At 48.4% G+C, this 63,180-nt stretch overlaps 2 protein-coding genes across 4 annotated transcripts in view; both read right to left on the reverse strand.

Moving 5' to 3' along the window:
- NACC2 (NACC family member 2) overlaps nt 1-711 on the reverse strand; it is a 63,136-nt gene extending 62,425 nt beyond the window's left edge. For all 3 annotated transcript variants that reach the window (XM_063352903.1, XM_063352906.1, XM_063352905.1), the window contains exon 1: nt 561-711. The gene's annotated coding sequence lies outside the window, so the exon portion shown is untranslated. The remainder of the gene's footprint in view (nt 1-560) is intronic.
- Nucleotides 712-18,215: 17,504 nt separating this feature from the next.
- On the reverse strand, nt 18,216-26,634 carry TMEM250 (transmembrane protein 250). Its single transcript, XM_063353234.1, has 3 exons — nt 26,408-26,634; nt 24,920-25,099; nt 18,216-22,922 (listed from the first exon to the last, which is right to left on the reverse strand). The coding sequence occupies exon 3, from the start codon at nt 22,787-22,789 to the stop codon at nt 22,370-22,372; it is 420 nt and encodes a 139-aa protein (XP_063209304.1). The 5' UTR covers nt 22,790-22,922; nt 24,920-25,099; nt 26,408-26,634; the 3' UTR covers nt 18,216-22,369.
- Between the last annotated feature and the right edge of the window lie 36,546 nt (nt 26,635-63,180).

Raw genomic sequence — 63,180 nt, forward strand, 5'->3', positions numbered from 1 at the left:
GGTGGTTTTGGTTTTGTGTTTTGTTGGGTTTTTTTTTGTTTTTTTTTTTTAAACATCTCCCCTTTCACAGCGTTTTCCTCCCCCGGAGGAAAAAGTCCGAACCTGCGTTAAAAAAAATAAAGCCTTCGGCAGCTCCCCCACACACACCCCCCCCCCCCGGGAGAGGCATTTCTAATAATAACCCCCATTTCCCACGTTTCGCGCAAGACTTGCAAACACTGCAGGAACTAACCCAATTCATCCACAAACACCACCACCCCCCCCCGCAACATTAGGGCGGGGGGGGGGGGGACCTAAGCCCCCAAAAACCCACGCACCGGCCCCCCCCCCCCCGCCCCCGGTGGGGAAACGAGGTGTAATCGCTTTCCCTGAGTTTTAATATTTTTTTTTGGGGGGGGATAGTTATTAGGATATAAAAGGGATGCTGGGTGCGCTGACTGCCGGCCAACTGCACACCCGCCTCCCGCGTGTCGTCGTCCGTCCGTCCCCCCCCCGCCCCCCCCCGGCCCCCACCTCCACGCTGATCCCGGGGGAAGGGGGGGTCGTCCCCGGTCGCTCACCTGCGGGTGACCGGCCCCCGGAGGCTGCCCTGGGCCTAGCGGCGGCGGGAGCCGCGGTCCCGGCGGCGGCGGCAGGAAGTGATTCCAGCCGCTCCTCACATGGACTTTCCCTGACCTCGCCCAGCAGCGCCGGCAGCCGCCGCCGCCGCAGACTGACGGACCCGGGACGGGCCGGGGCGGGGGGGGGGGGAGAGGGGCGGCGGCGGGAGGTGGGACCGGCCCCCCGGAGGGGGGGTTCCCCCCCCTCCGGGGGGCCGGTCCCACCTCCCGCCGCCGCCCCTCTCCCCCCCCCCCCCCGCGGGGATGCCCCCGCTCGGGGTTGTGGGGAGGGACCGCGGGGGGGCGGGACACACACATACACCCCCCCCCCCTCCGCGGGGCAGCGCTGCGGAGGGGAGCGGTGGGGGCGCGGGGGGGGTCACGAGGGGCGGAAATCGCTGCTGTTTTCTCTTGTGTCACGTTTGCTTTTATTTTGTCGTGTGGCGTTTTATTTTGCCTCCTGGCCGTTTTTAGCTTGTTTTAGTCTCAGTCTTGTTTTGGGATGTTTTAATTTTATCTTATTATATTTTTATTATTTTGTTTTATTTATTTCTATCTTATTTTATTTCATTTCATTATATTGTATTTTAACTTATTTTTATTATTTTATTTCATTTTATTTTAACTTATTTTATTTTAACTTATTTTTATTATTTTATTTTTATTATTTTATTTCATTTTATTTTAACTTATTTTATTTTAACTTATTTTATATCTATCGTATTTTATTTTAACTTATTTTAACTTATTTTATATCTATCGTATTTTATTTTAACTTATTTTAACTTATTTTATATCTATCGTATTCTATTTCAACTTATTTTATTTCAACTTATTTTAACTTGTTTTATTTCTTTTATTTTAACTTATTTTTATCTTATTTTAGTATTTTACTCTCATTTAATTTGGTCGCTTTTTGCTGCTTTTCATTATTCCACTTTTTGCTCTTTATTTTTTATTTCACTTTTTTAAAAATTTTAATTTTTATTAAATTTGTATTACATTTTTTATTTAACTTTGTTAGTTTATTTTTATTTCCTTTTGTTACTTCTTTTTGTTATTTTTTATTTTATTTATCTTTATTATTTTATTTTCATTTCATTATTTCTTCTTTCAATTTCATTTATTCTATCACTTAACTTTTAAATTTATTATTTAATTTTTTGGTTTTTCTGTAACCTTATGATTTCATTTTTATTTTATTTTAGTTTAATTTCAATTCATTGTTTCAGTTTTCAATTCAATTTATTTTATTGTTTCATTTTTCTTTTTTTTATTCCATTTTAAATTTTTTTTCTTTTATTTTATTGTACTTTATTTAAGTTTACAGTGGAATGGAATGGAATAGTTTAGTTGGAAGGGACCTGCGATGGTCATCTACTCCGATTGCCGACTGCCTTTCATTCCAATTTTCATCCTCTAGCCTAAAAAAAAAAAGCCATTTTCCTTTCTTGCTTCTCTGAGCCCCAAATATTAAAATCAGGAAACCTATTTGCATGATTAAACGTGTGGTGTTGGCCCTCCGTCTTCGAAACAAATTTCAAAGGAATAACAAAAAGCTCTTTAACGCACGAGTCTGGGTGTTTTTCCTGCGTGATTGTGGCAGAACTTCTCTGAATCTGGAAGTTTCTTTTCTCTCACGCTCTCCAACGTTTGTCATTTCGAGGCCGCTTTAAAAATCTGCAGCAAAATATCCCTGGATTTTAAAAATCAGCATTGGATGCCCAGAACCTCTCAAGGCTGAGGAATTTCATTAGCACTTGACACTTTAAAAAACAGTGTCAGGTCAGGACAAAGGCATTTTCTGTGCTGCGCAAGATAAAATCGGGTTTGTTGGTTTTTTTAAGAAATGATGCACGAGAAATACGTCCCAACCCTGCGTCCCGAGACAGCGCCCTCGGACTACCCTCGAGTGTGACGTTCCCCACTCCCTGCCCTTCTCTTTCATTGAAGCATCTCAACACGATGCTACAAACGCTTCAGCGCCTGCGTGGCCACGCGCCCGCCTTTCCACAGAGGTGGGAATTGGGCCAGTGGTGGCCCATTGGGCCACTTTCCGCACGGAGCGGAGACGCTGAGTTTCATCCTGGTACAAATATGTGAACCATCTCCTGCAAGAGCTCCCCTGTTGCTGGGCCACCACGACCACCTCCCGGGGCTGCGGCACTGCTCCTCGGGGGCAAATGTCCCTGGGGGGATGGCCAGCACCGTCCCCTTGTCCTTCCTTGAGGGACCACAGCCCGCGTCAGAACATCCCCGTGTCGCAGAAGATGTGTGGACGAAACTCGAATAATTCATATCACCCCGAGATGCTTCATGGTGGCCAGCAGGGCGAGGGGGGGATTCTGCCCCTCTGCTCCGCTCCGTGAGACCCCCCTGCAGCGCTGCCTCCAGCTCTGGGGCACCAACAGCAGAAGGACACGGAGCTGTTGGAGAGGGGCCGGAGGAGGCCCCGGAGATGCTGGGAGGGCTGGAGCCCCTCTGCTGTGGGGACAGGCTGAGAGAGCTGGGGGGGTTCAGCCTGGAGAAGAGAAGGCTCCGGGGAGACCTTGGAGCCCCTTCCAGTCCCTAAAGGGGCTCCAGGAAAGCTGGGGAGGGACTCTGGAGCAGGGAGGGGAGTGAGGGGGAAGGGTTTTACACTGAAAGAGGGGAGATTTAGATGAGAGATGGGGAAGAAATTGTTTGCTGTGAGGGTGGTGAGCCCCTGGCCCAGGTTGCCCAGAGAAGCTGTGGCTGCCCCATCCCTGGAGGGGTTCAAGGCCAGGTTGGACGGGGCTTGGAGCAACCTGGGCTGGTGGGAGGTGTCCCTGCCCAGGGCAGGGGTGGCACTGGGTGGGCTTTAAGGTCCCTTCCAACCCAAACCATTCTGGGATTCTGTGATGTACTGGCTACATTTTCCAGCTGAGCTCAGGCTCAGCACAGGGCTGGGAGTCTGTGGGGTGGATTTCGGAAGCCCCCTGCACCTCTCCAAGCTTCACAGGAAATCCAGCCACGTTTACGAGGAGCTGCAAGGTGCCGCTTCGCTGGAAAACTCCTGTCCTTCCCCAAGTGCTTAAGCAGAACAGAAAAATCCGAGCTCCGTTGACTTGCCCAGGGCCACCCCCAGCTTTGAGAGCGCAGGAAGCCGGATAATGCTTCAGCCGCGAGAGCATCTTCCTCCCTTCGGCCATGGACATTTTAAAAATGTTCCGTGATGGAGAAAGAAACATTTCTTAAGTACCATTTGATGTCTCGGAATGGCTCCAGGGCTAGAGAAAACATGTTTATTTACTACTATGCTGATTTTAATGCAAAAGATTGGTTCAGCGACTAGAGGAAACAAAATAGGCAACATTTTCCATAATGTCTGCAAAGTGTTCTTGGGCTGACAAAAATATTTTCTTTCTTTCTCTCTCTTCCCTGCAATTTTTTTTTTAATCTAGCATTTCAAATTGGAGAATGGCTCGAGGGCTGAAGAAATCACTTGATAAAACACCCAACATTTACATTCTTGCAGGAGAAAAGCTAACTTTTTTTTTTCTTTCCATCTGAAGAGTAGTTTAGGGAAGCACAAGAAACAATCCTGCGGTGTCCCACGTCCGTTTAACCCTTCCCAGCTGCAGCTTTTCCATTAAACATTAGCCCTTCACTGCAAAGCTTTGGAGATTTTTGTTCCTTCTCCAAATTTCGGGCTCTAAGGGCGCTGGAGATGGTTAAGATGGGTTTTGCATCTTCCTTCCCAGCTGTGTTTCTGAACGGCTGCGTGAAGGACCGGGGACCAGACTCGCCCCCGGCAGAGCAGCGCTGCCCCGAGGCTCCCGTGAAACCAGGCAGCAGAGGACAAATTCATTTTGTGCCGAGACACGACTTTGCAGCGAACCCGGTACTGAAGGAGACCTACAAGACCTTTCTAACCGTCCTGCCTCCGGGCGCGCTGCCCTGGGAGGGCCATCGATGTGCCCGAGGTGTGCCCAGCCCTGGCTGGGCTGCTCCCCTGCGGCCGTGGGAATCACCACGTTCGCCCAGCGGAGCGGCTCCGGGCTGGAAGAGGATGCTGAAAAAAATGCCAAAATTAACAAGTCTGTCTGAGAGACTCCGTTCTCTGAAGCAACTCTTCAGAGGACTTTGCAAAGCAGACCGATCGTCATATGAGGATGAATTTGTGTAACCGGGACAGAAGTTTTCTTTGTGGGTAGAAAGAGCGTTATCCACCCAGCCCAACACGCGCAACCAGTATTTGCATTGCGCTGTGAGCTACAAGGCAATCTGGTAGGGAGAGAAAATTACCTGCTTCCAGAAACCTTTACTTTGACGGTACATTTAGCTAACACTTCGGTGTATTTGGTATTCATAGGAGAGAGGAGAGGACACAGCGGCTTTATTACAGCCGCATAAAGTTCATTGGGATTAAGACACCATCATGAACAGCAGCAAACGACAAAACAAAATGTATCAGAAACCCTCGTTTGCATTATTTATTTATGGCAGAGGGATTTGCCTTTTCCTCTCCCCATCACAGCGGCCAAGTCAACCTTGCCAGGGGATGAGTTTTGCTCGTTGTGCTCCAGCCCGCAAGAGCAGAAACAGTCTTTAATGTTCTTGTACAAAACTGAAACACGGTGAGGAAAGAGTTGGTTCCCTGGGGGGTTTGTTGCCGTCGGTGCAGTAGAGCGGAGCGGGGCGGGAGGATACACAGGTTCCGTCCAGGCAGAGCAGTAACTATCTAAGCACACATCTTTCGGCCACAAAGCTCAAAATGGGTTTCAAGGTGGGTATTATGCCTGCTTTTCCCTTGGAAAATGGAGATAAAGAGGTTAAATGACAACCTGTGACCATCCCGAGAATTTATCTGCTGGCCCTGCCTCATTAGTCTCGTGCTCTTCTGCTCCTCGACCGCTCTGTGGTGTCTTCATTTCACTTCCCACTCCGGAATTACACACTGCTCCCATTAGGGAGCCTTGCTGGCATGTATTTCACTGGGAAAGCTTTAACCCTGCCGCAGTAAATCTCTCCTGGGTCACGGGGGGTCTCATTCCAGCCCAGCAATGTTTTCATGTCAGCCCCGCAGAGATCTCCCGGGAGGCCCCGGGCTCCGAATTGGCATTTTGATGGTGTCTGAGCTCTTTGAACTGGACCACGACCCTGGGAGATAACTGCCATTGCAGCCCACTCGCAACATCAGTAACCGCGATTGCCAGGCGCCATCAGCTGCGATGGGACGACGAACAGCGTATTCGCCGCACCTTGCTGTCACCCACCATGTTTGAGGAGGGACAGGGTACTGACACCGCATTTTGGGACAAGCCCCTGAAATCTTCGCTCAGCCAAAGCTGCAGGACCCAGGGAGACAATTTCTTACCCAAGAAAGCCTTTCGTTTGTTGTCTTTGGTGGCTGTTCAGCTCAGTCATTTTTAGTCCCTTGGGTATTCTCCTTGCTAGCTTTGTACATGGTGTGACGGCCCCAGCCACCCCAACCCTGGGAGTCCTGGTGGGCAGCGGGATGACCATGAGCCAGCAATGGGCCCTTGTGGCCAAAAAGGCCAATGGCATCCTGGGGGGCATCAAGAAGAGCGTGGCCAGCAGGTGGAGGGCGGTCATCCTCCCCCTCTGCTCTGCCCTGGGGAGGCCTCATCTGGAGCGTTGGGTCCAGTTCTGGGCTCCCCGGTTCCAGAAGGACAGGGAACTGCTGGAGAGGGGACAGCAAAGGGCTACCAAGATGATGAGGGGACTGGAACATCTCTCTGATGAAGAAAGGCTGAGGGATTTGGGTCTTTTCAGTCTGGAAAAAAGATGACTGCGGGGGAATCTTATCAACACTTATAAATACTGAAAGGGGGGGTGTCAGGAGGGTGGGGCCAGGCTCTTTTCAGTGGTGCCCAGTGACAGGACAAGGGGTAACGGGCACAAACTTGACCATGGGAAGTTCCATCTCAACATGAGGAGGAACTTCTTTACCCTGAGGGTGGCAGAGCCCTGGCACAGGCTGCCCAGAGAGGTGGTGGAGTCTCCGTCTCTGGAGACATCCCAACCCCGCCTGGACACGTTCCTGTGCCGCCTGCTCTGGGTGACCCTGCTCTGGCAGGGGGTTGGACTGGATGGTCTCCAGAGGTCCCTTCCAACCCCTACCATTCTGTCATTCTGTGATTCCGTAACCCTCCATCGGCCCCAGCTCCCATAATGCCAACCAGCAAACAGGGAACATGACTAGCAGGCTCTGCCCCCTCCCTCCTCCGGGCAGGGCCTCCCACATCAGCATCCCCAGTACCGTGAGGAAGCCACCGATGGGAGAAGACACTACTCAGAGCGAGCCAGTGTGATGGAATTGGCTGTTAGAGTTGCTATTTTTTATAAATAAAGTAAATAAAGTCCTGAGTTCTTTACATTAGACACCTACGCAAGGCTCGGGCATCGCCCCGTGCCGCACAGTTGACGCGGTGCCAACGGTGGTTATTTTGACTACAGCCAGGCTTATTTGGTTTACATTAAAATGATTAGGAATAAGTTAAAACAAACAGAAATGAGAGTGTCTCCAAGGTGGCCGCCTTGTCCTAACTAAACTGGTACAAGGTTGTGTGTAAAAAGGCTTTACTTGTTTGTAAATAGAGAAATCCTTCAGATCCTGCCCGGAGAATTGCTCCAGAAGTGCACGGTGCCGCCTGTTCCCAGCTGGGCCTCCCACGAGGTGAGGGCAGGACAACAACAAAAATAATGTAGCGTTGGCCTGTTTTAATAGTTATTTATTACATAATGGTATGGTGACTGTGCAAGCAGGAGAAGAGAAAACCCAGTCCCGGGAGGCATTCTTCGCTCCGGCTCTTAATTCACGTGCAGGGACTAAATGCCCGGCTCAGCCGAAGCTGCCGGGCTCTGAAGCTGGAGGAAGCCCCGTGGCTCCTGACCTCCCTAGATGCAGACTGCCAACTCTTTTCCCAGGAGCCGCATTAAAATAAAATTTTCAGAAAAACATCTACTTTCGTCTTAAAGACTCAACATGTCAGTGGATAGAACCTCTTCTTGTAAGTGATGTTGATATTTAATTGCCTTTACTGTTTAGAAATTGCATTTAACTTGAACGGGCACAATTCACAGGACTTCACAGGTCTTTCTCCAGCTGATTGCTTTCTCGTTAAGGTCTGGCCATGATTTCTGCTCCCTGAGGCACCACCTTTCTCCGGGTTGTGGGAGCGTATGTCCCGTTAGCGCAGGACCTACTGGCCCCAGCAACTCGGGTGACTGGAGGACTCTCGGGAGGGTTAGTTGTTAGCCCCAGCTGCAGCGTGTTGCGTTGGAGGTCACCTGTCTGCTTTGAAGAGTTGGAAACCAGGGCAAGGAGCCTCCTTTCCTGGCTTAGCCGAGGGGCTGCAGCTGGGCTCCATGTGCCCCCCGGTAGCCCCGGTAAGCGGTGTCTGCAGCCAGCCTGGAGGTTTTGGGGACACTGAGCAACACCCTGTGCTGTACCTCAAACCCAAACTCCCTGCAGACCATCTCAGGCCTCTCGCAGAGCGTGGCTTATTTCTTTGACACAACCAGCACTTTTTCAGTTTTCCTTGGACAACAATTTTAATTCATTTAAAGTTGACCGCTCAGTTGAACCGCTGAAGCAAAAAACGGCGTTCAGCCTCTCCCTACAGACCCCCTTCCGTCCCTCTCCATTTTGTCCTTTAGATGCACAGAAACACGAGCACGATGCCTTAAATGAAGCAGCCCAGGTCACCTTTGGAGGGTCTAATAACTCTGGTCGGGTGGAAAGGGGACGGGGCGGCCACGTGTCTGTTCCGCGGGAGACAGTGACGCCCTCAACGAGAGTGTGAAACTGCCTGAGGTGAAGTCAGGCACTTAATTTTTCTAAGCGAAGCATGTCAATGAAGAGACTGGCATAATCGGTCTGTGTTTCCCCTTCCTTTCCGCAGAAGAACAGTTTGGTTTGAAGTGTCTGTGATGTGACTGATACAGCAAGTCTCTGCTGTCAGAGCCGTGATTCATGAGTCGATGCTGCGGCGCTGGAGGTGGGAGTGGGTAACCTTGTCTCCCCGCTGCCGGGAGCCCAGGATCCAGTGTCACCAGCAGGCGCTGCTGGGAAGAGGCTCTTTCACCACTGGAAATGGGCTCATACCGATACTGGCACCCACTGAAGTTTTCATCCATTAAGGCTGGCGTGTGGACAGCTGAACCAGCAGACCTGGGCTCCCGTCTTCTCCAGCGACGGCCCCGTGCAGCTCTGGGCTTGACTCAGGTATCGCCTGAAATACTGCTGCTGAACACGAGATAGTCTGGATTTTTATTTTGAGCGATCGAGGTGATCTTCTGAATGATTAAGCAATAACTTAATTCCTGGTAAGAATTTTAATGTCTTATGACTGTGAAATTTCCTAAATATTCAGCTCCAGGTTACTGTGAGAATGTCCTGAGACTGTCAGCTCCTCTCCCACCGCCTCCGCCCGCTCAGCCCGGCCTCTCCCGAGAGGGGAGAGGATGGGAATTGGGAATTGTTCAGCAAATTACAGCATCAAACATCTGTCCTTCAGCAGCCAGACACACGGGGCAGGGCAATGATGCGTGGGAAAGATGCCCTGCACCGTGCGGTGCCTTCCACACCTGCACAATGATACAGGCAGAGGATGCTCTGCAGGGGCTGGCGGGGTGTAAAGAACAATACAATGTGGCACAAGCCCCCAAATCCTCAGAAAAACAAGAGGAGCTGGGTATTTGGGTGCTGGGCTCATCCAACGGCTGCTCCCTGAGCCTACTGCCATGCTCCAGAGCTGCCAGCGGCACCGCGGTCGTGCTGGCGTTCCTCCCGGGCACTCGCACCGTACCCGACCTCTGCACCGAGATCAGCAGCATCCAACGTAACACAGAAGAGATTTTTGCGGAGAGAATTGTCTCCAGATTTTCCACTGTTTGGAAAAGTGGCATCCCATTACCCAGCGAGAACGGCTCCAGCGCCCCTGAGTCGCATCCGAAAACATATTTTAATTCTCCTTTCTGCTCTGGAGGAGCCTCTCCCTGCTCCGGTTGCTGCCAGGGCTGAACTCCTGCGAGTTGCTCGGCTGAACACCCGCAGCAGCCCCCGAAGCACCGCGGACGCGGCCAGGAGCTCGTGCTGCTCTCGGGAGAGCAGAACTGATGGCTGACTGTCAGTGCCAAGCAAGGTTTTGCTCATTTTTTAAAACTCAGACTATTTTTGTATCTCTTTTTGGCAGAAATCAGGAGGGGAAAAAAGAAAGAAAAAAAAAAAACCAACCACATTATTGCGTTTGATGCCTCCCTCTGCTACAAAGGAAAAACGTAAATGTCTTTGGGTGACAATCTTGCCAATTAAAGTTATCTTAGAAAATATGTATAGCTACAATCAAACCAACTTCTCCCCAGGACAAATGCTCCGTGTAATTTGTTCTGCAGAGCTGAGGGAGGATTTTAATATGGCAGCTACGGCAAAAAGCAGATCCTGAAGATGCCCTCTTTTATAAGGTTGGTGCACTGCACACAAAAGGTTTCCAAAGCGACTCCTGCTGCTGAATTCAAGCCAAAACTCTTAATATTTCCCACACAACCAGAGTGTGATCTTATCACGGGAGCCACAGTCAAAGCCCGTGCGTTGGCACAGCTCCTTTGCTATTGTTGAGAATGTCTCGATTCGAGAAAATTTAGAGTAATAATGATCTCTCCCAAAGTGCATTGTTACTCTTTACTCTGTAAATTTTGAGCCCTGGTAGCTCCACCGTTAAAACCGGAGAGGAGAACCCAAGAAAAGCCATCGCTTCAGCTCCCTCAGGACAACTCTCTAAGTGACGAGAAAGAGCTTTGCCAGCCAAAGATCTATCGGAAAGAGGACTTCAGCCTATTAATTCTCCAGGTTTCCCACAACAGTTTTGAAGAGCTTTTGTTTCCCATTGTTATAAGACAAATTTCTAATCCACTCTTCATTAGGAGCTCTGCAGCGACGTGACGTCCCGCCCGGCCCCCAGACTCATCCATCCTTGGGGGACACCTGGGACCTGCTCCGAGGCGCTCCCGCTCCTGGCCGGGCTGGGCTGGGCTGACCGGCGCCAGGCAGGAGCAGGAACTGGAGCACCAGTTAATGCGCACAAAAGCCTGGAAAAAAAACCTACTGTGATTTACCCACACGGAGTTCAATAAACATTAGATCTGATGGCATTCATCGTTTTTTCATAGCATGCTCGATTACTGCTTCAGTTATTGCTCAAATGACATCATTCCTGGCACAGGAATTGATTGATTTTTTAATGAATATTCATATGGCATTTCAGCCAGGAGTAGGCATTAATATTCTAAGAAAGAAGAATGAAACGTACATCCTAATTTAATGAATGATTGTAAATATGTATCTGATGGATAATGTGACGATGAGCATTTAAAAAGGCATCCATAGTCACCTCGGGAGCTTTTCTTAGGAACAAAGGGGCGACCAGGATGCAGGGAGGGCAAACGGGGCGAGGGACGAGGCGGGACCGGGCCACCTCGTCGGGATGCTTCTGCCCAGCTCGTCACGACACAGACCTCCTGTCGCTCAGGTCGGGATTCCGCACCCAGCCCAGCCCACAACTTACATGCCCCGAGATGATTCATTTAATTATTAGTATTAAACTGACAACGCTTACGGACCCCAGGTGACACTGGGGCTGGGATGTGGAAAGCACTGGGCAACACTGATGCGAGCGAGCTGCGAAGCTCTCCACGGAGCTGCAGGAGATGAACAAGGGAGACAGGAGAGAGCACCCATCCCCTCCGTGCCCGATGGGTGCTGGGCACCTGTCCCGTCCCCCCGCCAGCGGCCGCCGCCCCACCCTGGCCATGCCGGGGGCTTGTTCGCGCGGGTCCTGCCGCGGCAGGCAGGTAGAGCATCGCCTCTATCCTCCGTGGAGCTCTGTCATGTTCAATACCCTTCACCGCATTACGAATTCAAGGCTGGCGGTCCCCGAATGTACATATATTTGTCAGACACTCTTAAGATGTCTCCCTGCTCTGAGCGCTGATCCTTTGTGAAGGCAACAGTTGTAGCGCTTAAACAGCGGCAACGGGCTCGGTCCTGCCCTCCTGGTGCAGTCCCAGCCCTGGAAAGCGTTAAAACACGGGCTCGGCGTCTCGCTGCTTAGAGCCTCTTAGACAGGCGTTTAATTTAAATGCGTGTTCAGTCCCGTGGGGAGCGCACACACCTGAAGCATCTTCTGGAAGCGGGGCTTAAATCAGGGCATCGCCATTAAAGCCACCGAGGTGACAGGCATGAAAGGCTATTTATACCCAGCGGCTTTCTATTGTGCAAGGGAGAGAACAGGCCCTTCTGCTGACAAAGCAGAAGCGCGCCTCATCCCCACGTGAAATGCAAAAAGTAATACCCTAAATTCACTGCAACCTTTGCAGAATCGCAGCCAGGACCGCGCTGAAATCTCCCCTGTACCGCGAGCGAGGCGCAGGGACCCCAGTGGGCAGGGAACTTGTTTTTCTTTCCAATCAAACCAACCACTTGCTATTCCTCCTAGCAGCTGGCAGGGGAGAAAAAAAACCCAGCTACCTTTGCAGGCCAGCTCCTGCAACCCGGAGTCAAGAAAACGGGGAAGGGCAAGGGCTCTGTCCTCTCCGGCGCCCTGGAAGCGCAGCCCTGCAGCCAGGGCTCTTGTTTGCGCATCAAGATGCGTGGGACCGAGTTTGCCGATAAAAATATATACAAAGTTATGCTTGGTATGGAACAAGCAGGCAGTAGCTGCTGAAGACTTCACAACATCCTGCTTTTGGCTTGCCTCCAAAATACCAAAACAAAACAAAATTCAGTTGGCATCTCTGCAGATTGAAGCAAGTTTTCTTTTTGCAGCAATTGCTGAACAAACGTTTCGATACTGTGCCACCGCCCCCGCCCCTGCTCTCTCCCCCGAAATCACGTGCTGGAAGGATGTAAAAGATGTTCAAGGTCACGGGCAGGCGGTGAAGGAACCCGGCCGTTGCCCATCCCTGTCCTCTGTGGTTTTGCTGCACCGTGGCAACCAACACTGCGGAGCACAAGCCAAGGGCGGTGGGGGGGCGTTTGCCCAGCGGGACCCCCAGCAGCCGGGGGGTTTCTCCAAAGGGGCCGAGCCACAGGGGTCAGCATCACCTACCTCTTACTATAGTGGGGGCTTTTGGACGCCCCCCAGGGAGGTGCAGCTTGCACACCAGGGCTGAATTCAACCCCTTGTGCTTGCCGTTCAGGTAGGTGAGGCAGAACCATCTTCCCGCTGCTCTAGAAGGCAGCGGGGTGTTTCTCTGCAAGCTGGGAAGCACGGCCGCAACGTGGGAGCCACGACGGCATCACGGTCACCCTGGGAAAAAACCCACAGCAGCCACCTGAAAAAAATCCAGGATTTGGCCTCATATTTCTCATGCCACACGCTGTCACAAAGCAGCGTATATCTTCTGTACATACGCACATTGCAACTTGACCTTACGAGCTTCGCTCTCAAATGTTTTATTTATTTCCCCAAGAACAGGCAGTTGTGTCTGAGAACACAAGGTGAAATCCTGACCTTGCTGAAAGCACTGAGAGTTTGCCATCGCCGCCAGCAGAACTCCACGTTTATCCAGAGCTACAACCGGGTTACAGGTCTTGGTTCTGGCTTCAGTTCTTTGCTGGTGCTTGATGCTTTAAAGGACGAGCCCAACAATCCTATAGCCTTTTCATCCATGCCCACCGTTCCCAAGGCACGGAAAAAGCAGCACCAGTCCCCTCCTGCCCTCTCGGGTAAGCAGTTACAGTCCTTGAAGCGCAAAATTTGCTCGCCCTTATTGTAGCACATTGCTATCATGTCCTTACTGGTCATAAAAATTATCTTGTGTTTTCTCAAAACCAGGCGCCGCACTCATCCCTTTCTGAAGGGAACGGGTGAATATCAGCATAATTTAAACAAAGAGTCTCTGTGGAAACCACCCCCCTGCTATCGCAAAGAGAAGCACGCTCCCCTGGCTTTGGACAGCCAGATTTCAGAAATAAGTGTATTTCTGCCATTTTTGACCTGGCAGGCGCTGCAGAGCCCGAAGAGCAGCCCCCTGAGCACAGCAACAGCTACTTTGCAACCGAAGCCTTCCCATGCACCCAGAGGAGCTCTCTTTGTACGCTGTCTTAATCAGTACATGAAATGCTTTCAGTGAAATGCTGCCTTCTTCTGTTTATTTGTCACAACTGATGCTCTGGTGAACAGTAAATAGGAAATTTGTTGGCAAATCAGCACTACCAGCTTGGTTCATTAGGAAAGGCTGGAGCACAAGAGAGCTGTGTGCGCGTCCCCCTTGCGACTCGCGCTGGACCCTCAGTCCTTGAAGCTCAGCAAGTTGTACAAATCCTGAAGGCACATAAATCTCTCCTAAACTGAGCCCGGCAAACGCAAGACCTTGGCAATTATTGGTAATCCTTACCAATAAGCACTGGGTTATTAAAAGGCCGTGGGCTGATTAAACCCGTGTACGCACAAGAAGAATTCACCACCGGTTTTGCTAAGAAAACTCCACATTTAAAATCCCGTCCGTTTTAGCCCTGTGTGCTGCTCCCCACTCGCCCGCCCCGCGGCATTGCACAACACCGGGCTTCGTGTTTGCCACCAGACAGTTTGGAGTCAGCCTCACATGGACAAGAAGGAAGTCACAGTGCCTACACTGCACATAACTGCAAGCAAACGCGTTTCCAAGAAACTATTAAGCAGTGCTCATTTGAAGTTTAAATTTTAAAAAAAAAAAAAAAAAAAAAAAAGGAAAGAAAAACCTTGGAAGAATTTTTCTTGGCTTGGAGCTTTTTATGAAACTCGGATTTTAAGCGAAATGTGCCCAGACAACATCAGTAATGCAGCAAAGCCGGGCTGCGTACAGCGGTGCTGTGTCTCGGGCTCTGATGGATGAACCAGGGATCCAGGTCCTCCCCAGTGCCAGCCAACCGCCGGTCCCTTCCCCGGACATTGTCCCCTTCCAGCAGGAAGCAGCAGCGACCCACAGCCCCCAGAGCACAGCCTGGCACCCCAATGTGCTCCCACCCCGGGCAGCATTTGGGAAGGGGATGGCAGGTGCGTGGGATGTTCCCTTCTGCTGAGCCTGCAGCGAGGTGGCACCGTCCATCCCCAGGACCGCTGCCGGGCTCTGCCAACACCTGCCCCAGCCAAAGGCTGCTCCATCGTCCCCCCAAGTCCCCTCCCCTGCCTGGGGTGGGCTTTGGCCCCAAATCACAGACCCCACGAGGGTCAGCCCTGCGCTCACCCAGCTGGGCTGGCTGGGGACCGGGGTCCCGGGGCCGCGTGGGTCCCTGCACACGGGGACGGTGGCAGGAGACTCGCCAGGACACGGCGGCTCTGTATGAAACGGCTCCTTTGTGCCGGGTGGGCGCACAAAGCCGGGCGTCGCACACAGCAGCAATTGTTCCTCCGAGGTTCGCATGGACGAGGCCACTGTCCCCCGGCAGCTTCAGACACCCTTGATGTCAGAATAAATGAAGAGGCATCATTAAAGCAACCGCATTAGGCTTTTAAAATATACACCACTGTAATTTATTTTTTAAACCATTGCTCATTTTCAGAGGCAGGGAGATAAGGCTCCTCTGAAAAAAACCTCTTTGCCCATCTAAATTCTCCCCATTACTGAGCAAATGGTTTGCAACAACAAATTTATTCCGCAGCGTCTCCTGTGCTCTTTTTTTTTTGTTTGAAAAAGCCACAAACAGATTGTGATTTTCTCCAACGGATTCACCATCTGGGAAATTTTTCATGCAACTCCTTTCCTCACTGGGAGCAAGTTACTCAGAGGGGAATTCCCAGCAGAGAGCAGACTCTGAAGGGATGGGTGGTTCATTTAATTAGCATGCATAATCTTGACGTCCTTACTCAGGCAAGACTCTCACCAGGGCCAATGGGAGATTTATTATTATTTTTTTTTAAAAAAGAATCAGCTAAGGACTTCGGTATTTGTCTCTTGGTGTTACATACAGTGTTTTCCATGCAGGGGAAAGTTGGCTTTGGGCTGTATTAGAGACTCTGATTTACTACAGTCTTGTGCACCCGAGGTCAGGACGTGGCCCTTCCAGCGTCCATCACATGCCGAGCGCGGGCCGGAGCAGAGCCAGCGGCAGAGGAACCGCTCCCTTTCGCACACTTTCCCCGGTGGGGGAACATCACGCATTCTTGCAGCAGGCTCTCTGCAGCCAGCGGAGCGCGGCGGGGGGAGGAGCCCCTCCAAAACCCGACACACATCAGCTCAGAACCGCAGCATGTTTATACAGCCCTTGGGCAAGTTATGTGGTCTTCCCCCCCCCCAGTAGATGAATTTATTGCTTGAGAAAGATGCGGGAGAAGCAGGGACGCTCCTTTCATCTGCACTAAAGCTGTTCTATGGTACATGAGCGCGCAGCCAAGCCTCGGAGCGCAGCACACACGCAGCCTTGATTCCAAGCCACCCGAGCGGGTTGCTCAGAGCAGACCCCGACAGCCCAGCTCCGCTCTCACCTAAGCACGGTTTTGATAGCTGCACAAGATCTTACACTAAACAATTTTCACTGGCTCATTACTGGACAAAACTTCCCTTTGAACTGACATTTTCTGGGCACGATGACTGCTTTGAAGCAGGAAGATAAAATTAGTGCGGAGAGTTGGCAGCTGAAGAAATGAGAGGTTGTTGGTTTGTTGGTTTTTTTTTCCCCAGCAGCAAAGCTGTCCAGGAGCTATGGAAACCTTGTTTGGCTAAATAAAAATGCAAAAAGATAACAAGGCTTCCTATTTTCCAGCAACATCTCCACTGGAACAGCATGCTATCTGCGTGTGCTAGAGGCTCCGGAACAGCCAAAGCTGTCCCTGAAAGTAAACGTGCCATCTTATTTGCCACAACTGGTAGGAAACGCCGTCTCCTACCTCCCCAGGAGGGAAAGAAACAAAACCAGCAATTTAGGAGAACCCTGGGAAGAATTACAACAAGCTTTCAGCCAGGTAAGGCCCTTTAGGGTAAGGAGCTGGTCTCTTCTCCAGTCTGTTCCCAGTGCCTTTTTGAGACTTACACCTGCAGATCGGGTCAGAACCTGCTTTTACGGAAAATGGCAATCCTGACCCTAAAGCTGTACGGACACAAGTGAAAGGCTCCGCTGTTGGCGCAGCCCCTGGGAGAAGCGGAGTTTGCTGGCATGGCACGGCGCCTGTGTTTGAGGCCATTCCCTGGGGACCCCCCGGGCCGGGGCACCGGGTCACTGGGCGCCCCAGCCTGGGCCGGTGGCACTGGGAAGAAGCTCACTCTAGGAACTGGGCAAACAAGTTCTTCCTAGGACATGGCAAAGGCTCAAGAGATGTATTTAAAAAGAACAATAACAACAGAAAATGCACATTTATATAGCACATTCCTGAGCGTTTCACTGTCATTGGGTCCGATACTCCACCGCACTCAACCAACTTTGCCATCTGCCATTGTGCTAATGGCACCAGCCGCGTTTTTGAGCATTGCTTACACTTTCCCACGTAATGCTGAAAGTGAAAATACACACACCCTTGCCCAAATTGCTCTCTCTTTTGGAAACCTCCTTCCCTTTTCTTTTAAGCCCTCCACTGTGGCTCTTCACCTGTTGGGATAACAGAAAGGAGCATCTCATACCCGTACAGGGATGTGGGCTGCTCTACGCACACAAATACTTATTTCTCCAGTTGTTCACCTCCAGCTCGGTCTATTTTAGGATTTTGTGCTGCTGCACATCCCTGTAGCACTTTCCACACGAGAACAAGAGGAAGTCCATCGTAGTAGAAGTATTCCTCTTTATTCCCACAGGAATCATGACAACTGTGTCCTGAAACGATCCAGCTCTGCACTGCAAGCTCGGCTCCACGCAAGGAAAGGAGGAAAGCCAGCACCTTCTAGTAATTAACTGATGTGCACCTCAATACAAAGCGACAGCTCCTTCAAACCACTCAAACGCCCGGGGTGGGCACTGCAGTCTGCTTGCTAGAGCCAAAGCCTGACGGCCGTGCGGTGCTCCTGGCTCTCCTCCCAAATCATTGCTGAATGACCCTCCAAGGAGGTAAAAAGAGGCGTTTTACCCAACTCTCAGTGATGCTTCTGAGGCACAACCACAGAGGGACTGATTCTGCTCTACTTGCACGGGTGTGAAGAGGAGTGTCTAGGCCATCCCCACATCAAAAAGATACCAGCGCGGTATGACAAAATTCTTCCTTTTTCTTCCCAAGCAATCAATCCATCAACCAACATGTTAAAAAAAATAGGTTTAATGTAGGTGGCATGTTTCATACAGAATTTAACAGGCACCCAAAACACCAGCTGGTGTCATGTTCTGAAGAGTTAACAAGGTGAAACGCCAACACTTCACTCTCCTTCGTACATTCACAGGCTGAACAACAGGCCAAGGCGGCTTTGCCACCGCACGTACCCTCATCCCTGCTCTGCAGTCTCTGCAACGCAGCTGGAGTCTCTCCGTCACCCAAACACCCGGAAAGCTCTGGAGCGAGTAGGACCCATAGGGAAAGTTCTCCGAAGGGGTTGGTATGGGTCTGGGATGGACACGCTCTCCCAAATCAGTACTTCTAGTATTTTTTCCTAATTACTCAAGGCCAATTTTAACCCAGAATATATAATAATACTAATATTTAAAGACCAAACATGGAAAAAAAAAAAAAAAAAAAAAGACAGGGAACAAACCAGCTGCTCTCACTGTTCAGGACGGAATCAGCATGAAGGAATGCTGAAATGAAAACGTCAAAAGATTTTAGTTACGGCCATCTATACAATAAGAAGGGAAGACTTAACACATTTTGGAGCCTGATCCATCCCTTTCACTACCAACAAATTTGGAAAAAGTAAAAAAATATCCAAAAGAATATGAACTTTGCCAGCGGGGCACAGTTTGCAAATACCTGCTTAACATGAAATATTTCTGGCAAATATCATTGTAAGTGAGTTGCTTGACTCTTGAAAAGCAGAAAGTTCAGCTTCCCCTGTTTCCTTATTTGTTGTATTCTAGCAAGTTTGGGGTTTTCCCCCCCTCCATTAAAAATGCCAGGTTGAAAAACCTAATTAAACTAAATGGGAGAAAAATAACCCAGCTTATTCTTTGCATACACTTAATATAACATTTATTCTGCCTCTTTCTCCCTCCCTGAGTTGTGGCCTGGTTCCCCTTGAGCTTGTAAGAAACTCTTAAGAATCTCAGCTCCTTGAGAAAAAATATTTTGTCAAAGTACTCCTAAAAGCTTTAAAAAATATACATCTCAAATTTAAAAACACTGAATTTAAATTCTGAACCATTACCAAGTTCTTACTTATTCAGCAATCTCCTGGGCATGTTGTGAGGTTTAATTAGCGCCAGTTGGAAAATGCTTTGAAGAGGAAAAGTGCCATAAAGGTGCCAAATACTGCTCCACTCACGAAGATCTAAAACACTCAAATTATTACATCATAAAACAAATAATTTGAAAATTAATTCCTCTTCCTTGCCAGCGTGACTTCAAAGGGACCTCACTTCTTCCCTTGCACTGGTAGGATCACACCACCCAAGCACTGCAAGGTGTCCAAGGGCTGGTAAGGACCAAGAAAGAGAGTATTTTGAATTTCATAACGCCTTCGAGGCCGCCTTCTCACTTATTTAATCTTTGGGTTGTCTATCGTTGTGTGCAATTGAGATTCGGGGCATTCTGAGAGTAGGTACTTGGCTCCCTTTCTAAAAGAGGAATGGGGAATCACCTTCCGCTGTCTTCTAAGCAACCTGTGCCCAAGGTCTCTCTCGAGGAACATTTGGGCAATTGGCAAACATTATTTTTTTGTGATTCGATAAGGACGTGTACTTCTTCCTCGGTACGCACACTGAGCCCGGATGCAGCGGGCTGGCGGGAAGTCCGTGCAGTAAAGTGATGAACCGCAATGCAGAAGCCCTTCTTCGTTCAGCTGCCACTGCGGGAGTGTCGCGGGGCAGGTTTGGGCTGCTTAAAGAACCACCGCCAAAGGTAGCAGCAAAAGTGGTTTTATTGAAGTAAGAGTTTGTAAAAGTGAGGCTTAACAAAGTCCTATGGAAAGGTTCAACCTCCTAGGTACTGCACAGAGGATATAATGATTCAAAGTTACCAATACAAGACCGTAATGCCCTGCGATGCAAGGTTACGCGCAGTATCAGTCACTTACCAAAGATCTGAAGTTGGGAAGGGGTCTCTCAACCTTCAGGAGTAACCTCAAGAGACATCCCACCTCTTGGGGAAGTGGGAGATCCCAAGGGGACGTCCCTTGGGCAGGGAGTGATCCTTGGGTGATCTCCCAAGGGGAGATCACCGCCACGCAGCCAGCTGCTTAGCGGGGAGAGCTCAAAAAAAGCTCACTCAGGCTGTCATATTTATGGAATAAAGTGGGTGGCTCATAGTCAAATTACGCACGATGGAAAAGGTAAGTATGAGACTCCTTGTACCCACAACTTTTGTTGCTTGACCAAATTAGTCTTGGAAGAACCACCTGCTATTCATGTGTTAATCGCATGATCGGTGTTCCGGTTTCCAAGCTCATATACATCAAAGCTCACCATGTCACCCTGTTCCTGTGTGGGTTTTCAAAGAGCAGGTTGGAACTAGGGAAGTTCCTGACTCGGCCACAGCCAAGACCTGCACTTCCTTTGGATCCTGAATGAAAATACCACGGGTTTGGTCGCACGGAGCGTACCCGTCACAAAGAGCACCCACCAGCTGAAGCAGGCAGGGGTGGGGAGCGCAGCAGCGCCCATGTGTACCACAAAACACCCTTTTACTCATCATTATAAGGAGTGCGGAAATAGAGCCGCGCCAAGGTGAAACAAGGTCCTACCATCCAGCCTCCGCCCAGTCTCTGCTGCATCTCCTGTGAAGGGCGAGGGAGCGCTGGTCCCGGCTGCTCTCAGCTCGTGCCAGGGCTGTTTGCTGGCCGCCTGTAACACGTTTCCTGCAGAAATTCTTGAGCAGAGCCAGGCTGGGAGTCCCACAGTCTGCACACCAGAGCTGCAATGCCCCAGGCTGACAGCTGTACTGGGGAGGAACGCACTGGGCTCGGAATTACTGGGAATTCCCTCTGCCCGCAGAGCAAGCTGCGACTTGGACCTGCAGGATGCTGAGCCCGGAGAGCAATCCCAGAACAAAGCTCTGTGGAGCTCCGCAGTTAGGAGGAAACTTCCAGACACCAGTTTGTGACATATGCTGACACCGCATCTTTCCTGCAGAAACAGCCTTTGGCTCTCATGGGACTAATCTAAAGTTCACACCACCACGGCCCGTTATTTATTCGGCTCTGCGTGTTCAGTCTGCATTATCCGTAACACTTGATAATGAGATCATTTCTGGGTTTGCTTTAGCTTTGGGCTTCAGGCAGAAGCTTCTCTATTTTGCATCCATAAGCCTACAAATCAAAGTACATCAGCAAAAGACTGCAATACTCACAAGCTGAAATATGAAGCATCCTTCCCTGTGTGCAAACTGGCTTTGTTCTCCAATACATTCATATCTCAGACCAAAGAGATCATAAAAGAACAGTCACGTATTTCCAGTCTTACTTATTCCACTATGATTGACTCCAACAGTTTCAGGCGGGCGGGGGGGAAGGGTCTCCATCATTTTTACCAACTTGTTTTTAAATAGTTCTTCAAAGAACACAGGGAAAAGACCAATATTCCATTATAAGGAAAAACAAACAAACAAAACCAGAATAAAAATAAACCTTAGGCCAGCTTCTGGACTCTATAAATAAAGTTGCTTGACTGACTGCAGAGGAACGGTCTAACATCTTAGATCAAGACCAGTAAAACTCAGCTTAATGCTTAAGTCCCTTCTTGAGCTGTTCGCAAAGCTCTCCAGTGACCCCACTCTCACTGCTGCAGAGGTAGGAGAATGTTTTCTGTAATTGCAGAGAACATTTATTGCCATTTCAGATTGTACTCTGCTTTCAACCTCTCCTAGATAAGACAGTCTCATCTCACCCTACTCCCTAAGACAGGAGTAACTCTGTGAGATAATCCACACAGGGAAGAGTAAAACCAATGCCAAGACCTAAACGCTACGGACCATTGCAATGGGTTCCCCTTAATCACTGCAAAATGATAACATATTTGCCACGACTGGGAGTTTCAAGAGCACATAATATCAAATTCTGTTCCCATTACTCCCATGGATTTCTCCTATTAGGGTAAGACTCAATTACTCAGCACTAACTGCCCGAAAAGGACAAAGCCATTCAAAGCTATATAATTACATTAAAGCGAACAGAACAGTGTAGTGGGTCAAACGCACATCTTGCACAAATCTAAAAACGAAACAGGAAAAAAACCCCAAACCCATATACTCTCTGTTGAATTTGGCCCCATATTCTTAGCAGGGAATATGCAAACTACATAGAGAAAGGATAACACTGGTCAAGTAGGACACATATTACATGCCTGAAACATTAAGGAGCATTTTTAGAAAAAGGGTGAAGATGGATTAAGAGCGTGGGGTACAAAGTTATCTGACTTTTATCCTCCAGATAAATCACTGCCTTTTTCATGCCCACAGGAATACAGGAACAGCAGCAACGTAGGCTCCTACAGACTAGAAGAAATTTGTATTAACTTGCACTGTGCAAAGAAAAAACACGCAATCAAGTGTTGCACTTTGATCATCAAAATGGCACCTCGACCCTCAAAAAAATACAAATTCCAGAGACAAGTATGTTAATTTATCAATAAAAAGTATCACTGATAAATAAATTAATTTATATAAAAAAGAAAATAAGATATTGACACATTTTGGGGTAGAAGAAAAGTCACCTTCTCAGCCCACATGCGCTTGTTTTATTTACATATCCACAAATACCATGAAACACCATCCCAGCCCCCCCACTAGCAGCATGGTCACATGAATTCCATAGATGAGCAGTTCATTCATGAGGCTGAAGTCTACCCGCCTTCGCCCCAGTAAGAGGAGGATGATGGAGAGTTTGTACTGGAAACGCAGAAAGATCCGGATGCCAAGGTACTGAAGGCAAAACAAGATAGAGAGTGCCACCCAGAGGATGGAGGTAAACAGGCTGCAGCTGAAGTACAGCAGGAAACGGATGAATCCATACATCCATCGGGATTTGAGATAGATGTCGAAATTGTTGTACTTGGTACGCACCAAGTGAGTGGTCCTTACCGGGCCACAGGCCGAATGCAGGCAGGTCGTGTGGGGGCCGTGGAACGAACGGACCCGGCGGGGAATGGGGATTACAGGCATCAGGCACCCCACCGGTCACAGAGTCCCAGGGCAGGATTTACAGGGCACATATTAAATATTATCCATTAACATGGAAGAGATCCAACAGCCTGGGAACGCTAACTCTTTGCTGAATTTCCAGGAAGGAAGAGACCTGCGGGAAGGCAGAGAAGGAAAACACATTTAAGTAGCCCCAGGGGGAGAGGGGGCAGCACGGCAGACACTCTCCGGCTCGGCGGTTACTTACAACTGCTTTGCAAAACTCAACTTCTTGGCTTAAAACGACTTTGCTTTGCTTATTGTTTACCAGGCAGACATACAGAAACACAATTCTGTTTCCATCACCACCAAGTCGGATTCCCAGCAGCTCCCCAGTAACGTGCAATACCAGCACTAGTCATAACTTTTACAGTTTTAATGCAGAAAAGATGAGAACTTTGTTCTGGAATTATCTTGGCTAATTCACATGTCCTTCTTAATCAAACAGTACATCCACGCAAGTAGTAATGTTAACATATGTGTTTGCATTGGATCATATTTCTTTTAAAGGAAAAAAAAAAAAAAAAAAGTTATCCAAGTACTTTTGCAAGTGAATTCTGCAGCCCAGGCAGAGCGGTGATTCTAGATTGCTGCTCATTTCAAAACTTGGCAAAGCTTCACCAAATAAACAAACTGAAAATAATGGAAGGTCCTGCAAGAACAATGAGGCAATCGTGTTTTTCACACTCTACAGGATGTACCTCCCCTCGCTCGGCCGAGCCGTGCGGTCTCACTGTCATTGCCTCCAATGGCAAGGCAGCCTTTCAAAGACATCTACTGGTTTATTTCTCCCTTTGGGACCCGCAGAGATAAGTGAAATATCTTGATCTTCTGGCGTGTTTAGGATTTATAATCTTAACATCCTTCCACACACCCATTGTTGTTATCCGAGTGATGAGCAGCAGCCTGTTAGCTGCTCTGTGCTTCACCCCAGGCTTACGATGTGCCAAATTCCGGGAATTATGAAATGACAATGCCCTCATCAGATAATGCCAGAAAACAACAGGGACTTCCCCAGCCTCCTCGCGCACACCCAGGCACTCAGATCCGGGCAGATCTTTCCTTTGTTCAATAAGAATTCCTATTACTCTTAAAATTAAAACTAAAGTAATTTAAAAGCTTCTTCAATAATTTTTTTACTTTGTTACTAACAGAACTAATCACAGAGTAAATTATAAGGCTGCGGGAAATTGTACTCTGATATCAAAACCCCTCTGTGATACAGTGTGCATCACTGGGTAACTCCCTTCATGCTTCCTGCCTTAAATTACATGTAAATGGAAAGAGCAGTTCTGATCTCTTCTGCTTGGCCCCAGGTTCTAATTCCTTTTCGCCGTTACAGAAATTTGCAGGCTCTACATTAATCAGGAACTAATAAAAAGCAGCATGGGTTAACTTATAATTAGGGAATTTAGGAAATGGAGATCTGTTCTCAATTATCAAAGAAGCCCTCATAATTTTAAGTGCCTCTTTGCCATAATTTCCTGTCTGTAGAAAGGAAATACTAAGCAGCTCGGAAGTGTGTTACAAGAATGTATTTTGCAAGACATATAAATTGGTCAGATACTAAACCAACAATACTTAAAAACAACATGGTTTTGTTCCTGGAGCATGCAACTGAACATGCTTCCCACATGCTGTGCAGTGTTTGTTGTTTCAGAGAGATTTTTTGAGGACTAAATTAGCAAGATAGGTTAAAATTCACATACTCTGGATTCAGAGCATTCCATTTCTGATGACACAGCCTCTCCTTACCACCCCTTTCACCAGGACACAAAAGACAGCTTATCATTTTCCAGTAAACTCCTACATAGCTTCTTAATCTGAGTCCCTGAGCAGCCACAGGGACACCAGTGTCCAAGCCCTGTTTTAGAAGGGGAGTTTTGATCCTGACAAAACCTTCAACGGGTGAATCCAAGAGAACCGGTCAAACGGTTCAGCTGCAGAGACTTACTCTTTGTGAACAGCAGCAGTTCGTCCCCGTTTACTGTGCCCACCACACAAACAAACAGCCTTTGGTAGATTCACGCTCTTTAGATAAACCCAAATATCAACGCAAACAGCCACGAGCAGAGACATGGTGAGAATAAAGTAAGTTTTCTGAAATATTACATTTTTAAGGGTGCTGCCATCCACTCAGCAGAAGGTCGGTAATCCGCTGCCGTTTCTGGATGCTGCTTAATTCTTGTAACAAAAAAGTGAAGTTTTCCTGTGACACCTGGCCTTCTAGGAAGAATGAAAGAAACTGCTAAGGTGCTTCATAGACTCACAACACTCTACATATGAGTTGATCTAAAAGATAAAACGAGAGAGTAAGTTTCAATTTGCTCATTTTGTGTGTTAAAAAGTTCAGAATTACAAGGCTCCTCCCCAAGCATGTATTTTTAAACCCACAAAGATTCTAAAAAGAATCCCACAGTCAATAATATATGTATTATAGCTTAATGATACATGCTGGAAAGAATCATCTAGTTTGCATCCAATGCCATACACAATGACGGGAAAGAGAAAATCACAGATAAAGAACTCTTTTGTCAGTCACCTTCTCCTACCACCGAGCCACCCAGGGCATATGCAACACGATGCAGAGGCCATGCACAGCCAACGTTTTCCAAACAGAATACGTAGGGCAGGCCGCCAAACCTGTATATTGGCACATAATGCCCTGAAACAGATTTGGACAGATTCCTCAAGATCACTTTTTTGGGCCTTTCTGTTTTAAAGCACATTGTTGCGTGGCTGGAAAGTCAAGTCGGTCTCTTCTGGGCATCATCCTACAGCTCTAAGGCCCAGGAGACTCGGTGCCTGCCATGCTGCTGTTACCCCAAGCATCGCATTAATGATGGCCTCATCAGGAAGTTAAAAATCTGGATAACTATTCACTTTGGTGAGTTTTCACTCCCTCTCCTTTAAAAATTGAGTGTACGATGAGAAAGCTAAACCAAAATACAGTGCTACTTCTCTTCACCTATCACGCATTCCAGGCAAGGTCTGCGGTTGCTCAAGGCACTCATAATTCATGGAGGAGGAGGGATGACAGAAAGACCGCAACATCCACAGATGACATGACCATCAGTCAGGACCAGCGGCACCAAAATGTTCCAGAAGGAGCCAAACAAGGTTAGGGACAATGACAAATAAAGGTTAGTGCTGATAAATGAAAGCAGGGAGCACCGGAAGGAGGGGAAATCCGAACTCCTCCTCCATCCTACCACATCCCAAACCAAACTGCATCGCCTCGGGAAGGGAACTGACGGCGGGACGCTCAGCCAGGACCTCCCCGCGGCGTCCAAAGCCCGGCCTAGACAACGCGGAGCCCTGCCGAGCCAGCGGCGGCAGCCCCGCACGGCCACCGGCCCACGGCTGCCACTCGCCGCGGGGAAAGCAGCGCGCCGGGCCCGGCCCGCACCCGCGCTGCCAGCCGAGGCCCAGAGCGGCGGGGCCTAGCACTGACCGACGGTCGGGCCCAGCACAGAAGCGGCCTGTTGGCGGAGGCAGCCCCCGCAGCAGGGCCAGGGCCAGGGCCAGGGCCAGGGCCAGGGCCAGGGCCAGGGCCAGGCCCGGGCCGCCGCCGCCGCCTCCCCCCCGCTCCGCACTCACCGTCCTGCCCATGGCCCTCCGCCGGGCGGCAGCCGCCGCCGAGGCCAGTCGCCCCGGGCCCGGGCTGATGGAAGGCCCGGGCCTACGGGCGAGCGCCGCAATGCGCATGTGCGGGAGGCGGCGGCGCTCCGGTTCCGGCCGGTGGCGACGGCGGCGGCGGTCGGGGAGCGGCCGGGGAGGCGCGCGGCGATGGCGTCATCACGCCGCGCCGCCCCCCCAACGCCGCCGACCGGAAGCGGGAGGGCGCCGCGTTGCCCGGGCAACGGCGGACGCGGCGAGGGGCGTCCCGCCGGCCTGTGGCGCCGGGGAGGGGGCGGACAGACGGGCCCCGCGAGGGCAGAGGGAGCCCGGAAGGGCGTTTCCAACGTAAACCGGGCCGCAGCCACCGCTGAGGGTGTGGCGGGTCCGGTTGGTCCCCACCCGCAGGGGTTTCAGCAGCCCGTGGCCTGGGGTTGGGCCTAGTCCTGCGGGAGCTGGAGCATCCCCGGTGAAAGAATCGGCTGCGGAGCGGACGGCGCTGCCTGAGGCAAGAGCGTGGCAAAGGCTTCTCCAAGGAGGCAGGGCCTGGCATGAGTCCGAGCGTGGTTTCGTGGCGCGGGTCGGATCCAGGCCTGCTGAGCAGCACGGCAGGTACCCCCTGGGAGTCCACGTCCCGGGAGAGCCCACAGCGCATCTTGCCTCTACTCCCAGGAGGATCCGTGCTTCTCCCAGGGCCTCGCCTCGCCAAAGGGGCTCAGACACTTTTAGAACAGAAAATGTAGGAGACCCAGGTGTCTGGGGAGGCCATAAAGGTCCAAAAAGTTTCTGAAAAACAAACAGGTGGAGGAAAATAATAAAATAATATACAAATAAGAAAAAGAAACTTCCTCCCCGCTGCTTTCTCTTAGATTTAATTAGGAATTATTTTCTGTAATGGAAAGAATACATAACTTTGTCATTGGCTCCCTGCCCCGCTTGCTGTCTATGCACTACCAGGGTGGAAAAACATTAAATAATAACAACTCGAGCCATCTGCCAGTGCTGAGACCTGCCGCGCTGCGCTGCGCAGGCAGCTGAGGCACCAGGCCAAATACCTCCCAGCGTCCCAACGGCCGCACTGATGCTCGCTCCGTTTTGGTTCCTCCCCGGACGCCTGCAGTAGCGCCTGCCCTGCAGAGCAGTTTTATTCTGTAAATACAATGAGGAGCCCGAGGTGCAGGACATACATCAAAGGAAAATTATAGGCAAGGTAATAAGCGGTGGTGTACTGCTAGCAAATTGCCATTTCTGTGTCTCCCACGTCCCTTCTGGTGGGAGGAAGATGGGGAGGTGCAAAGCTGATACATTTTCCCAATAGCATGAAACGGGGAACATCTGTTTGGTGACTAAATATGCAGGAGAGTCCCGTTCCATTTATTTCCCTCTGCCATTGCCTGGGACTGGAGCCACAGCCCAGAGACGAGAATTTCAGCCCAAGCAACAAAATTATGAAGGTACTTTGGCTTTCCAGCTTTGCCTTGGAGAATTACGGGGACGCTGCTGAATGCAAGTGCTGCAAAGGGGAGACTCCTGGCATCCTGCAGGAACCCCTCGGGGTGAAAGAGGGCTTTCCTAGCCTCCAGAAAGACCCAGGCAGCTCCACTGAGCGACGCCACAACCTAAACCCGTGTGTGCGAGGGTGCGACGCAGCGGCAGCAGTGCTGAGACAGCTTTTTAATTTCTTAGGTCAGGATGACAAAAAAAGCGAGACGGCCCTATTCGGTTTTCTGCCTGAAATATTTTGACCCCTTCGCTGCTTAGATGAATGTGTATCTTCATAAAAAATAAACTGTCCTCAGGTCAGGCATGAATTGAAGCTTTGACATTCAAAGAGGTAAGATCCTGAAAGAACGCTGGTAGCTCAGCCCGAAGGGAACCCGCCCACAACACTCCGGCAGCGCTCGGGGCTGTATTTCTTTCCTGTGCTAATTTTACTAAAGACACAACTCATATTCCTGTTGATTGAACAGTTTTGTGTTGACAGCGTCGAAGATTTGTGATGAAACTTATCATCAGCCCAGAGAGCGGGCCATTAGTACTAGTCACAGCGGCCAGCTAGTGCTGATATATTTTATGGCACGCTTCGAAGACAAACATACACATTTATATGTCACTTGTTGCAATATAAATGCTAACTTGTACTTCTTTCAAAACTTTTAATGAATTGTATACATTTCACAAGATTTATAGCATGAACCGAATGGCTCAAAATATTACTTTAAACATATTTGTCACTTTGGCAACAGAACAAAAAAAATCTGGAAGATATTGCTTTTTGAAATAAATCATAAATATATGCATCTTAAAAGAGTTTATTTCGGTCATTAATAGTTGATGGGCCCCCCCAGTGCAGGATTTAAAGTTAAATTATGCAAAATCAAAAACAAACCTTATAATACTTAATCAAACATGCATAAAACTGTCAGGGCCAAATAAATTCTCTCAATTAACTTGCTTCAGATTGTGATTGCATTTACTAATTTAATCAACACTAGAATAATTTGGAGACTGGGTAATGATAAATTACTATGGTGCTGCACATGAAGGGCCGCGAAGGTAGTGTGCTGAGACAAGAATGCGAGAAACGCTTTCTAGGCTGAGGGCAAAAAGAGTAACAGCTGAGTCGTCACAATCATTTTATAATGGAAATATCTTCTAATTCCCATTTTGGGGGGGGGAATTTTTCCAGTGCAGACTTTAAACACCTGTCATGGATAGACCTTGTCTGTTTGAATGACTTCGATGTTAGCCCACGGAGGCAATCTCATTTCGATCTGCGAGGAGTGCAGGAGTCAAACCCGTGCAGGCATTCCCTCCGTGGTTTTTTACTCATTTTGGGAATGTGATCTTCACACAAGGCTACTCTGAACAACCGCGACTTCCAGCCCTGCTTTCTGGCACCGATTCATACTTTGGCCTCGGTCAAGTCATTTGGGCTGGAGCTGGAGTAACAACCCTGTAATATTGAGATGTCCTTTAGCTCACTCCGTTTGCGCTTTGAATGGATCTGCACTTACAATAAAATGGGTCTGACCCCTGCCTAGAAAAAGCTTTCAATACTATTACTTGTGGAGAGCTAAACATCTCATTTTTGCAAGCGTAAGCAAGCTTTTATGGAGAGGTTCCCATTTACAGGTTCATGCGAAGGAGGCTGTAAGGTATTTGACCCTAAATAATACCTGAACCTCTGAACATCAGACCTTTATTTGGTCTTTAACCTTTCCACACCTATTTTCCAAAAATTAACGATGTCCCTATAGCAGCTGTAGGAATGAACTCCTCCTGGCAAACCTCTCCCCCTCTCTCTGTCTTTCTTATTTTCTTCCTCTCTCTGCAAAATATTCTTTCCAGAGGCTAACTGACCATTTTTGCCACCTTTTATTTGGTTGTGCTTTATAAATGCACCTACCACTATTTGGTCACCAGCAGAAATCAGTAAATAAAAATCTGTGTGCTGAAAATTATATCCAGAAAGACAGCTAACAAGTTTCCTTCGGTGACCCAGAAACAACTGCTTCCGCAGTATTCTATAGCAATAGAGATACACATAATTCTTAAGGTCTTAAAGATAATAAATGTGTTAACATGATATTTTTCAAGCTAGCGTTCACTGCCGCCTTCCAGTCGTATCCAAAAACACCATTCAAAACCAACGGCATCTTGTGCAAATTCCCTTGGGCTTTGCCGAGCCAGCCTGTAAAGCTGAAATATAACAAATTAAGGAATTAATTCTTTCCTTTTCCTTAAAGGAGATTTAGGGTCAAGTCTGGGCCTTAAATTTTAAACGCAATCGATCCTCCCTGCAAATCTAAAGTCCAAAAGCTTGTGAAATAATTTTTCCTTATTACTTGTTTCCAGATCTCATCTCTTAGCTGAAATGTCAGCTTTAATCAGTTTGAAGAGATTTGCATGGGCTAAATAATAATGCAGTATATTACACTAATGAAATTAAAATATGTGTAGCAGAAAGCAGAACTAATTCCCCCCCTTCTGCAGTGCTGCAAGACCCACGCGCAGCCCCCGAGCAGCACCCGGAGCCCCGGGAGGTCAGCGGGGCTGCAAAGCGGCAGCTTCGGCTTGTGGCGTTATGGGGGGTTTCAGGGGCGTTGGAAGCGGAGGGGGTGAGCGATGCACAGGCATCACCGCGCCCCCAGCTCAAACACAGGCTGCGAAGCTGGAAGGCAGCAGTGCCAGGTACAAACGGAGACCCCGGCGCAGATGGTAAAGCTGCAGAGCACAATGAGGGCAGGCTGCCGTGTCCCTGCAGGAATCCTGGCTCCTGTAATGCCTTTATGGATATATATTTTACAGGTGACTTGCGAAATATAAAACTAGACCAGTCTGCAGTTTCTAAAGAAATAAATGATAGCCGGTTGGTGTGGGGCACGGTGAGACAGTAATGTTTGATGGATTCAATATACGTGACACATCAGCGTGCTTTCTGGCATAATAATCTGCCCGGTGCTGCCGCCAGCCTTCGCTGCACTAAAAAACAGGCAAACCCCGGGGGATGCTCGGGGGGCCTGAGGGCCGCCTGCCTCCCCCCTGCCCCTGCAAAATGCTCCCTCCCCACCCCAGGAAATGGGACAGAAGGAGAACGAGCAGTGCCAGCATAGGTGGGATCCCAGTGAGCCCACAAAAGCTCGATATACGTTAAAAATGCGTGTCATCCTATAGTGGGGATGCTTAACTGCCCTGATAACATAGCGGAAGACAGAGCCTCGCTAGCCCGGCTCTCCCTCACCTCTGGGGATTGGGAAGGTAGGTATTTCAGAGATGCTGGAGTCATGGAAAGATTCCTGCTGACCTCCGGGGGTTGGAGCGGGAGCCAGCTGCACACATATGGCGGGTGAGAAACTGTCTCTAAAACAAATGAAAATAGAAGGGGCTGCTTTGCCAGGGACAGGACTCCTGCCAAAGCTTGTTGCTGCATCATGTTGGCCAGCCCCGATCTGGCTGATGTCAGAAACTGCCTATTATGCAGAAAACTCTCATGGAGAAGTGTCATTATTGCCTTCTGTTCATTTGCTAGGTCTAACGTAAGCACGAGGTGTTAAAGCAGAGCCCATCGATATCTGCCTGGTGAAGAGGAGGTTTGGCGGGCAGGCTCGGGAAGCCTCTCAGCTTCTCTGGCTCTGCCAAGCACTTCTCAGGGGGTGATATATCAGGGCAAAGTAACACATTTTCTCTGGGAATCTCAGTTCCCTGGTTTTCCATTAACACTGAGCTCAAATCGTATCATGGTAGTAGCAGACAGGTCCTCTTAAGCTCATTGCATAGATCCATCGGGAGATGTATCTGCCCTAGGGTCAGCAGCAGAGCTGGGACGTGCCTCGTCTCTAGCATTTCCAGTGCCCCTGTCTCTATTTTCAGAGGTATTTTAACACCCCAGGAGGGTGGTTGGCACCACACCGGCACTTAGAGCAGAAAGGCTTTGGGGCAGGGAGTTTGCGATAGGAGCACGCCGTGGCTCTGCAAGATAAATAGCAGCACCAGCAGCGGCTAAAGGCGAAGGACCACCCTGGGAGCCCTGCACTGGGCAGAAAGTGGGGACTCTGAGCTCTCCGGTGAGGAACACAGTCCAGATCTCACTCTGTCATTCCCCAACATTTTGCTGGAGAAAAACAGATGGTGAGGAAAAAACACAAACGACACCAAGATATATGGGCAGACTCGAGCTTTTGCCCCAGCCAGTTCTCCTTCCATCCCTCTTCCAAGGCTTAAGCCTAAGTTATCCACCACCTGCACTCGGGGAAAGGGCAGGCGCTCGGGGAAGATGGAGAGTGACGGGAGAGCGCGGAGACAAACCTTCGCTTGGCAAAGGTGTATTTCCCCGAGCTCCCCCCCCGCCTCCGTCCCTCCGGTGTGAATCAATGAAGCCATCTACTCTGGGCATTGGCTAAATGTCAAATTTAGAGACAGCATTCATTTTTCTGAGATCAATGGAAAGCAGAGTTTGCCCATATTTCTTAAGCATCGCTACAGAGCATCCGTCAGTGCCCAAGCCCCCCACTCGCCGGGATGAGCTGTGATGGCATCATTTTCATCACTAGGGGGTTCACTGGGCCAGGAATCCAGCAGTGCTTTTCTTTAGTGTGCACAAAATACGTCCATAATATTTTAAGGTAAATTACTATAAGAGTTCTTTTTTATTATTTTTTTTAAAACCAGCCGGGAAGCGCAGGGGAGTGACTCCCCACGCCGAAACCTCAAGCGCAGTATCTCCCTTCTTGGGAAGCGCATTACCCCGGGGTGTCACCCGCGGTCCCCGCCATGTGTCACCCGCTGTCCCCGGGCCCGTGGGCAGCCCCGGCGTCCCCGCGGCGTGGCCGAGCGCGGGGCTGTGCCTGCGGCCGCGTCCCGCCTGGCGGTGCTCCTGCCCCAGGGATGCAGCGGCGGCTGCAGCGAGAGAGCAGCAGGGAGGGAAGGGCAAAATCAAAATAAAGCAACTCCAAAAAAAATGCAAAGCTTTGAATTCAGGGCGTTACGCGGTGCGAAGCCTCTTCTCCCGGGCTTTGCGAAGCTTCTCTGCAGAGAAGGGGTGTTCACCGGGCATGGTCCCCCCTGCCCGGTCCCAGGGCGGCAGGTGTCATGGCTCGTCCCTCCTGATGTACCAAAGACACGCGATGGGAACGGAGTGCATGGGAACCCCCTGCATTGTCTGTCCCGAGCCATCTCTGCCTCCAGTTCCTGGGGGATAAACAAAACTCTCTCATTTGTTTCAGGCAAACTGCGCCCTTTGTCCCTTTTGCTGAGCTGGATGCTGTCCCTGTGCTCACAGGGGAATCGGCACCGGCTGCCCAAGGCGTCTGAGGAAGAGTTTGGCCTCAATTTAGAAAAATGCTTTGCTGACAGTTTGAGAGAAACTTCTGGTGCTTAATACATTTCAGGAGTCTTTTTGACGTTGCTTATGCTTAGGCTGTGTAGTGCAAAGGAAAAAATTACTTTCCAGCATTATAACAGCAGCAACATCCATATCAACAAAAATGATGAAGAAAAAAGGAACAAAGGATTTACAAGGAAAAAAAAATCTTCAAATATATCCACAATTAATAGCAGTGGGGGAAAAGCATTGCAATGAGATAAAGCTGGTTTTGCTGTAGACCAGAGCACTGACCCTCTCCTTATAATTACCTCTAAACTGGGGAAATGTGGATCTCCATGGCAAAGTTGCACCTTCATCAATACAGAATATCATTTTATCACTGCGCGGAGCACAGGAATAAGAGCTGAGAACATTGCTTCCAAAAATGCAACACTAACGTCCACTGGCTGGAGCGCAGCAGGGTGAATTGTGCTCCTTTCTCCCTAACTTTCCTGAATTTGTTGCCGACAGATCAGCCTGTAACTTCATGGTGCAACATTTTGCAAGCAAGAACACAGAGGAGACAAAAACCCAAAGCCCTCATCAATCACAGCCTGGCTCCTGGTACAATTAGCAAGTTCTATTATCTTAAGAATGACACTTGTAGCACAGAGCAAAGCAAGGCGCACCTAATATTATAATACTACATGTAAAAAAGGGAAGGCTTGAATTGCATTAGCATTGCATTAGATTCCCATGACTTTTTATATCAGCACTTGTGAGTTATTTATGAATTCATTTATTTACAAGGACAGCCCTTTCTGCATTCAGTTGCCATGGTTGCTTTAACTCCTGTATCCTATTAATTCTGGATGTTATGAAATAAATATAGATCAGACAATCATTGTGTGGTGTTTTTTTTTTTTTTATTATTCTTATTTTACAGTTTGATTCCCTCTGTCCTGGCCAGAAAGCCTTTAACACCAGGCATCTCTCTGGAGCGTCTACTGCCAGATGGCCAGGGAGGTGATGCTGGGGCAAAGCACAGAGCTCCCCCCCTGCCAGCCCTTTCTGCCACAGAAACACAGCCTGGGCTGGGGCGAAATGCGGCTCCTGATTCCTAGCACTGAGCCACCTGCTTCAGTTTAAGGCAGCGAGCGGAGAGCAGAGCTGGGAGCCAAAAGGGAATGCAGCGAAGTTGAGTGTTGGCGTGCCAGCCCCGCTGGGCAGCACAACGCGGCGTCAGGCATCGGCCTCTGGGAATTGCCAAAAACTCTTTTGTGATGTGGATTAGGGCTTCCTACCTTCACCCCACAAATAGTCTGTTTGCAAAAAACATGGTTATCCAAGAGTGCCCAAGTAGGCACAGCCCTAGAGAGACCCCGGAGGGTTTCTCATGTCACCTCAGAGAGATCAGAGCACGTTTGAGGGCGCGAGTCTCACGAGCAGCTATGGCCCTGGCTCCTTTTTGAAGGAGGAGATCAGTTTGGCTCACTGTTAGCCAAGACACAGGGAGCTACTTAATTTTACAGGGGGAGAGCTTGAGGCTGCTGCCCGTTACAGCCGGGAATTGCCATCAGACCCCCATGGAGCGGGAATGCCCCGGGAGGCTCAGGGATTTGGCTGGCCGAGAAGGAGCTTGTGTTTTACCCCTTGGAGAGGGCAAAGGTGCCGCCCAGGGAGGAGGATGGTCCTGGAGCCAGGATCCCAAAGCCAACATGAAGGAAGTGTTTTGTAATAGAATTCCACAAGAAAATTAAATCAATTACTGAGTCTAATAAAGCTCTCAAGGTTTTTAATTAAACTAAGCTTTAATTAAAGCAGCATGAGCCCTTGCTCTTTTGATATTCTGCCACAGACCCCAGAGGATTGCAACTCCTTTTTGTAATTTACATGGGCTGGATCAATCACTGGAGTCACAAAACTGCGAGAACTTTGTCAGTTCTATGGGATGAAATACTGTACGTCAGCCTGGAAACTCCGGCAGCTCCGGGCTGGGAGAGGCTTGGGTGAACCCTGCCTGCCCTGGGCAGGAACCAGCATCTGCCGGAGCTGGAGCTGCCCTGGGAAAAGTCCTCTCCCAAGGAAAACTCCTGCCATCTTAATCCAGGAGGCCGCTGTCAGCGGGAAGTTATAAGAGCTCAAGAATTTCCCCAGCTGCTACTTTTGCCTCCTACAAAAACGTGCCCCTCTCTCCCCCCGGCAGTGCCTGCCCCAGCAGCTGCTCCAGGAGACAGGCAGGAGCACTGCAGGCAAAGCAGACCCACCTCCTCCAACCCGGACATCTGGTAAGTGGCCCCAGAATGTTCTGCCTCTATTTTAGTCTTGTTTTGTACACAATATGCCCAAAACATGCTTTATTTCTTAAGGAGATAAGGATCTTTATGTAACCCATTTTTCCTTAACGCTAAGTCCTTTGTCAGGATTAAAGAATCCTAAAACATCTGTACGGGCTTGGGTGGCAGATGTATAGAGAAAGCAGCCTAAAATAACATGGAATATTAACCTACTAAATGAGGTATTAAAAAAATAAAATAAAAGGACCCTCTTGTATTCTTAGTTACAGCCAATTCCCAACCCCGGCTACCACGATGCAGGCGGATAACGGCAGCGTGCCATCCGTGGGGATTTCCATCTGAATGGTCCAAGAATTTTTATCTGACACCAGAACTCAACTTCACCAGGAGCCTTGGAGGAACAGAGCTACCCCAGTGGGGTGTGTTGGGTCCTTCCAAGCCACCGTGGGACTGCATCCATCCATCCATCCATCCATCCATCCATCCATCCATCCATCCGGAGACTCGGAGCAGCCGGCTCAAGGCACTCTGCATAACGCCTTCGGACAGCGGCAACTTAATTTAAATTTATTCAATACTACTTAAAAATCAGTCCTTTGTATTAAGCAGATTGATGGACAGACACTTCAGATGGGTGGGAGGTTTGTGAGAACAGGAGGAAGGAGAAACTCTTCTCTTGGCAGCATCATTGTGGAAACGCAGTGCCCTGGCCCCGAGGTCACCCATGTCGGTGGAGGAGCTGTGCTGGGTGAAAGCCTCCCTCCTGTCCAACTCCCAAACCATTTGCCCCCTTTTTAGTGGGAATAGCATCACTTTTCCTCCCAGACGTGTGACACCTCGCTCAGGGAGGTCTCACGGGTCCCCTCTTTGCACCCAGGAAAATACGGAGAATGGGGAAGTTAACCCAAGGCTGCGTTTGTCACCTCCAGATCTGCTTGTGCCCAGCTGACATTCTCCCCAGCACCCGGGAGGACAAAACGCCTCAGCCAGGCAACGTGGCTGCTCCGTAGCACATGCCCCACCACCTCCCCGAGCGCTGGCATCGCTGCACAGACGTCAATAAACACCAGCACCCGCCTGGATTTCCTGTGACGGTGGCAGCGTCCGGAAGAGGTGAGAGCTTTACCGCTCTTGCCTCGCTGGAGGGTGACCCTGGGGCAGCCCGTGGTGGATTGCAACCAAAGAATAACATGTGCTAAAGTTTTCCAATTTTACAACCCATGGACAAGCTCTAAACCGGAGCGGTTTCAGAGGGATGAGGGTTTTCCTATAGAAGTGTCTCCTCCTCGCCCTGAAGTCTTTTGAGTCGAGGCCACGCCGTGGGAAGGCTGGCAGCCTCTGCGGGCAGGACCTTGGTGCTGCTGCCGGCTGCCGAGGGTTGCTCTGGAGTTTTCTGTGTGTGTGTGAGAGAGAGAGAGAGATCTTTATGTGACTTTTCTAAAATCAGCAATAAAGAAAAAACATAGCAGGGAGAAGAGCCTCCCATGTTCCCACTGAAAATACACCAAAGGTCTGAAAATAACCTGGAAAACACCTTGCCGGGAGGGAAGTGCTACGTGCTGAGCAATATTAATTCAACTTGTCCAGCTGGGCTGACCTGGCTGGGGCTGCTCAGGGCTTGGTTAGTCGGGTTTATGCTCTCGACTCTGGAGTACTGTGTTTCTTCCCCCTTCATTTTTACAGATTACTGCAGGGAGCAACTCTTTTGACTAAGCAATTTGTCCTTCTGTTAAGAGAAGAGTTCATGAAAAGTGCATTTGCTTGAAGACGTCAGCGAGGAGGAGGAGGGGGGACCTTCACCCACAGCGTGTCTGCAGAGGGGCCAAAGGGAAACTACCTCCAGCTTCGCCCTGGCAGGGGCTGCCCCAGCAATACCGCAGCCGTGGGAACCAGCTTCAGGCCACCGCCGTGCACAGCCGGGCTCGGACCGCGGGGCCTGGCAGGGACCCCCTCTCCAGCCTCACCCAGCGTTGCTTGTCCTTGGATGCTACCTCTGCAGCGTCCTGGAGAGCCTGGGAGCCATGGTCTGCTCCCCAGTGAGGGCCCATCAGGAACGGCGCCCAGCTAGCCTTGCTCCTGACACCGCTGCTGCTAATCAGACAGCTCTATGGGTGCTCGTTAGCTTTAACGGTGCGGCATGGATGGATGGGCGCTCGGTGCACGGATGGATGGCTGAGAGCACTCAGTGACTGTTTTCCCAACGTCTTCGCCAATACCCGTGATCATACCTGGTGCAGTTGAAAGCTTCGAGAGCAGGTCAGAAATAACCTGCAGCGCCTTGGCCAGTTAGAGCCCACCCTTAGCAGCCTCTCCTGTCCTCATCTTGCGGCCCATTTCCAGCGATCCATACAGGTCCCATCAGTCCTGGCCACAGCCAGCTCCCTCCCAGCCAGCCAGCTAAGGCCATTAGTGTGATTACTGGAGGTCGTGAAGTTCAAACCAAAATGTCAATTTTCATTTGGAAGAATGGTCCCGTTTTAGGAGCAAAGGGATTTTTTTTCTCTCTCAAAGAGACCCCGACTGTGAAATCATTGCTCCCCAAAGACTTGCAAATTTCTGGCCAGCGAAAAGGTGCCAATAGCTGCTGGAGCCAATAAAAAGATTAACAAGGGTCACCGGTGCTTTCCTCTTTCCCTGCACTCAAAGGCTCTGGGGCCTATTTTGAAGACATTAACCATTGCCTTTACCTTCTGCACGTTCATCACCGGGTTTGGGGTCTTTATGGATTTATTGACAAGACATTGCCATTAATCTTACCCCGCAGAATGCCAGCCTGGGAGTCACTTAGGTTACATCACCCCCTCAGACAGGAGCATTTAGCCAGAGAAGTTTTAAAAGGAAGATTGAAATAAGACAAAGTAGCCAGTAGGTGAAGCAGAGTGATGCTCTGCGAGGCCCTGGGGCAGGGAGAGAGTCCACCAAACAGCCTCGGTGAGTTTGTGAAGGCAAAGACCTGCCCTTGGGGAGGCAGCTGGGCTCTGCTCATTGATTCAGTGAGGTCAGGATGCCACCCCCGTGCTCTGGGGTTAATGGTCCACATCTGGGGGCGATTTGGGAGCACAGAGAGACAGCAAGAAGACGGCAAGAAGACAGGTACTGACCCCTCTTGGAGGGACCTAGGCAGGGGTGGTACAGTGTGGTTATTGGAAATTTTAGATGTCTCCTTTCTGAAGAAACCCAAAATAGCTCCAAAAGGCCTCGCTCACGTCAGGCTGCTGCTGGCACCGCTGGCAGGGCTGCTGTCACCACGGGGTGGCACAGGGTGATGCTGGGTGGGCTCCTGCCCACCTCAGAGCTGTCATGCTTTTAAAGTGGGTTTTTTCTTCTATGTCATTGTGTTAAATAATTAAGTCTGTTCCATCTTTACCTACTGACAATGTGGCACTTAATTAAGTGGTTTAATTAGAAGCTGGCAGCTTTAATTAAGTTTAGGACTGTAGAGGTGACTGGGAGCCTCCAGCTGAGTCCTAGAGACTTTCCCTGCGACGGGGGCTGCTGGTGAGGGAGAAACCTTTGCTGCCTTCTCTGTTGTCCTTAGCCACGCCAGGGAGGGACCCACCATCCCACTGTGTCCTCCCACCCTGCTGCTGAGGGGGTGGGTGGTTTGGGCACCCTTTGCTGAGACATCAGGAGAGCTGAGGTCTTCACTGGGACCATGGAGTAGGAGGATGACACGAGGGGTATGGCCAGGCAGATGGGTGGGCTTGGCAGGAGGTGGGTGTCGGGAGCCACAGGCTCTGCCCAGCAGCACCCATGTCTCCTCACTGCGGCTAAACCCACTGAACACCCGGGACGGATGGCTGTGAGCAGGATGGGTACCAGGGGTAATGGCTGCAGTGGGTTTGGGAAGAGCATCTGCAATTCTAGACCATGCCTGGCGCTGTCGAAAAGATGTATTGCTTTTTAATAATGTAAATATGTAAATATTACTGAGGTGCCATTAATCCTCGTTGCCTCAACATGATACCACTCTTAAGAACAAATGTAATAAGATATTATTAATATGCAAAGTAATAGTACATTAACCTGACTAACACCAATAAATTGCAGAGCTTAGCACAAAGTGAGAAGTTGCTCCCGGCGCAGCCTGCGCCCATCTCGCCGTGGGGCCGTCCACGGCAGCAGCCCGGGCTCTGCGGCGCAGAGGAACCCTGGTTTGCCCTGGAGGAGCCCTTGCCCTGGGGAAACCAAGCAGCTGGGAAGGAGAAAGGATGCCCTGGGAGAGGAAGGGGGGTAGGAGCAGGGTGACCCTGCCAACTCTGCTCCTACCGTCCTTATATTGGAGCAAGAGCCCGAACTGCTGAGGCTCCTTTTTCAAAGCCTCACATTTTTTCCTAAGGGATTTCCTGATCACTCTCATAACAGATTTGTTTTAAATCCTGTTGCAAGTGTGTGTTAGGAGGCAGAGTCTTGTTGGTCCCAAAGAGTGGAAGTTAAGCTTTGTGCCAGCTTTCCTGCCTGGACTTGCTAAGGGGAGGCCAAGCCTTTATCTCATCCATTGTTGGATTTTTCTCCCAAGAAGCTGTGTATCTATTCGCACGCCCAAAGTCCAGCTCTGTTAAAAGCTTCCAGCCCCCCAGCTCTCACCGCCTGCCTTCAGTGGTGTATTTCCTCTTGAAATACAAGCTCATACAGGGATTAAAAACTGGAACGAGCGTCCTGATTTACACTTGCCAGGCTGTGAGTGCGGGCTATTGCCATCTCTCCTCAGACTCGGCTTCAAGCTGTGTGAACGGCGAGAGGGAACAGGGGAAGAACACACGGCAGATCAAAAGGGGAAGCCATAAAGTCTGAATTTAGGGCTTGAAAAGGAAATTATTCTGTGCAAATGGCTGCTTCAGTTCAAATCAGCCCTGCCCTGTAAATCCTGCTCATCCTTCTCACAAGGGAAACCCGGGGAAGTAACCAATATTTCAGCAGCACGCAGACTTCTGGAGACCTTCACCTCTCGGCGTCCTCTGAGCCCCGCACCCGGGCATGGGACTGGAGAGCAATTCAGGCACAAACACGGCCATGGTTTATGCAAACCATGTTGCCCTTACTTGTGTCAAAGTAATTCCATTTAATTTGGTAATCTGGGCCCTTTATCATTGAGTCCTTGGGGGGTGGGGGTCGGAGCATCTCTTTTTTGGCTGAAGCAGAGTTTATTGTTAATATTCAGGCTGTTCGATAGAGCAGAAAGACCTTTTGCTATTGACAGCACTGCTGGTTTTCACCTCATTGCTGGATGGAAATTGCCAAATTAACGTCTCGTTAGATCTAAAATTAATCCTCACTTTCATGATTAATGAACCTCAGAACCACAGATTTACCTGCGTAGAGTATATTGAGAAACTGTATACAGTAGATGTCCGCAAATAATCAAGATTGTTTCCAAAAAAAAGGAGCAAAAATTAATTATTCTTGGTTCCTCTCTCTACAAGAATTAAGTGGCGCACAGTAACATTACCAAGCAGTTGAATTATCAGGTTGAATTTTTTGCCCTAGAGCATCAATGAACTGTGAACTCACTGCTGTGGGATGTTGGGTAAGTTATCACTATGAAGAAGCTAGAAAAAGACTACACGAATTTGTACGTTATATTCCACCTGCTGCTTTCAACTCAGGAGGTCTCCAGCTGGTGGGCTGCCGAGGGCTTGGAGGGGCAGCAAAGAACAGCAGAATTGCCCTTTTCTCCTTTTCTCAAACTATTCCCCTCTATTTTTCCTGCCGCCTTGTTAGAGGCGGCTCCTGGGCTGTGGATGCTCACAGGGCAGGCTGCAATATCTTGCAAGGATATCAATTAAACCCTTCCGAACTCACGTAGATAAGGCTTTAAGGCCAACCAAAAGAGCTCAATTTTATTTGCCCGAGCTGTTTCTGTCTCTCCTCAGTGCACTCCCTGCGTGCTCTGCCAGAGCCCCCAGTGCTCCTCTTTCCCTGATAACCAGAGCAGCCGGTTGGAACTCGCCATGTACAAACTGCGTTTCCCTTTCCAGAACGTGAACCTTTCCTTTCCTTCCAGGGTTTCTTTTATGCATCATCGTTTTAGTAGGCCCTATTGTACTGGAAATCTGTTTGCCACATGTTAGCTGGAGCTCATCTGCTAAGATCCTCGGTTAAATATTCATGGAGAGGTAGATATTAAACTAGGGGCGAGAACTCAGGTTACACAGCGGGGACGAGAAGGGTGCGCTGGCAGAGGAGACCAACTCAATATCAAGTTCAAAACCCTCGTGGCAATGGCTTACCCCACATAAGGCCTCGGCATGGAGCGGTAGGAAAAAGTCCTGATCACATTGTGCTGCTGAAGTACATTAATTTCCTCAATGAGATCGGTAAAGTGGAGTATTGGGCAGCCTGGAGCCCTAAAGCACCTCTAGCAGCAGGTGAAGTCCTGCATGAGCTTGTGGCCATTAAAGAATCACAGAATCATGGAATTTTTCAGGGTTGGAAGGGACCTCTAGAGATCATCTAGTCCAACTCCCCTGCCAAAGCAGGATTGCCCAGAGCACATCACTCAGGGCTGCATCCAGGCGGGTCTTGAAAGTCTCCAGAGAAGGGGACTCCACGGCCTCCCTGGGCAGCCTGTTCCAGGGCTCTGTCACCCTCACCGTAAAGAAGTTTTTTCTCATATTTGATCAGAACTTCCTATGTTCCAGCTTGTGCCCGTTACCCCTCGTCCTGTTACGGAAGCAAGAGGAAATTTTCAAATGGGTCAGGCTTTTAACGGGGGAAGAAAAATGAAGTGTCCTTGCACAGCATGTGTCCATGCCCCCACATGCACAGGGAAGGGAGATGGGTTGGGGAGGGAATAGCATCAATCCTGCCATTCCAGTCCAAACGAGCGACTCAAGCGTGGCTGCATCGAGGAGGCGATGCTTGGGCAGGGAACAGGGATGGGGACAGTGGCCTGTGCCTTTGCAGGAGGTGGCTGGGAGCAGACCACCCAGCAGGCTCCTCCACCGCCTCCTCCCCGGCTATTAACTCCCACAACCCAGGGGCAGGAACAATAAGGGCAAAAGGACAAGAGAGCAGAAGTCAGTCTGGGGTGTCGGGTAACCGGTTACCTGAGCTCTGCCTAAAGGTAACTTCCTCATGAATAATAGCCCACAAGCGCTCAGCCGAACACCGACATGTGAAGCTGGTGAATTATGCAGGGCAGCGGGCTGTGCTGAGCAGATGGCATCGCTGCCGTAACGTGAGCAGCCCCGCTACACAAAATGCAAAGCCCAGCAATTAACCTTTTCGAAGGTTTCCTCTTGTCTGGGGGATTAAGCCTCCTCCAACCCTCCTGCGCTCCACTCCTACACAAGAGAAAAGAGTAATCCCCCAAATAAATAAGGGAAATAGATTTCAATACCTCCAGCAGCCCCATGAGATTGTCTCACGGACTCCCAGCCCTCTGCCCGAATACCAGCAGGTCCGACAAGGATGCGGGAGGAACGAGAGCTCTGGGCTGCCTGTGGCACTTGGCCCTTCCCGGCTGCAGCAGCCTCTGGTTTTGTGCCGACCCCAGGATTGCTCCCTGTTCTCACATTTCCCCGCAATCCCAGGCACATCCAACTCCTACCAAATCAGCAAGTCCTGGGACTGCTGTCGCACGGGTCGTGTCTGTGAATTGGGTGTGCAGAGCTACCCGAGCAAATGGGTCTCCCTGGGTAGAGCAGGGCTTGCCCTGGCTCAGCGTCCGCAAGGCGGCTGCTGGCTGCAGTGGCACGGTTTGGGGTGCAGCAGGGTCCACAGTGCTGCTCTCCCACACCAAGAGCCATTTTCTCTCTCCCTCGTACCTGGGGACAGCAGGGACGCCCTGGAGTGACGGACAGCAGGCTCAGCGCAGAGCCACTGCAGCTGCAGACTGCTCGCACAAGCAATGCGGCATCACGGCTCGGGGGCTTGTCACTGCCCTGAACCCATGCCATCCTCCTATTCTTTTTTGAGATGAATCTTTGGCTCCAGAGGATGCCCGGAATCTGTTTGGGATTCAGTTTTTATTTACATCCCCGAGCTTCAGCATTTTATTCTTTCCAGAGCCTGTCCTCCTGGAGCCTGGGCCAGGGTTGATTTATGAGAGGGAAATAAAAGGAGGATAAATCATTTTTTAAATGAAGAGAGCAAATTGATCTTTTCCTCTTAGAGTGAAAAAGATCCCACTATTCCCAATAAAGAAGGTCTATGGCCATGATTACTGGGTTAGAAGGAGGGTGGACAAAAGAGACGGGGCCAGGGAAGGAGCAGCCCTGCACAGCACAGTGCAGGTGGGGGGGTTTGTTCCTGAACCTCTTCTCCCTGAGCCCGAACTTACAGCCACCTCGCCGGAACAGGCAAAACACTCAGAAACATTTGAGCCTTCAGCCTGCACCCAGGAAACGGGCAGAGCGGATTTCATCCTTTGAAGAGCAACTCCAGAGGGGGTTTGGGTTCGCCAAAGACAGGGGAAAGCTGGGGCGTGTTCCCTCTCCTCCCCGCCGTGCTCCCCCCTTGGCAGCAGCTTGGTGACCACAGCGCGGTGGGGAAGGAAAACATGAACACAGGCAATGATTTACTATTTAAAGGAAAAAAATACGTATCACATACCAGGCGTTCACCTTGGTGTGTGACAAAAGCTATTATTTTAACTACGATACTTAATCCTCTTCATAATTAAACTGATTAATTCACAACAATGGAGTCTATATTGCCTAATACTTTTAATTAACAAAGTGTTGTACATATACTGGCACAGCATTACTGGCACGCTTCCTATGCAATACACTTAATTCTGTAATAAATTATTAGTACAAATGACGAAGGTACATTGCACCCTGGAATAGACTGTCAAGCGAAGAGGGACTTCAGACTCTTGGTGACCGGTTGGACCATCATGGAGCAGGAGATGCCAGATCCTTTCCTCGTTTTCTGTGGTGCTCTGCAGTTGGGACAGTGTCTGTCCCTGCTGGGGACATCGGTGCTTTTGCAAATGGCAATTCTGCTCCAGACCTCAGAGAAAGCCAAGACAGTTTCCTTCATTGCTTTCCAGGGATCCCGCCTAGAGAAATGCTAGGATGACTTTTTTATCTCAACACAGAAGAGAAGTGTCCCTAAAAGATGCACACTTTGTACCACTTGATCTGCAGGCTTTGCTTGTTTTCCAATCCTAATCTAACCGATTCACGCGTGGGGATTTTGCCTGCACCACTTTTTAAGATCTGGACTGTTGCTGCTAAACAGGGTGCTCCTCATTCAGGATCTGCTTCAGAGGAGCAAATGCAAGGTATAAAAATCCAAGCCCTTGAAATCAGTGCACTGAGTTCAGAGAGGGATAAAAGTTAGTTTTACAGTTAGCACAAAGTTTAACGCTAACTAATCACTTAGTTCCTTAAGGTGCCTGAGGAAGGCTACAAGAAGGTAAACTCTGTGTGCAAGAACAGTGACGCCGACAGCTACAGCACCTCCAGAAAGAGCTGACTCCAGAGCCAGCTCTGCTCCTGCTAGTCCCAGTGTACAGTGGCTCAAGCTTGGGGTCAACAGTCAACGCAGGGAGACCCCAGCAAGGAAAAGAGTGGGGTTACCAGGGGAAGGAAAGCACCCAAAATGGAACCGGCCACCATTGCAGCAGGACTTGGCCCTTAGGGCATGCTGGACTTCAGGGTGGAGGGATACACCTCTGCCGGCTGTTGTCCCATAAAAGAGTCAGTTCAGAGCCTCTGGAGGAGTTTTCCCTGGGTGGGCACATTGGAGCATCTGTCACGTCCACGTGGTCCTCACACGGCAGAGCAGCCCGTGCCTGTGCACGTGTCTTGCTGCCGAGCTGTACGGTTAGAGGTGACTGATGTTTTTATGAATGGTCATTAGGTCTGAGAAGGAAACTATGTCTTGTAAAGGAAGGATATGAAGGTTAATGGAAGGTTTCTATGTCCTCCCAGGTTTCTTACAAATTAGTTAAGAGACAAATACCCTGGGGCCACATGCAAAGCAAAATTCATTCCTGCAACTTTTATTGGATCACAGTTGAAGAACCTTGCGGTCAGAGGTCACCAGTGTTGCTTTAAGACACAATCACTGGGGTCAAGCTAATTAGCACCAGGGATCACATCACAGGCTTTTCCCTTTTCTCTTTGTTTCCAAGTCCTCCCTGACCCCGGATCAGAGCCGCCCAGTCACCACTTGTTTGCAGTCACCTGCCTGACAGAGCCCTGCCTTAGCTCAGACGCTGGAGAAACCTCCGGGTTTCTTCCTCTTGCAGTTCAATTTGCAACCAGACAGGAGACAATCTATGGCAAACACAACTGTATTCCTCTCTCCGAATGGTGTCAGCTGTGCTGCAGCTCAGCACAACAGGAGAAGAAAGGGATGTGGAGAGCTGGGAAGGAAATATGATTCCCCCAAATCAGAGTTCCAGTGTGGCATGCCATTTCTTCATGGCAGTCCTCATACACACCTATATCCAAAAATTATCTGTATGGAGTTGACATTAAAGGATTGTGCTGAACACACGTCTCTGTTGGTTTTTTTTTTTTTATTGGCTCTCACATACTGCTTCTGTCTGCTGGAGAGACGTACCCATAACTGGGAATGGTGGTAAGGGCTCCACACCAACTGCAGGTGAAGAGTTTTCAGCAACATGCAGGTGTATAAAAGCGGATTCATTGCCTGTGTTTTCCCTGGGATGACCCTGCAGGGGCCGTGGCCTGGCTATGCAGAGATGTTGTTTGCACACTGGCCCAGGGCAAAGCCCATCTCTCTCCTCGCCCCGAGCAATGCGGGCCAGCACCACTTCTACTTTGACTGGCAGATCTGAGCCCATTGTGCTGGGTCAGCACATCACAATGATGAGTTTCATGCAAAAGCTGAGCCTAGCCCCAGTCTCATAAATATATTATGCATTACATCCAATTAATGTAAATTATTACAGTGACTAAATAATAGCTCTGCCATCGGATAAGGGAATAATCATAAGTGAGCCTGCAACTTCCCAAGGTCCAACTGCATTAACCCTTACCCCTGACTCCACTGGACCTGGCGTGAGAGCTGGGTACCAGCCCTGCTCCTTTGACTGCGGGAGCCAAGTCTGCCTGATCCAATGCCCTTATCACGATCCATGGAGGTGTGGGAAACACCAAAGCGATCACAGTAACTGCAGCTGCCTACCGACAAACATGGCATCTGTCCTTCCAGTCACCAACTAAGAAACACCCTCCTCTCTGCATCTCTTGCCGGGCTCCGCTGCCTCAACAGAAGACACTTAGAGAAGAAGGCGAGATCCCAACTGTTACAGCATAACTCAACAGCAAGGTCAGAAGAGTCACCAGATCTTCATTACATCGGGGAAGGATGTGGGTGGAGCAGAGGAAGAAGAGAAACGCACTGTACTGCCCAGAGCCAGCATTTCACCTGACTGAGGAGGGCCAAGCTCAAGACCACAACGACGTGTCCTTTATTTCCCTCTCTCCAAGGCACAGAACCAGTCCGAGCCGGCCACCCATCTCCCAGGGAAGCACGGCCAGAAGGGATCGACCCCGACACCACCAATTCAGACACCTCTCTCCCCTCCAATGTGCAAAACATGCCATGGCCCTCTGGACATGGAGCTCAGGGTGGGTACAGAGCATCACCTGACAGGGCAAACATGGAAATGGAGTCCTCTCTCACAGGCAGATTTAACGCATGCTTCTGGGGGCTTGTGGTCAGAGTGCCCCGGGCAGGGAGCTTATGCTCATCAGAAATGCCTCCAAGCGCCTCCACTGCTGAGACCTGGAGGGACCCTGGTGTGTTTTTCAAGGCAGAAGTGATCATCAACGTTTGCAATAATTCCTTGGTTCAGATTAAATGGAATAAAGGCACAAGTTCAGAGCAATAAATAAATAGTCCTCTCCCTGCTTCAACGTGCTTCCCATGGATTCATTCGCAAGCTTTCCTGCATCGTGTTCCTCCTCGGCTTGCTTGTGCCCAGCTCCTCGTGGTACCCATTTTACCTTGGCAGAGCAGCCCACAAATCATCGTGACACACCAATCAAGAGATCCGGAAATTTTTACACCACTCTGCCTCTTGAAAGATGAGTCACCTTCTGCACCACGTTCCCGGGCACCTAGATAAATCTGTCACAAACTTCTCCTTCCCTCAAGGTGCAAAATTCTTCCCCTTTTTCAGTAGGGCTGTATTTCCTCTTTTTAAGCTCCTCTCCCTTGCCCCAACACACATTCACACCCCTCAGCCATCTCAGTATATTTCTCCCTTTGTTCCTGTTTCACTGACAACTTCATCCTAATAGTCTCCTCAAAGGAATGATGAATGCATAAGCTGCATATTGATCACCGCGGTGATTGATTACTAGATCTCTTTGACAGATGAGCCTACTAAGGTAGTTGCCAATATGGAGGTATGGATGGCAGGGCCCCCTTGTACAACAGTCTAATGGTATCTGACCTGATAGGGCAGAAAGGCAACTCCCTCATTTCAGCAGGAAGAAAGGCCTCTTTATACTCTTTATAAAATAATTCATAGGAAACTTAAAACACTCAGACACAGAGAGATTGCAAATGGGGAAATATGATGGATTATGGGTTGAAAGGAGCCGACTTCTGGAAGCTAAATTGATCCCCAGGAAAATGTTTTTGTCTGCTGTGAAAAATGGGCAATATCTCAGCAGCTCTGGAGGGCTATAATCTGGAAAATAATTTGCTTTTGATTTCCTTTAGTTTCATGCAGCTTTTTTTTTTTTTTTTTTAAGTTGGTTCCTTGCAGGCTTTGTTGCTCAGCTGGGAGAATCAGTGATGAAACAGGCAAGGGATTAACCATGCCGACAAATACGAGCTGATCCTTACTTATGGTTATAAAGCCCCCACCCCACCCATTGTCACTTATTCCACAGGAGATGTTACACCCCCTGCAAGAAGTACTCTGCCATCCAAAAAAAGAAAAGTCAAGCACATAATTGAATATGAGTGTATATGTGAGAAGTTAGAAAATCTTCAGCCACGATCCTGCAAGCAATGTGTTACACACAGACACTCATTTTCTAAATGTTTCCTGGCTCCCTGTGTACCTCACTAATAATTAAGACGACAGCGCACAAGGGTTGCTCATTCTCCTTGCTCAGGCCGTGCCCAGAGAGTGTTCCTGTGAAACGGGAGTAAAACTTTGCGGAGAACCACTAGCAACAGCCAGGCAGGGAGAGAATCCCACCAGCAAGGGAGGTCGCTGGGGTCTGTGCTTCACCTGCTGAGCAGTTCCACGGCAGAGCTCTGGCTCCTTCCCAGAATTAGAGAAGTGCAGGGCAAAACAAAGAGCAAACTGACTTTTTCTACCCCCCTCCAACTCAATGTGCTTAAGGACTGTTCAACAGTCAACGGTGCATAGCTCCTCAGGGAGCTCCTCACCCCCCGTTTGTGGTCAGGGAATCACAGAATCGGGATTCTGATCAGGAAATCAGGAAACTGAGGCTTGGAAAAATAACGAGTAACCTCAGATCTCAAGAGCTTGAGTGGGACTGACTCTGGGGTCACAGAGCCGGCTGAAGTCAGAGCTGTGGGTCAAAACTGAGGTTTTTTTATTTACTGCTTCTGCACTCTAGTCACAAGGGTGTCCGGCATCCCTGGCTTAGGGGCTGGTAAGAGAGAGAACACAGGATCAGTCAGTGAAACACATTTAGAAGCTTCCCTTCAGAAGAGGAATTTCTCTTGCTCTCATTTTTTTAATCAGCTTCCCGCTTCTACCGCTAATAACGAGAAATGTTGTTCTGGCAACAGCTAGAAGAGTTTTTTCCAAGTTCAAAATGCTAAGAATAAAATTTATAGCGAAATAGTTACAGCCTCCCAGTGCCTGGAAATTCCTTGGCAGTAGGCTTTTGCTCCAGAGAAATATTGAATCAATGGTGTGCTAACAGCTCAGGAGCCTATTACAATAACATGCATACCTTGAGTCCAGACAATCAATAACTCAGCAGGATGCAGCTACCAGAAAACAACAACAAATTAGTTGGATTTCCATAGACTATACATTTGGTGAGTAATAATCAGTAAGTAGAAATGAACCTAGCCTGGAGAGACCACTGAGCCAAATGGAGATCTTTTATTCATGGCTTCAACTGCTGCATTCACTGAACGGGATGTTTGCGGAGGGCTTCAACCCTCTAAATATACATGTGCAAGTTTGACTTTACACATATTCCGACTGAGCTCAGTTATTTTATTGTTAACAGGACTTCCGTTCACAGAGGTTTTTCAGTATAAGCCAGTATAGCGCTCCAGTAGTGAAAGACTGTCGGGCTTAAATTTAACGTGTCCTATTATTTGTACATTCCTGCTTGGAGGTGCAGCCGAAGGTGCCCTCTGCCTTTCGGTAAGTACAGTCCAGAGGTCAAATCTCTCGCAGTTTACATATTACTGCTGCTGACTTATATTCTTAGAAGTCAGCCAGGATTGACCTCTGGCTGTATAAAGCACTTTGAGCATAAGAGCTCTCAGAACAGCAGAACCACAAATCATCAGGTCTAAGTACTACAGTTTTAAGGCTGCTTCCATGGTATCTATACAACCAAACTGCTGTTTCATCGGAGAGAGATCCAAGTTTATTTTTCTCCCTCTAGAACAAAGAGCAGAGTAGGAAGAGGTTTAGTAAGCAGGTCTAATAAACCACTTTGTACAGAATTAATTAAGACTGTTGCTAGCTAGCTAGGAAATGACTTTGCATCCGAATGTTGTTGTGCCTGCTCTGATTTGTATTGCCACCTGAAATGCAAATACCACCTAGGACGTGTTATAGAGATGTATTAGCTTATTGCTTTTAGTAAAGCCTAAATGCCTACCGTGAGCTCTCAGAAGAAAGGATGTCTGCATTAGAATTGGCCTTCTTCAACAGGAGAGATCATTCACAGCTTATGATATTAGCTATAAAAGCTTTTAATTACAGAGTCCTCATTCTGACTGGATCTAGTGAGCATCTGCAGATGACACCGCCCAGAGTACTGAACAAGTGTATACCTGCCTGTGTATTTATTTTGATTTCATGTTCATTAGTTATTTTTCATTTATAAGAAACTCAAATTTCCAAAAGAAATAAGAATCCCTCTATTAACGCAAAACTTCTGGACCCCATCCCTGCATCACACTCTGACCCAAGCTGAGAACAGGCAGGCAGGATTATCTTAAACGAAGATATTAAAGATAAGGCTGTGCCTCTCAGAACATACATTAAGTTGCTCCAAGAACATATGTACCTGTGGGGGTGTTGGGGAGGGTCCAAAATTGTGAATTCCATTTCAGAGAGACATTTTCATATGCATGCGGGGAAGCATTCAGCGGTGTCATGAAGTGATCTATGTCTATTGCCGCCAGCAGCGTCGGCACAGGCCAGGCACAAGCACTGCAGTGAACTTACACACTCGTGCACGTGGAACTATTTTTCATGGAATTGATGAATTCTGCAGTGACGTTCATAGCAGTAGGACACATTATTGCTGCAATATATGACTATCAGTAACACCTACAAGCCTTTAATATTCTGCAGCTGAACTGTGGAAACAGAAGAAAGTTGCTTGTAAATGCCTAATTCACAGTTTAACTGGATTGTCTGTCAAAATAACTCTCAGATATGAAACTTCAAGTAGGAAGCTTAAAAATCAGAAAAAATGCAAAGAACTTCTTGATGAACGTTAAAAGCATTTTAGAGAAGAAGAAAACTAAAAGAATACTTTTCTGCTTTCATCCTCATCACTGAGTTTCAATTAGCTCTGTCTGTACAGCTATCTAATCACTGTTTTTTCTGCAGTCTTAGCAACTCCATTATCTGAATAGCAAATATGGTAATTTCAAGCGAGAGGGTTTTGTGGGCAGAAAATAGCAAAATGGATTTTGCCCTTCGTTTTCTCAGTATAGGAAATGTTTCTTGCTTATTTCCATTTCACAGTTCATTTGTTTTGATGGGAATGCTGGCTAACTGCAGTGTGCTTCAGGATTTGCAGCTGCACTCCCTGTTTCTATCCTTATCTCTATGGATAAAGTTGCCCTCCGTCACAGTGCCTGGTTGCTCCAAGGCAGGCTTCCAAATCTACCCCTCTGAGCGAGCATGCAAGTTGGTGGCAGGAAGACCAGAGACTTTGAGCAGGAATGGACAGAAGGGCTGCAAGGCAGAAAAACAGACTGAAAAATGAGCTTTTTATGTTATGCAAAGGGGTTGCCCGCTCCTGCCTTGCTCCAACTGCAAGCCTGTTGCAGGATCAAGGTGATTCGTAGCCTGGGAGTCCATCAGCCTTTGCCTGTCACCCCCTCTGTTTGTACTGCACCCAGCACCGCGCTGTCACCACGCAAACAATGAGCAATAGCTGCAGAAGCAGCAGCACAAAGCAAGTGGTCATCGGCTTATGGGAGCTGCCCTCTCCAGAAACACGGCGATCCAGCAAGACACATCCTAGTTTGCATTCCCGTCATTTGAGCCGCCCGACAGTTCATTGCATGAAACATTGTCCAAGGGTTTGGCAGGAAGTTGTGCTTAATGGCAGACTCTCATAGGAGGCACTTGATTATATTAGACAGATAATTATTGATCCAGCTATAGTTTATCCTTGCTGCCTAATTTCAATAAACAGCAGCTTGGGGGAATTAGCAAGGGATTCTGTTCCCCCTCCCCCTGCTTCTTCAGGATTTGTCAGAAACAAGATGATTTATGTGTATTCCAGTAAGATTCTCGTTTGTTGGCAGGCTGCAGGGATTGTTTGGGGTTGGAAGTACTAAGCTTTTATATTTAAATGCTTCCATGTGAGTATTCATGGGTCTCACTGCCTTGCATTGTAATATCTGAATAATAACTGTGACTTATGCAAACCAGTTTTCAGCTGTTCACTGTGATCAATTTTTCATTTTAAGCAACTCCCTGCCATCCCAGGGTAGAAAAAATAATCTGATAGGCAAGAAGAGTGAGATCCAAGGAAGGTAGTAATACTCTTCCCTTTTTAAATAATGCACAACTCATTTCTGGAGCACTTTCAAATGTGTTACTTTCTATTAAGCGCGGATAATATTCTGAAGATGTTCTCCCCTCCTTTCAGGTGAGGTTTTGGAATAACAAAGCACAAGAACGCAGGTCTGCCTGGTACAGCACGGACCAAGACCTGGCTGGGCAAACGTCCACAAAGCACAGGCAGGACTGGAAAAGCTCCACGTTTGGCATAAAGGCAGCTGGGAGAGTTATGCCCTGGGGCTGTGCGCTGGTATAGCAGCTACTCCGCCCCATTCGAGAGGGTGTTTACCAGAGACTTGCATTTCTAGAACTAGCAACACATGAAAAACGCTGCACAAACAACATATCACAGCAGGCGCTTCCAAAAGCAGCCGCCGGAATGGACCCTCTCTCTTCCAGGAAGCACATTTGGCCTAAGGGGCAATGGTTGCTGTTGGACTAGGAAAGGATCAGGAAAACATTCGCTCCCTGACAATATTCAAGTAGACTAAGTCTATTAGTGGGGAAAGGCTCTCCTGCCAGCAGGAAAAGTGACGCTTAACTAGATAACCTCACTTGATAAATGTGAGCATCCCAGACAATTTCACCCGACCGTGAGCCTCTGGTCATTCTCCCAGGTTGATTTCACTAGTGTGCAATGGATGTCTCTGAATTTCACTCACTTGATGAATAACTTCAGTTCCTTCAGGGAACAGTTCAGTGTCTTTTCTCTTTTTTAATGAAAACCTCCCACTTGGGAAGTGAAAGAAAGTTCTTACTACTAATAGTTGGATCTCTGTAGCAAAGCTGGTAAACAAGTTTAAAAAAGCATCTTGGTTTTATTTCTAGTTCCTGCCTCATTTGGGAGCCCAAGTTGCTGGAAGACTGCTAGGGATGTAGTTCTTTCTTACTGGTATGATTTGGAAGCTTGCTGTATAATAAACACTTCATTAAGCATCAGACTGATGCATTATGACACGATTTACAGATGAGCACTTGGAAACACTCTGCTCACTTCCAGGCCTGGGCTTCCCAGTGGGAACCAGCTTGTGGTTTTCTCAAGGCCAGATTGATGCTCTGGTATTTCACCTTATGCCCAAGAGTCACCGTAGCCAAAAATCTTTCCTTAGCTACCAGATACAACAGTCACGTAGAAAATTACTTTCATGTGTATCCGTGAAAAATCCCTGAATCAGCAAGAACCATGTACTCCTGGTCTGAGACGCTTCATGTAGCTCTCTGCAATTAGGAGGAGCCTGGACTTCTTGCAGGCATCAGCAAGGAGTCCTTTTGTCCGGCAAAATACGAGAGAGAGAGAGATTCTACACACAACAGAATATTTCATACTGTCACTTATTAGTTACTTTACTTTCAAGAAAGGTTTCAGGACAACCCTTTTATTGCATTAACCCTTAAATACTGACAACTTAAAAAAAAAAACCCAACTCCCTTCCAATCTTAATTTCAAGGGCTCCCGTCTGAGTCATAGCCCTCATTATACCTTTTGCCTAAAAAAAAAGGTGAGAGAAGGATCAGTTGTAGCTAGGAATCCCAAAATAAGCTGTACAGCTGGGCTGGCAGAGCCTGTCCATTTCCTCTGACCTCCTACAAGAGGACGAAAGCCCTTTTCCAGAAGCTTTTGCAGTGGTTGATCAAGAGAACAACCTCCTGACAGCACCTGGCCTTGTTTTAAAGACTTTGGTGGCAAATATTCTCACAGCCCACGGGAAGTGAGCCCAGCAGTGAATCACCAGCACAGCACTGCCTGAGAAAATGTAACCAGTTCAGCCAAGAGTTATTGGGGTGAGATGGATTTCACAAAATATGGAGGCTCTTTTAGAAAAGATCCTGTGTTATTTTTCGCTCTCTTGCAGCACAAGGGTCTAGGATCTCCTTTGCTGAATATTTAGTGAAGAGCATCTGCAGCATCTTAATTACAGTAGCTGTTCTCATCTTAATCTCTTGCTTCAGAATAAGGTTAAGTGTAATCTGTCCTAGATTCTTATACAGATGGTTCATTTCTTAAATACTTGAGAAGAGTTTAGTCGATCTTTAATTCCTTAATCTGGGAACCAAGACCAACCAACCTGATTCTGAATGATATTTTGCCAGATTTTACAAGAAAAATGTCACACACACACACATACATCCCCCAACAGGGGTTGATTTCTTTTCAATACTTTTTTTTCATTCCAATGAAAGTTGCTGGACGTGAGAGGATCCACACATGACTCTCCCTTGCTCCCATTAACCCAAATAACTACACAGCGTTATGGATAAAGAGCATCTGTGTGGCAGGAGAAGCTAACAAGTACCTTTTTCTTTAGTTGAAATACAGCATTTTCTAAACAGTTCGATAATATATTCATCAGCCATTTTTTTATCTGTAGCCAGATTGCCAGCATGGCCAAAAAATACATTTGTATTTTCATTTGTATCACAATTTTGTGATTGGACAGAGATTTCCTTTCTGCAAGAAAACTGCGCCAAAGCAATTTTGATGCTGGCAAGAAACAAACTAAGACATATAATGGCAGTTTTGAATTAGGTTCATATTGCAACACAGCATGATTACAGCTGTGAAAATTGCTGATATAAAATTTTAAAAGAAAATTTTGTCTTGTGATTGTTTATCTGAGTGTTGAACCAAACTTCTTGACCTTCATGCAGCTATAAACAAAAAAGGGTAGATTTTTCACTTGGACTAAGGGAATAAAAACCACAAAAGTTTTGACTACGCTTTTTCTTGACCAGTCCCACTTCCCTTTATGAGCTGAATTTCTCTCTCTCATTCTCAGTATTGTACCAAGGGAACCCCAGCTGATACGAGAGCACAGTTACGCTAGCTGCTCTACACTCCTCGTGAGAAGCGATGACAGCCCCCAAAACAGACAGAGGAAGTTGTTTCAACCTCAGTTGTCAAAAAATCACAGCCCCAAAGTCCTGTAGAGGAATCAGCCCAGGGCCCCACATCTCCAGAGTCTCAGCTTGTCATCCAGCACACAGCCATTCTTTTCAGAGGAAATTACCGTGTGTTCACTTCTTTAAGCTAATAATCACTTCACCATTTTAATTCCCCAGCTCTTGGCTTGTGCTTATTATTTCAAGCTTTACATTCAATAAGACCCTAATGGGAGCTCAAGAAACGAGCTCCCCAATACAGTCACTTCTCTTCATGAACTCTTACAGAAGAGGCTCTGCCTAGGTTGACCTTTGGCAAGCCTCCAGGGAGGGCATTTTGACATCCTTTCTAGCAATCCTGGTAGCTCCAACACAAGAGTAATTAAGAAGTGTTATTTCCTCTCACAAAAACTGTGCTCGCTTTGTGAGCACTTTAAAAAATAACCATGATGATGCTCCTAACACTGCTCTGTGTTAAAAGCAGCTGGCTCTAGAGAGCCCTTGAGATGTTCCTATGGTCATGGATTTCTGCGGCACACGGCAAAGGCATGCTGGCTACCTCCCACCCATCAGTGGGAAGTTACTGTACAGGTTTTTCAGGCAAAACTTATGACAGAGATGACAACGAGCTGGCCTGATCGGACAGAAATCTTTCCACGATGAAGAGAACCTAGAAGGGCCCAGATGAACCCCTTGCAAGTCAGCACCTGTCCAGACCCCAACCCAACTGATGCTGTTCAGTGCACACCGAGTCAGTGCAGTTGCCACTACAGCTACCTGCCTCCTCCAGCCCTTCTTTTCTGGGCATTCCACTCTTTTGCGTGACTGGGTGCCGTGGTTCAACCCCAGCCAGCAACTAGGACCACACAGCCGCTTGCTCAGTCCCCCCCAACCCCAGTCGAGTGGGGAGAAGAGGGGAAAAATATTTGTGGGTTAATATAAAGAGAGTTTAATAGAACAGTGACAGAAGAGGAAAATAATAATAATGGTTAAAGGACATTCAAAATAAAGCCATACAAGTCACTCTGACCACCCGATGATCGGTTGCCCAGCCCATCCTGAGCAACAATCACAGATTCCTGCCCCCTGGCCAACCCCCATTTACATATTGAGCATGACATCTATGGCACGTCCTGCCTGTGCTCCCTCTCGGTGTCTATAGAAAGCTGAAAATGTCCTTGACTAATATAAACATTGCTTAGCAATGACTAAAACAATATGGTTTATCAACATTATTCTCTTACTAAATCCAGAACACTGGAGCTACTGGAAAGAAAATTAACTCTATCCCAGCCAAAACCAGGACACTGGGAAAGCTTCCCCACACACTGTGTCTCCACAGGGGGACAGCGGGTGGCCAAAGCGATACTAGAGGCACATTCACCTCATCCTGTGCTTTTGAGCACCATCCATAAAACACGTGTTGCTGAATGACCCTGATTGCGATTACTTCAGTTTGAGAAAGGTTGCCTATGTACTTTATGTAAATGGCACCGTAGTGGTTACAAATATGTTTGAGAATGAGGGATGTCACAGAGAGGGATTCGTTCTGGGGATGCAAATACCTGCCAGGGTGCAGTGGCAGAACCCGAGGCCTCTTTGTTACCCCCTTCCCTGGACCCAAGCCAGAGGGGGGGCCCTGAGGAACCCCTCGCTCCAGGATACCCGCACCAGCCCTGAAAATACCTCCGGGAGCCCCAAAGCCGCATGTATTAACGCATTGATCTCCGAGTTAACAGTAATCTTTTTTTATCTCTCCTCGATAAATCAGCGGCTCCTCAGGCCGAAATCTCCCGGTGGGGCTGACAGGAGCCCTCCCGGCCGTGCCGCCCTGCGCAGGCTCTTTGTCACGGCCCCTTCCCCCCGCGTGCGCTCAACTTCCCCAACTTCCTAATGGGCCTCTTGGCAAGCAGCAATTTTTCTCCGAGATTATAAATTTCAGCCGTTGCCCTGATACAGCAGATGTTGGTCTTCCAGCTCTCCTCGATTGGTCCCCGGTGACAGGAACCGATCGATTTTTCGCCTCGGACTGCGCGGGCGGATTAACACCGTGATAAATGGCTGAGGATTGATTTGCACTTAATTGACAATTTGGTGAACCTGTACTAAAACCCCGAGGTTTAGGCCCCGGCAGCGAGAGAGCGCCGGGGTAATCTACGGCCCGATCGATGAGGCGAGGCCGGGCCTGGCCCGGCCGAGGCGCCGAGGGCCGACAGGGGGCAGCAGAGCCTGGGGGACGGCGGCCGCCGGGACCGTTAAAAACCGTTAAAGCCGTTACGGCGCGGCCCTGAGGCGCTTTCCCCGGGGCAGCGGCTGCGCTCTGCCCCGCTACGCGTTTCGCTCTCCGCTTTATTCCTGACCCCTCCTCAGGGCACGCCGCTGCCCCGGCCCGTCACCTGGCAGAGCCTGTGCCTGAGGAGGGGTTGTGAGGGGGGGCAGCCTGCCCTGCTGCCCGAGTGCTTTCTGAGGGATTCTGTGGGAGCCGGGGGGCAGCCTGCCTGCTCCCCCTTCTCACACCCCGCCAGCCGCCACCGCCTCTGAGGCCGCTGGGGACAGGCCTTCAGCACGCCGACTCCTGGTGTGGTGACAGCAGGGACCACACCACACCGCCAGGTCCTGCACCAGGGAGGGAGAGAAAGCCCCCAGGCCTGGAGCGCCCATCTCCACCATCAGGTCCCAAGCTCTCCTGATCTCCATCTGCTGCCTGCGCAGCCCGTCACTTCCGCTCTCCATGGCCCAACTCTTCAGTGAGCCCCATTTTGTGTGCTGCCTTCATTACTGCTGGATGATCTTATCCCCCCAGATTCATGGTGGAGTTCCCCTTTCCCAGCTGCTCAGGGAGTGGTTCCAAACTCATTACCTCTGGCTTACCTGTGGCCTTATATTTATCTTAAATGTAACATAAACTCCCTTCAGGATCAGGCACCTGGGACTACGGGGCTTTGTGGACAAAGCAGGGAGTTGGATTGCTGGCAGTAGTGAAAGTAAAGGCCAAGAAGGAAGTTAATTAACAAAAACTGTAACCTCCACTTGCCTTTTCTGTCATCTTTTGTTCTTTCCTTCTATTGTGCCAAATCCCAGAGCGTTTACCCAAGCAATAGCCCCACTACATAGTATGCATTAAGAGATAAAAGCTCTGTGCAATTCACGACAGCAGAGCAACATTATCCTCCGGTATTTATCTATTATTTATCACCAAGTACTTTTAGAGTTGACAAGCAAAGCGGTATGAAGTCAACCTGTTGAACAACTTGGTTCCATCCCATCTTGTATGAATTTTCTGAAGGGCTGTGTAACTGGGGCTGCACCCCCAGTCATCCCCTAAACATAAAGGATGTCTGAATTTGAATTTTTTCCAATCACTTTTCAATTCCAGCTAACCTGGGCTCCAACATCCAGAACCATCTCTGGATTTCAGTCTTATCGGTTACAGCCATAGCTGCTAATTCTGATAAAATAAGTTGCAAGCAAAGCTAAATCCTTCATCTTGAAGGATTAACTTTGGCTTCACGCCTTGTTTTCCCACTCACCGCAGCCCCGTCTCACCCCTGTGAAGCTGGCATAAACTCTGCCATGAGTTTAAGCTTCTGAAACAAATGCAGGTCCCCAGGCTTGGTGAGCCGAGAGTCTGACCGAGCAGAGCAGCCCCTGCATTCCCATAACCATGCTGCGCACACACGCGGAGCCCCTCATCCTGCCATGGCAGAGCTCCTCCAAGGAATGGAAGCTCTGAAACTGATTACACAGACTGCAGCAGGCATCCCCTCGCAATGGGCTCTGACATTGCACCGCAGCCCTTCCTCTAGGGCAACCAGGCTTTGCAGAGCACAGGGAGATGAGGCAGTGTCAAGGCACTAACTGAGGGATGCAACTTTAATTTACACCTACTTGCTGCATGCCCAACTCGCAAACCAGGGCTGCTCACCGACTTCAGGTTCTTTCCTTGGGACAGAGTTGTTGTTACTGCCTTGTCCTTTGCTGCATGTCTTGGCTTTGAACGTGCCCAGGATACTAGCCCACTGGCCACATGCTTTGCATTTGTTTTGAAGCAGTGACGGGACATTTCACTAACACAAAAATTAGGTGAGGGGAGAGGAAGGCTTCACAGATTTTTTTTGCATTCCTCTTAAAAGTCCATCTCAAATAAAAAGAAATAAGCTTTGTTTTTCCAAACTGCAGGACTTCAGCTCTGCTTCACCCCAGGAAGCCCAGTACTACCGAAAAATTCAGCCCACCTTTCCTCTAAGACAGCCTTCTGGGCTATTTTGTTACACCGGTTATATAATGGAACAGAGATAGAGAGGCAATTAATTATGTGGGATAAAGAAAAGTTCTTTTTAATGTCACCTGTAGCTTTGTGGCATCTCTGTATTGATTACACCAAAGGGAAAATAGCAGATTACAAACCAAGTCAGAATGCACCGTCAATACATTTAATTGGAAACAAAAAGACAAGTTTACTAGTTAATTAAGAACCATATCAAAAGAAGTCTAAAATTACATGGAAAGAAAAACTTAAAATTTCTCTGTCCCCAGAATGACCTCTACTCCTGCCTCAGCTTTCTTTTGTATTCAGCATACCCCAATCTCTTTGTGTTCTTTGCCTGGAAAAATAGGAACCTAGCTGATATTGCAAAGCCAAAATAACTCTGTATTCATTTATTACGCCAACAACCATTATAGCTCCTTAGCATGGAAAGGGTTTAAGTAATCATATGTTCAATGATTTTATTTCCTTATGCATGAATCAGTAGGTTATGTAAAAGGATTGCGCTGCTGATACCACTAGAATGAAGTGGCATCTTCTGACAGTTTCAGCACAGTAGAAGGTGGTGAGTGCCGAACATTAAGGTTTTAATTATTGGATACACACAAATAATTTATTAGACATTGATTTGTTTTTTAAGAATGTTCTGGTACTGTGAAAATAGCTGGTAATTAACCTATGATTAGATAGATTTACCTCCCTTAAAGCAGAGGAATCTCTGAGGCCTTACATTTATCAACGATTTCACAGTTAATCCTAAAAAAACAAGTGAAAAGGTCATATGGCCTTGCTGGGGACACAAACATGCATTTGAAGACTCAAAAAAAATTGTCCAAGTTCTCACTGTGTGAAAGAAGCAAGAGTAAGGATTTCAGATGCATAAGACTTAGGATGGTGCCCATGATTTTATTAGATTCCTAAGCTGTATCCGGAGGAACAGACAGCTAATTGGATACTAGGTGTTCATTACTTGTTCAGAAAAGCAGTATTGGGAGAAAGTAGCTACATCCCTGGAACAGCAGGAGCTCTTGGTTCGGTAGGGTTTTACAGACTATATCACATCAAGTCCTAAACTTCACAGCAGTCCTGAGTCCAGCAGCTGCTGCCATCCAGTATTTCTGAGGAAAAATGCAATTTATCAAATGCGTAAGCTCAGGGAGAGAAGAGACATGGTAAACATCAAGCAATATATTTATCCAAAAAGGGAATGTTTTTTCTGTTAGATAGTTACTACTGGCACCTGTTTCAGCTACAGTTTTCCCTGTGGTAAACTTCACTGTTCTCTTAGAGTGTTTCATTGTTCTGGATGGGAATATTTAGAGGGAAATTTGAGCAGAGTGATAACAGTGCCTTTTGCGAGTTCACTTTCTGAAGTTGGTGGTGTGAGGTGGCAGCCTCTAAATTTGTGTATTCAAATAATCCTGGAAGAATTATTATTTTCATTTCCATAACAGCTTTCAGCTAAGGATTTCAAATCACTGACTAGCCACAGATGAATTAAACTCCCACCTGGCAGGTACAGAAATATTATTATCCATCATTTTAGAAGAGGGAGGTTTAGAAGAGCCAGTGCACAGCTGGGAAACAGAACCCACACTTCCCAGCTCCCCATCCTCTGCTTCATTCTCAAGATCACCCTTCCAGGGAGCAGGTTGTCATTTTAGACAACCTGCTAGAATTAGACATTTTAGATAAAATCCCAGGCTCACTGAAAAACAAGAGCCAGATATCTGCTGGCTCCTGTGGGGTCAGGGTTTCACTCAAAGGCTTGAAAACTTGTCAGCTGATAAGTTGTTGTATTTGCTGCACCTTTACAATGGAGCTCTTAATAAAGAGACTTTCCTCTAAAAACAAACAAGAAGGAATGGAAATGAACTGCGCCTAATCAGACAAGTCAGTGCAGCAAATGAGACTGACTGGCTTGAATTTCTCATTCGGATGCTCTTCAATGCCGCTGTTATTTCTGAGTGTGATGGTGCAGCCAAGTCTGGAAATGGAGGGATTTGAAAAACAACAGGAAGAAATTCCATATCCCCTACCTGTCCCGTGAAATGTTACAAGAGACCCGGGGATAATTATTACAGGGCTGTACCGATTGCAATCTGGTCTGCACCAGGTGACAAAGGGTTAAGCCCGAGTTATTTTGAACAATAGATTTCACTTTATTTTCCTGTGTTTCCTACTTTGCAGACTTACATTCTGAGGCTTTACTACTTAATCCCCACTGTAGTAATAAAATTTTTTAATCCTGTGTTTAAAATATGAGATTTACTTGTCAAAATCTGGATATACAGCAGGAATTATAATCGCTGTTCAGCAAAAGCAATTCCCCTCAAGTTCAGGCTGGTGTTTGGAAGAGTTTGTCAGGTGCATTGTGTTAGTGCTGGAGGTATGCGGATTGTAGAGGTCAGAGAAGGTTTCCCTTGGCACCGGGGGCACAATAAGTTCACAAGAATCTCATAGGTACCAGCTCAGGTTTTCCATTTTTCTCTTCTGTTTGTTTTTTTTTTTTTTTTTTCTTTATTTTAATCAATCTATTCTTTCTGTGGTGTTAACAGTAACATCAGCTCCCTCAGCCAGCACCTGCCAGACAATTAGTACCTGCCAATTAACAGGTAAAGTCCTTGGCCAGAGCTGAAATGCAGAGCAGATTTGCCATGTCAGCATCTCAGAGCCACAGTTGGGCAGCACTTAGCTAAGGCCTTTTGCGCAAGACTTTAGTCAGGGAGTTTTAGGTAGTGGTATGAAGTGTGAGCTGGAGAAGATACCAGGAGAGCCCTGCAAGCCTTGGCAGAGATCTCTCACCCGCATTGAGCACACTACGCAGACACAGGATGGCCAGACCTCCTCAGCATGGACACTGCTTCAACAGGTCAAGGCTAAACTTTCATTCAGGAGAACGTGCTGATAAAGAACAGATGTGGGATCTAATACAGATTAGCATCGAATTGACAGTACTGCCTACCTGGGAGGCTGAATTCCAGCCTGGAGGACAGAGGTGGCCTGGCCACTTTACTATTAAACTTGAAGTCTATTCCTCACTTGAACAAAATTTATATTCTTCACCCAGTATTTATTCACAGCAGATTTGGAATGTGCCACCCACACCTACCAATCTTTTGTTATAGTAATATGACAGAAAAGATTAAACTCCTTTCTGTTTTAGTGTGGTAAAATTAATGCCAATATCCCTGAGCTGTTTAGTGAATTCTTAAATGCCTGTGAGTTCTCATACACATCTCTTTCTAGTATAGAATTACACCAATATCTGTGTTTCCAAACAGCGCATCTCCAGGAAAAAGGTTATGTGCCAGTTTATCAGCAGTTATGTCTGATTTTCTTATATTTGGTTGGTTTTGAGACCAATAAGCTGGGAATGTTGTATTTGTCACATGTCACCTTTCCCAACGTTGATCTTATCCCAGATAAGAAAAAAAAGGAAGTCACTGCTCGGATTCTTTTTTTCCTTTAAGCACAAGACCCTGCCACTATGGTAGTTGCACTATTTCCTTTGCATTTTTGCAGCTCATCTCACTTTATTGATTTGAAAATTTGAAAAGGAAAAGGAACATACTGCAGTGAGCTAACCTG

This window comes from Chroicocephalus ridibundus, chromosome 15, assembly GCF_963924245.1.
Source record: "Chroicocephalus ridibundus chromosome 15, bChrRid1.1, whole genome shotgun sequence".
Classification (NCBI taxonomy): Eukaryota; Metazoa; Chordata; class Aves; order Charadriiformes; family Laridae; genus Chroicocephalus; species Chroicocephalus ridibundus.

Coding starts and splice junctions, on each gene's coding strand:
- TMEM250 (XM_063353234.1), bottom strand. CDS start 22,789: ATGCCTGTAATCCCCATTCCCCGCCGGGTCCGTTCGTTCCACGGCCCC.